This window comes from Mus musculus, chromosome 13, assembly GCF_000001635.26.
Source record: "Mus musculus strain C57BL/6J chromosome 13, GRCm38.p6 C57BL/6J".
Taxonomy (NCBI): Eukaryota; Metazoa; Chordata; class Mammalia; order Rodentia; family Muridae; genus Mus; species Mus musculus.
The window spans coordinates 83,301,136-83,373,224 of NC_000079.6; the positions used below are offsets into that span (position 1 = coordinate 83,301,136).

At 37.4% G+C, this 72,089-nt stretch overlaps 1 long non-coding RNA gene across 3 annotated transcripts; it reads right to left on the bottom strand.

Annotated features, from left to right (window-relative positions):
* Positions 1 to 13,397: 13,397 nt before the first annotated feature.
* Gm33217 lies at positions 13,398 to 55,265 on the bottom strand. 3 transcript variants are annotated; one of them, XR_382691.3, is made up of 7 exons: positions 52,456 to 55,265; positions 51,850 to 52,005; positions 51,566 to 51,627; positions 47,711 to 47,757; positions 46,048 to 46,211; positions 14,744 to 14,814; positions 13,398 to 14,165 (listed from the first exon to the last, which is right to left on the bottom strand). It is a non-coding gene; the product is annotated as a predicted gene, 33217 (long non-coding RNA). The 3 variants fall into 3 exon arrangements; XR_873704.2 differs by having other exon boundaries at positions 51,850 to 55,265; XR_382692.2 differs by lacking the exons at positions 51,566 to 51,627; positions 51,850 to 52,005; positions 52,456 to 55,265 and adding an exon at positions 48,199 to 49,436.
* Between the last annotated feature and the right edge of the window lie 16,824 nt (positions 55,266 to 72,089).

Sequence of the window (72,089 nt, forward strand, 5' to 3'; positions counted from 1 at the left end):
TGGAAATCTGATGAGATAATATGCTTTACAAGTAGAGGAGCTTTGGATTGTTACAGAACAAGGAGTGAAATTCTGTTTGTTTTTTTTTTTCAAATGTATGCTCCTGTGTAGCTCACTAATATTTGGTCTCTGATAATAGCCATATAACTTGGCTGACCAATGCGTCACTACCAATAAAAACATACATTCCTGTAAGTCATTCTTCCAAACTAATTCTGAAGTAACTGTTCAATTATAACAATGCAGTATTGGGAAGCCTGTGAGACTAGTGACCGTCTTAAGGCCTCAACACCTAAGGAATTTCCAGTTGAATGCTGTCATAAAAATAATTGGAATTACAATACTATACAGATTGAAAGAAGTAATCAGAGAGCCCAGTCATCATATGAATTAACAAATTTCAATTTTTTTAGGTCCCTGTGTTTGAGAATGACTTGGTATACACAACTGACGATTAAAGCCTCACGTCCATGGAGGAATTACGCTGTTTTTACTTCAGCAGTCTGGGGTTTGGTGCTGTGTCTAGTATCTTTATATTCCCATGACAAACTTCATCTTAGGTTGACTAATTTGGTGTGAGTGGAAATGACAGTATTTGTGATTAGTACTAGTTTGAATAAAAATGCCCCATAGAATCATAGGGAATGGCATTATTTGAAAGGATTAGAACCTGTGGCCTTTGGGGGATAAGTGTGGCCAGTTTGGAGGAAGCTTGTCACTGTGGTAGACTTTGAGGTCTGAGAAGCTCAAAGCAGGCTCAGTAGCTTGCTCTTTCCACCCCCTACCTATCCAGATGTTTCTCCAGCACCATGTCTATATGCATGCCTCCATGTTTCTTGTCATGATGATATTGGACTATAACATTTAACTGTAATCAGCTCTAGCTAAATGTTTTCCTTTGTAAGTGTTGCTGTGGCCACAGTGTCTCTTCACAGCAACAGAAACTCTACCTAAGACCGTATTTAATCTGGTCACAGATGTGTGGGCACTGGGCTAGCTACTTTGCTGTGGCTGAGACAAAATAGCTTATAGGAACAAGAGCAGAGCAGCCTGTATTTGTTCATGGTCTCAAAAAACTGTAGTTCATCTCAGCAAGGTGAACACAGCAATGCTAGTTGTTCTTTATGCAGATAGGAGCTTGGGGCAGAGGCTCCTTCATATCTCATGGACCCAGAATCCAACAACAATCTACATCCAAAAGCAAGCACAGCCTTCAGGAAACATTTGGTATTTATTTATTTCCAGAGCCAGAAAACACCTTCCAAGCATCTGGCACAGTAGCACCTAAACCTGAAGAACTTATAAGTCTATGGGCCACATTTGTAGATTAAATGATGAAAGGCTTTTTGTATTTCCACATGTCCATTTAACATCTTCTGGAGTTGTTTGTTTGTTTTAGTAAGTAGAGAATCTTAAGGAACTGATTTTTTCCTTTAGCTAGAGATTCATGGCTACTTCCCTGAACTAGTGGTCACAGGAAAGGTGTTTAGGGAAGTTCTCACTATCAGGAATATGCAAGTCCTACCACTGTACTGGTACAACGTTAAGAGGATTTTCTTTTGAAATTTGTCCCAGTGTTAACATCTGGTCCTGTCCTGCAACTGAATGCTGTGGGTAAAATACAACTAACATGACCAGTACTCACAGCAGAGAGAACTTCACATCAAAATGTTATTTTATGTTGTTAAATGTGTGCGCTCCTTGTTTCTAAGCAAGGTAATAGTGCAAAACTCACCCAGATTATGATTTTGTTTTCTTATAGCATGTTATAAGTTAAAACTTATTTCATATATTTAGAATATGTATAGGATATATATATATATATATATATATATATATATATATATATATAATATAAATTTACATATTTAGAATCTATAGGGATAGCATAGAGATGAAGGTATGATTGTGGGAATAACAATGGAGACCCATGAGACTGTTTGTGTCCTTATATGATAGAAAGAAGATTCCAGGGACTCCTTTCTCTGCCCGCTAACAGCAAGTAAAGGGGCAAAGGAGGATTCTGGCTGCAAGCCTGGAAGGAAAGCTTCACTAGAGACCAAAGCCTCATCTTGATCTCACATGTATCTTTATAAAAAATGGATGGATGGATGGATGGATGGATGGATGGATGGATTGGTTGATGTGTGTGTGTGTGTGTGTGTGTGTGTGTGTGTGTGTGTGTGTGTATACATTGATGCACATGAATAAATTAGGCAGGAGTCTATCATGGCAAGAGTGTCTACAATTCCCTGAAACTAGAGATACAGATGGTTGTGAACCACCAGTTATGGATTCTGGAAACCAAATGGGTCCTCTCTAAGAGGAGTAGGTACTTTAGCCAATGAGTAATCTCTCCATCCCTCATCTCAGATTTGTCTCCAGAACTAGGAAGGAAATTAAAATGTATTCTTTAGGCCACTCAATCTAGGCTCACAGAAGCACTGGCTCATTAATACACACAGCTACCAAGGCATGGAACATTTGCCTGACAGTCACTGGGTAAGTAAGGGTGTGTTATTTGTCCTCCAAACACAGGATAACACAACTTTACATTATCTTTATAAAGGTCCAAACACATATATTCTACAATAAAAGTAGATGTTAAGTTGTCAGGTACTCCTAATTAATATCCCAACCATAGACATATTTATGATGTAAACCTGTGTTCAATATGCAGCAATACAAGATTAATTAACTAATTAAAACAAAATTTCAAAGGAATTCACTTAGGTCTTTGGTTTTTTTTTGTTTGTTTGTTTGTTTTGGTTTTTTTTTTTTTTTGGATTGGTTTTTGTTTTGTTTCTCTGAACCAAACTTTTAGAGTTAAGACCCATATTCACATTTTTATTTCACTAAACAATGCTGTAAAGAGCATTTATAGTATGTCACCTATTCCTTATATATTTTTCTTCTTTAGAATGACTCTCGTAGATTGAACTGTAGGCATACTGCCTTCAAAATGTCTCTAAGATTTTGTAAGTATAATTAGCAGGAATGTTACAGTTCAAACAGTACATTGACTGCTGTATAGGGAAAGATGTACTGAGTCAGTGGCTCAGCAACCATAAACATGTGCTGTCTGTTAGGCTTGGAAAAGCCATTGAAATTCCATGTCATGATTCTCCGAGTTATGAAAATGAGATGCTGAACTAGTGGTTGTTGAAACCATTTCTTGTTCTAGGGCTTTGTAATTTTATAACTCAAACTCTTAGGACAAGTGAGGTGCTGATTGTTTGATTTATATCATGTGCTGTCTTGTTATTTGTTAGCATTTTGTTTCGATCTTAAAGGTAGTTCATGTATTCTTTTTCTTACTGTACATATCTGGTGTTCAATTAAAGTAAACCTACAAATTAAGTGTAATTTTTCTCAGAATTTTTGAACATGATAAAATGTACATGAGTGCTACATAATTAAGTATCATTTATTTCTGTAATGTTTAAGAAGGCTACAGATATGTAATTGCCATTGAAACATTTTTTTGTAAGCCATGCAACCTTTTACACAAAAGATAATTATGAAATAGCTAACATTCATTTGACCATGACCAATAAATAATTTATGAACTGGGTGTTTGAAATTATGCAAATATTCTAAATACTTTTTGTTGCCTGTACATCTGAGTAAGTATGATTCAGAAGAAAGTGTGCAGCGGATTAATAGATTCAACATTGAAGATATTTGCATTTCTACAGAGTTCTTTTCTTTGCTGGCTCCTACTATCTTTAGTATCATGGCTCAGAAAACAAGCTTGACAATACTGTCTCTAAATGTATTTGAATATCCTGGCATCCCTATTCATCAGCCTCTTTGATGCTTTAAATGTCTTTTGCTTTCTTTCCAGAACTCTTTATGAAGGCTTAGAGATATGCTTTTAGTAGTGTATCCAACTATTTTATAATGCATACTAAATGGAGGGGGAAAGAGGGGTCTTTAAATATTTTATGTGTCTGTGATGACCACAGGAGAACTCTGTTAGAGTGAGCTGGGCTCTCTGCTTTGAGTGCACTGCCTCCCTGTAACACAGGTGTCACAAGCTGCACTAGAGCAGTAATAGGAACTATTGACTTCATACAATTCTTAAGCCAAATGAAAATCTGATACTCAGAAACTAGTGAACAATTGACAAATATTTGTATTGCCACTGCTGTGAATTCACTCTAGATGAAAAGGACTTGTTTTATTTGGGATTGCAATCTACTATAAGAAACTTTTTCTTAATAGAATATCATCTAATAGCATTTATTTAAAGTTTCTAAGCAATGTGGGGTGGCATTATTTATTTTCATTTCTCCACCCTAGGGTATAGATTGAATCATCATCCTATGTCTCATAAAATGTAAAGCAACATTGTTCTCCTATGTTATACACAAATAAGGAAGTAAAAGAGCACAGATGTATAAATGATATTGCCAATACAATATTCAGTGGTCTTTAGTCAATGGTATATTAAGAAAAATCCATTATTTATATTGCTTGTAAGTAACTGTGATAATGCCTCCTCTAACACAGTGGTTCCTAACCTGTGAGTCACGATCCCTTTGGGTGTCTCATATCAGACATCCTGCTTATGAGATATTTACATTACATTTCATAATAGTAGCAAATTCAGTACGAAGTAGGAACAAAATAATTTTATGGTTGAGGGTCACCAAATGTGAGAAACTGTATTAAAAGGTCATATTATGAAGGTTGAGATCTCAGTAATGAGGTGCAAAATTGACTTCTGACTAAATTTCATCAAAGTAATGTACACACCAGTAGAAGAGCAAATCCCATGATATGGATGCCCAATGAGTGTTTAAAGGGTAAGACAAAGAGTGCTATACTGTGCCAAAAGCTATGGACTAGCATAGGCGCTTGAATAGTATTTATACATAAGAAATTCTTCCAGTGATGTTCTATTACCTCAGAGATATCAGATATTTTACATATGTCAAAAAAGATCATTTATGCCTTCGGTAATATTGCTGCTCATTTTCCCTCAAGAAAGCGATTGACAGAATTCTCCCTAGTGTTTCATAATCACAGATGCTGGAAAACAATTGTTAAGTTTCACTGTTAAGGCAAACACTTGGCTTTCTGTATCTTAATATCATTTGCCCTGATCACACCCTTAGACAGTTTCCCTTTTACCCATCGAATAATCTAATATTTACTTGCCCACCTTGCTATTCAAAGACTCCAACCCTCTCCCCCAAATAAATACTAGAATAGACACATCAATATATTTGGCATGGTTATATGACTATACTTGTGTTTTAAAATGTTTATTTAAACAAACCGTGTCAACTGTTTTATGGTAATGATCCCGAGTCACTCATTTGCCTCTAGTTGCCTCCAAGTTAAAAAAAAAAAGGTTTGTCTTTTGTTTGTTTTTTTGTTTTGTTTTTGTGGGTTTATTTTTTTGTTTGTTTGTGTGTGTGTGTGTGTGTGTGTGTGTTTCTAGATTAAGAGCTGAATCCCGAGGGAAAAAAAACTGCATAAAAATCCTCTAGGAATTGCTCCCTCTGTTTTACAGAGAATTCAACCTACTTAACATTAAAACAGTCTGTTTTGTTCAAGTACTCCCCTAAGATGGCATGAGAGACAGAGAACCATAGATCCTGCTTACAAGTTCCACAGTGCATTTTATCAGGAAAGCTATCTATCCAACAGTTCTCTTCAGAAAAATTTTAATGATCCAAGGTCACACCTCTTAAAAGAATGAGGTCTAGTTTTACATAAGAAGGTCCAACTCGCAGGGTTTTATTTTCTTTTTATGCTCAGACCTCACAAACCGAGGCCCACAGTCTTCAAATACCGCTCCTTGTTAAAATTGAACTCAGAAAAAGGTTACTCTACCTCAGAATTTTAAATAAAGCTTCTACAACAAAGTGCAGTGTTCCAACGCTTTAAATAAACCTGAAATAAAGCAGCACTTTGCTAACATGTTTAAATCAGTTTCCAACTTTCTATATTCTGAAACACGGCCCAGTGTTTCAGGGGAAAGAAGTGTAGACCTGGGATTGCATCTCAAAGTGGGGTCTCAGACCACCTACATTGCAGTCACTCATGGGGATCACTAAAAGCAGATTTGGGGCTTGACCCAGTCCAGCTGAGTCAGACACTCTGCAGGTGGGCCTTGAACCCCTGCACTAAGAACACAGTCCCTGAATGGTTCTCATCCCACTGCTGTCTGAGTCCATGGCTGGGCATCCACCATTTCTGCTGAAGGACTGAAGTCAGCATCAAATCTTAACCTCTTGAATTCTTCAATTTCTGTAGACTTGGTGTTTTAAAGTTGAACCTTGCCTCCACCACCTCTTTGAAGCCAGGATTTGCTTAGAAGATTAAGGTCCCTCCAGATACTTTGGTCTCCCTGCTGTCCGCCACCAAGTAAGCTAGCCAATGCTGGTCTTTCACAGTAACATTTGGTGCTGGTCAGCACACTGTATGGGCTAACATCTGAGCCCTGGAATAGGAAAGGCAAATATAAATAGATTTGAATTGAGGTTGGACAAGAATTTGGCAGGCTCAAAAACAAAAGGAAAGAAAAAGAAAAGAAAAAATAAAAGCAGTGTGCTGTGTGCTGATGGAGTGGACAAGCAGGGCTGCCAATTGAGAGATGCCGTGGCCCAGTGGCTCCTCACCCCCATTCACACGAGGAACCCAGGAGTGAAAAGTTCTGCCCTGCTTTGTGGACTTGGAGCCTTCGGCTATAATTATGGAGGTTACTACTTTCCCTGGCTTCTCCCATATGCATGTTAGTTGTATTTGGCATTAAGCAGCAGTATTTGAAGAGAGTCTGGCCCCCATCAGCATTTATTTGAGCCAGTCAGTGGAAAAAGTGACAATGTTATCTGGCATACAAGTCAGGTGTTAAAATACCTTTATTAAAGTTGAGGAAATTACACCTATTAGGAAGTGACCCCTCCCCAAGCTACCAAATTTTATTAGACTGGTGAAGGTGCTCCCCTTTAAAATATACTGTAAAGTTCCTCATGTCTTTCATGGTGCTTAACTGTAGAAATTGGTAATTTCACGTTTTTCAGTCCTATTTTTATGGCAAGTCATTTTGGGTAATATTGGGGAACACCAATCTGTGACTTGGTATGTCTAAATGAGACGTTTTATACATATCTAGCTTAAAAAATTTTTTTTGATGGGGGTCAGAGAGAAAGTCAACACTGGTGGTAATTTTCCATTTGTAGTACACGATATAAAACCCAAAACTAAAGCCGAGGGATACCTCTGCGTAAGGCACCCTTGCTTAAAAGGCAATGATGTTTCTGTTTCAACCCCAGGTAGAGAGAAGACTGCACAGGCATGAGTGGAACCCCTCTGAAATCTTGTCTGAGGCCAGCCCTGATATCATACATTAAGTGAGCCATGTCTGCCTCCACAACTCTACACATCTGCTTTTGAATCACCACAAGACACAGGTTGTTCCTGCACTACTAAAGAAAGGCAAACTTCTTTATTAAAAAAAAATGTATGTTTATACTTTCTGCCAAAGCGGGAAAGCATTATGTTTAGTATGATCACAATAACCAACTTAAGGGTGTTTCTTATTTCAGGAGACAGAAGTGCATTGTGCTTCTTTAAGAACCTTCCCCGTGCTGGTGTAATGTAGTACTTCTATGCACGTAATTTATTTTGAAGCACAGTGATGTATGAAAATCTTCAGCATTTTTGACAGAATGAGATTACATATCTACTCCTCTATCCTTTGAAGAAAGAAAACCTTGACTTAGCCTGCCAGAGTTATAGATAATATCTGTGTACGTCTGTGTGGTAATTCTCCTGTTATTTCCACTTTGAGGAATAGTAGTTCCTGGGGTAATTTAATTCACAAAGTGTTCCCTTAGGAGTATGGTGGCGGTAAGACACTGAAGGTAATGTGTGGTGCTGTTGGACACCTCAAGTCCGTTGTCAGGAAGCTAAGGAGAGTTTGAATGTGTCTGTAAGGACATCTCTGCTCAGGTGTCACTTTTCTCTAGGGTAGGAGTTATTTCAGAGGGCAGCATCTTTGGTAGGGATGCATATATATTCATAGGGATGTCTTTCCATACTTGAAAGTAAGAATAACTACTACCTGGCCCAAGAACTAATCTAAGGAACACATTCCCACCCTGCGACCTCTCTTCTCAATCATGGACCAGAGATTCCAGGTGTATGATATAATATGCAAAAAAGAAAGCAACAAGAAGGAACTAAAAAAAGAAAGAAGAAAAAGGTGGGAAAGGTAACAAAGATTCATTGTTTCCAATAGATTGCAAGGCAACTCCAATATGTTTCCCAAGTTATAGAAACTTAGTCCAGAAAATATTTACGTGCTTATCGAAGTTTAAATCTTGGCTTTAAGGATCGCTGCAGGATAGATTGATCCCTAAAATGAGTAAACAGACACACATTCCCTGACTTTTTCTGTAACTTAAAAGATTTTTAAAGTCATTCAACTAACCCCTTTTCCAAGCAGTCACTGCAAACTAGATCTCTCAGCTGGCAAATCCGCCCTTGTTGTCCCTACCTCAGGATCTAAGAACTATCTTGTGTGTTTGAGATACAACTTCAAGTAGTTCAGGTTTAATATATTAATATGTCAACTAAACAGCTGGAGGGGGACATAGGACAGAATGTAACCAGAACATAAAATTCTACACCGAAGTAAAAGACAGTATTCCCAGTAAAGAAAGGATAAACTTTGTTGAATTACTTCAACATTTAGCAGCTTTATTGCTTTCAAGTCAGTAATAAAACAACTACTCATAAGTAGGCATATAAGCTATAGGGCTGTGTTTTCAGCATTTTATACACACTGTCTGTTGTCCATTCATGATGTTCACATTCATGAAGTGACTGACATAGTCCTGTGTCAGGGCTAAAAGTATTCTGGAGGTAAAATGCTGAAACTATGAGTATTTTGTAATTAGATTAAAAAATTGCCTTTAAAAAATTTTACATTGAAAAATCATAGATGTAAACACCATATACTTCAGTCTCAAAGAACAGCCAACCTATTGCTCGTAGATCTGGAAAAATGGCTAGACGATTGGTTTGGAGTGTTTCTGGGACTGGAGCTGTGCTGCTACTAATGCTACACAGGCATAATGGGCACTGCTGGTCCTTTAGTTATTGTTATAGCTGCTAGGAGTCTTTTAATAGGTTATTTAGAAAAAAGAAAAGAGGACAATCGGCCCTGGGTGGTTTTCAAATGGGGCTATTACTGGTTTGTTTTCATAGATCGGCAGTACCCTACAAGAGGTAGTGTTCAAGAAATAAAATTACAGCTGTATTAACAGCTTCAAATTAGGGGTATTTTTTCAAAGCATTATATCGGTTTTAGTGGTACAAGAATGAGTGGTTTTAATTGGTCCTTCCTTCTTCCACGGCTTCAGGAAAACTCATTAGCCCAACAGAAGAAAAGGAAATCCAGATCAGGAGCCACATTAATATTTTCTGATCGGGGGTCTTTCCTTGACAAAATTTTACTATGATACAAGTAATGGTTTTTAAATTGTTGGATCTGGTCCTCTTCAATAGAGCATATTATATATTTAAGGGTTCTACATTGGAATAAAAGCTCTAAAAGTTGAATTGCCCTGGGTTCTTGGATTATGAAATTATCTTCAAAAAATCGACTAGTATATTTTGGCTTTGAGCATCAGAAAATACCACAAACAAAATATTTGTATAGCTTATAAAACGCCAGAGCTGAATATTAAAAGCATCTGTTTTCAAGGAATATAATTATAAAGTACTTGAGGTAAATCAGGAGGCAGGATTCGTAAAACATTAACTATGCTGTAAACAAGCCACTTGACTCATCTATTACCAAATACTATGGGTAATAGATGGACTGCTGATTTACAAAGAAATACTCTCAATGACAATCCTAACACAGGAAACCATGACAGCAAGGTCAAATGCTTCCTTAAATCATTCTGGGATGAATAAAGACTGGACCATTTACTAAAGCAGTTTGATATTCATTTTAAAGAAACACAGCAACAAAAGTAGCCTTTATGTTTTTCCTTTTCAGAGGTATGTCTTTTGTACAATTATATGGTTAAAACCATTACAACAAACTATGTGTTAATGTTGAGCATTAGAATGAATCACATACCCATGAACTCTGGCCACACTTAATATGTAAAACGGCATTAGTTCTCCTCTGGAGCAAGACTCCTGCATGCTAAAATGCAAAGTATTTGGGCATATAAAAACAAACAAGGTAACTGATTGTGTGCATTATGAAATCAAAACTAATCCATACTAACACCATTGTTTTAAGGCAGAAGAATGGCTAGAATTTCTGTTCTAAGATTAAACTGAAATTTTCTTCTTCAAATGTTAAGCTGAAATTATAGACAAATTCTTTTCTCACATTTGCATCATGAGACTTAAGCTTGTTATTCTTTCTTTCTACAGTGTGGGCTCCTGGGAGTCCTACATACTTATCAGGAGCAAAATACTGGATTTGACATATGTAGTATATATCCCTGTTGAATTTTGTCCTGGAAGAAAACACAAACAAGTTTGATATTGTTCTCCTGAGGAAAGAGTTTGTCTTTTTACAGCCTTAAAAATAATATTAGTTTTCAGAAAGATAGTCAGAAAACATTAATCCTATGGGAATATATCAATTAAGATCACGTAACTTCCCCAGGCGTGCACACACACACACACACACACACACACACACACACACACACACACACGTGTATTATCTTTGTACTTCTTATAAGAAGAGAAAGCAAAAGCAAAATGGGAGAGAAGAGGAGAGAAGTAGATGAAAAATAATAAATTTGGGGTAAAAATTACAAAAAGTAAGGGTAAAGATTGCATGTGTTGAAATCAATGTATGCTGAGCCTAGCACAATCTAATGAACATACAAGGAGTAAAAGACAATGCTAAAAGACCGAAATAAATAAAAAAGCTTTTTATTCTCTTATAAAATTATCACTTTCCTTGCTTGCTCATTTAATGCCTTCTATTTGGAAGCAGACTGTTGTAGACGACTCTGACAGTTCTATTTGCAGATTGAATGTTAAGCCAGAGAACTTTTAGCAAAGCATCAATGTTGGCCTTGGGACATCTTTGAACTCTGGCTCTTTCCCAGAGCTTGATTAGAGAAGTTATTCTGACTGTCCAAAGGAAGGGAAACCTTTAATGAGAAACTGTGTTTCTGTGCTGGAATCATTGATACAAGAAAGAAAGGGACATTACAGATTAGAAACTCACTTGGCTGCAAAGCTACAGGACTGCACAATTCCTTTAAAGAACTGCAGCAAGAAAAGTAACCATATACTCAGGTGTGGCATATACAAAATGAGTGCAAGACACATGGAGAATAATTTTCTAGACACTGCCAATGTGAATCTGAAATTGCACCATAAATGCTTTCTTCATTAGATTTATTGTGACGTAAGACTTGAAACCAATAACATTGTAACATTAAAAATGAAAAAAAAAGTATCATTTTGAGCTATTTGATGGTCATTTTATTAAAGGAACTTTTAAAGTTTTGAAATGTAAGCTTCATAGAACAATGTGTTTTTTTCTTAGCTATAAGGTTTCCCTGGTTGCATTCATATACAGAATAACTAAAATTAATCTTCCCCAAAAAGTATAAAGTTGTATGTGTGTGAAGCATACCTTCTGGACCCATGGATAGTTCATTAGACATGAACACACATGGGTTATGGTATCTGCATTCTTCTCTCCTGAAAGTCTGTTCTCTCAAAATTAAAAATATGAGCTGCCTATAAAAGGAATTCAAATAATCTGATGCTATTACTCAAAATAATAAGAAAGTGTCTATCATAGTATTTACTAAATAATATTAAAAACTTTTATAAATTATATTTATTAGATTATTCTATTTGTCTCCATTAAACCTTTCTAAACCAGTCTAGACCTCTTTTAGATATGATTAAGGATTATCTATATATTTAGAAACCATGATATTTCAATCACATTTACAGTCTCCAAATAAGCCACTAAATTCTCACAGAGACACTTTTTGATGACAGCTATCATGGAAGATGAACCTAGAACCACATTAATTTTTATCTCTGTCAAGATTTTAATGCTTTGATCCATTTAGGAAAGTGAAATTCAAATTTTGTATGAGCCAAGGCTTAGATTGTTGTAGTAAATCTCTGACCAAAAAGCCTTTACAAAATCACACAACTCAGTTACGATATTAATAAGCTGCACAGCTAGATTGGGCAGCTTTACCACTACACTACTCTGTTCCCCAGCTATCAGATCCCTGGCTACTTGCAGCCTCTCTGGGTCATGTTGTTCTGCTCCATCTTCCTTCTACCTCCTCTTCCTCTGTCTTCTTCTTCCTTTTCCCTTTATCCCCACTCTCTAAAACTTCCAACCCCACCTTTCCTTCCACTGCCCGATCACAGGCTCTGGTCTTTATTTGACCAGTTAAAATAGGAGAAGGCTCCCATGAAATCACCTATGTATGTGATCTACTCCTTCTGGGGCAACCGGTCTTGAGGAAGCAGAATTAACATCAGAATACAAACAGCACCAGGACGACCCACAACATTAGATTACACAGCCTGCCACAGCACAACCCCTGCTAGAGGTTGCTGGGAGACAGTCTCTTTCTTACATGGGCTGTGATTCTGGCCAATGAGTTCTTACCACTGCCTGCAAAGGTGCTGTGGGCTCCTCCTTGCCCTACCTTTTTACTTCCCTTTTCTCTTTCCTATGGGTTAGTGATTCAATCTAGTCCACCTGAGACACTCTCCTCCTTACTTTTCTACTTCTTTGTTGAGAAGACATGGAAGGCGCCAGGAGCACTCTTTACTGTGGTAACTCCTACATGCTGAGCACTTACAGTGAGGAAGGCTGTGCTCTAAATAAATATGTATTTTAATACAATCAACTCCACCACTAGGAAATGCAATGTAAAAATAGTGTTATTGTAAATAGCAGTTACTAGTTCAACTAAAAAATTAAGGAGCATAAATAAAAATATATAGTTTTGAAAGTGCATTGGACTAAATGTAATTAACTTTGTTTCAATTATATTTAAGAGTGGGAGTTTCACAATCATATTTAATGGTTTGCAGTATTTTATGTCTAAATCTACTCACTTTTACTATTTTCAGTACTACCTAAATAATTCATTTAGCTGTTTGCTTCAATGAAGACATAAGATATCTCTTCTAGCTTTAAGTCATAAGCCAAAATTTTCATAAGAATTGCACAAATATTTCTCTATGAGAGAAAAGATGCATGCATAAATGTAAAAACTCTATAAAGTACATTTATCTTGACAACATTATTTTTGAGATCCTAGACATCATTTATTTGTCATTATGATTGTAATAAAGATACAAATATTAAATATCTTATGCAAGTCTCCAAAAATATTTGAGCTACAAATATTACTGATATTGTTAAACAATTGAGTCCTGTGAGGTTTCTGAAAACTTTCATGTAGTCCACCTCTATCTATTTAAACATCCTTCTGTCTCCAGCCCCTATTGTTTCCTTAGTTACCTTATTCCCAGCTTTATTACACAAGTATGTCTGTGTGTACATTATCTATTGCTCATGTTTACTCTGTTCTGAAAAGTGCCTGTCTACATTCTAGAGCATTGTTTCTATTAATCCATTTTATAGCCTTAAGATTTATCTATGCTATTATGTGTACCTGTAGCTCAAGGCAATTTATGTTGCTCTATAGTATCCAATTATATGATTATGCCATATTTTTTTTATTAACCCACTAATGGTAATTTGGATTTTTTCATTTTTACTTAATTTGCTACTATTCTTTGGGCATGCATGTGGTATATTTATGTATGCATGTTTTTTGCACTTGTGTGGTAACATGCATGTCTGTATGCACATGTGTGCACATGTATATGGAGACCCAAAATTGATGTTGGAAATCACCCTTGATTCCACTTCGGCCTTCCTCAGCAAGGTACAGTCTTTTAATCAAACTCAGAGCTCAACATCATGGCTTGCTTTGCAGCCAGGTTCCTCTGTCTCCATCTTTGGAGGCTAGAATTACTGGTTGGCTCCCTTGCTTACCTGGCATTTGTATGAATCCTGAGGATTCAGAACTCTGGTCTTTGTACTTTCACAGCAAGCACTTAAAACACTGAGCCTTCTGTCAAAACCATGTTTATACACTGTAGTACTAAAATTCAAGCACATGTAGAAATTGAGGACTCAAGATACAAAACAAATGTGAAAACTTAGAAGATAGTAGTTTCTAACTTTTTATCCACAGTTCAATTACTTTTATATTTTATAGTGTCTGGATAACAATAAAATGAAACTTGAATAGAATATATGTGAATAAGATATTTTAAATTAATAAAAATTTAAAATATATCATTTATTTTTATATATTTTTTGAAAAATGTATTCAACATATTATGATCCTATTCTACCTCTCCCCAGTTGCTCTCACATTCTTCCCATCTTCCCATTCATCTAACTCCATGCACCTTCTCTCTTTCTTTAGAAACCAATCAAGTAAAGAAATTGAATTTTAAAAAGTAGAAAGCAAAAATGCACAAAAAGCACACATACACCTACCCCCACCTCCACCCACCCCTACCCCCACCCCCACCCCCACCCACCCCCACATACACACAGGAAAAAACATAAAACCCCCAAGTCAGAAATCTCATTATACAAGAAAAATACCAGTAAGATTTTTTAAATGCCAAAGCAAAGCAATAGGAGACAAATAAAAATTTACAGAAATACCTTTGAGTTCATTTTGTATTGGCAATCCATTGCTGGGCATCCTTGATGTTGTTAATATATTCAGGGAATCTCTGTTAGAAAAAACATCATTTTTCCTTTGTAAGCAAATGTCATTGAGAATAGAGTCTTGGTTAGGCACAAAAGTCGACATCTCTCAGTGATAGAATTTAGAATTCCATCTACCATGGGCTAGTGCCCGTTCTGTGCATACTGCTGCGGTCTCTGTGAGTTCATCTTTGTGTCAGCCCTGCTATATCTAGAAGACACTCTTTCCATGATGCCATCTATCCACTGTGGCTCTTACTATCTTTCTGATTGTTTTTCTGCACCTTTCCTGAGCCCTAAGGCAGGAAATTTGATGAAATCATACCATTTGGGACTGAGTGTTCCAAAAGTCTCTCACTCTCTGCACAATATCCAGTTATGGGTTTCTGTATTGACTTTATTGTAATGAACTCATAAATAAAACAACATGCACCCAGATTAAGATGACCTCCCAAACATAAACTTTTTCAGTCCTAAAATGTATACATCTCAATGAACTTCTGTACCATGACAACAGTCTATCTAAAGACATTGGTCTTTGGATTTTCACTTCTAAACTATCAAGTACATTTTTATTCACTTATTCACCTCTGGGGGTGGGTAATGATGGAGGTGAAACTAGATAAACAATCAGCTTTCTAATCGCTTTTCATAACTGACAGGTTCTTCTGTCTATACTCAGTCTCTTCTCATCACCTAACACTGCCCTTTCTCACGCTCCTGTACAGTATTGTACTGTTCCTGCATTTATATCTGTGTACATTATAGACCACATATGAGGAAGAAGATGCAGGGTTGTTTTCTTGCCGAGTTTTAGTGACCTTGCTTAATATTGTACATCCCAGGTCCATCTATTTTCATGCAAGTTTAATTTTTCTTTTGGGTAAAATAATACTCCATTTTGTGGGTGGATCAGATTTTCATTATCTATTAACCAGTTGATGGGTAAGTAGGTTTTTTTTTCCCATTCCTTTAGGTAGACAAGGAAGACTTATACCCAAACCTTCCCATTTCTACTCAAACCCCTTGTCTCCTCTTCAGACAATGAATTCATCAACCTGTAACAAACCATTCTTTATAAATTCTTAATGCCAACACATAATTTTTAATGTATTTAGTTAATTTTAGTTAATTTATTTATTGTGTGGGGTTTATGAGGTGTGTGTGTGTGTGTGTGTGTGTGTGTGTGTGTGTGTTTCTTGTATATGTGTAAGGGTGGGTGCATTGACCACTGCATTAATGTAGAAGTCAAAGGACAACTTTGGGACTTGATTCTCTCTTTCCATCACTTGGATACTGCAGATAGAACTCTGGTTGTTAGTCTTAGTGACTAGTGCCTTTACATGCTAATAGAGCTTACAACCCCCCAAAATCATCTTTGATTGTACTTTAACGTTCGATAGTTAGGCTCGTTTTATAGGATGACTAAGCAACAAAACTTATGTCAAAAGAGTATATACCTTCCTTCTCATTTATATTCATTCTTCACATATTCACAATAACCCAGAAATAGCATAGACATCCATAAGCTGGTGTCCACATGCTCACACTTCTAAACACTACAAATAAGTAAATAAGTAAGTAAGTAAGTAAATAAATAAATAAATAAATAAATAAATAAATGAACAAATACATGGAGATGGTGGAGATGTTGGTAATGATTGCAGTTGGAGAAAGAAAGGGGAATGTGCTCAAATTACACTGTTCAAAATCCTGAAAAAGCCTAATAAAATATTCCTAAATTTAAACAATAAATAATTATTTTCAAATTTGTATGTAAATGTAGTGCCAAGAGGATGAAGTCTGACACATGATTTTTAAAATGAGATGTTAAGTGGTGTCTTGTTCACCAAGAAAAAGGCAAGGTTCGTCACTTTCAGAACTGTACAGCAGTGCACTAAAGATTCTTGGTGTAGTACAAGAAAAAGAGGGAAGAAAATAACTATCTCTGCTCATAGATAATGTAAATATTTGCACAACTAATCCTAAAGATTTGGTAGGGGTCTAATATACTTTAACAAATCAAGTTAGTAAATCTCATGATAAAATGTTATCAGAGATCAATTTTATTTCTCCATATTCATAGTAAGTTTTCTTTTCTTTGTTTTTAAATCTTTTTCAGTTAATTTATTTTTTACACTCCATATTCCATTTCCTGCGCCCCCCCCCCCAGCCGCTCTTTGACTGCTCCACATCCCACACCTCCTCCCCAAACCCTGTCTCCACGTGGATGTTCATAGCCCTCACCCTACCTGAGCTCTAAACTCCCTGGAGCCTCCTTTCTCTTGAGGGTTAGGTGCATCATCTCTGAATGAATACAGACCGGGCAGTCTGTATGTGTGTTGGGGATCTCATATCAGAAGGTGTATGCTGTCTGTTTGGTGGTCCGGTGTTTAAGAGATCTTGGAGGTCCAGATTAATTGAGACTGGTAGTCCTCCTACAGGATCACCCTTCTCCTCAGCTTCTTTCAGCAATCCCTAATTCAACAACAGGGGTCAGCTGCTTCTGTACGTTGGTTGGGTGCAAATATCTGCATCTGACTCTTTCAGCTACTTGTTGAGTCTTTCAGAGAGCAGTCATGCTAGGTCCCTTTATGTGAGCGCTCCATAGCCTCAGTAATAGTGTCAGGCCTTGGGACCTCCCCTTGAGCTGAATCTTCTTTTCCTCAGGCTCCTCTCCATTTCCATTCCTATAATTCTTTCAGAAAGGAACAATTATGGGTCAGAAATGTACATATGGGATGGTGTCTTAGTCAGAGTTTCTATTCCTGCACAAACATCATGACCAAGTTAGGGAGGAAAGGGTTTATTCAGCTTACACTTCCATACTGCTGTTCATCACCAAGGAAATTAGGACTGGAACTCAAGCAGGTCAGAAAGCAGGAGCTGATGCAGAGGCCATGGAGGGATGTTCCTTAGTGGCTTGCTTCCCCTGGCTTGCTCAGCCTGCTCTTTTATAGAACCCAAGACTACCAGTCCAGAGATGGTCCCACCAACAAGGGGCCTTTCACCCTTGATCACTAATTGAGGAAATGCCTTACAGTTGGATCTCGTGAAGGCATTTCCTCAACTGAAGCTTCTTTCTCTGTGATAACTCCAGCTGTGTCAAGTTGACACGAAACTAGCCAGTACAGATGGCAACCCCATCCCTCACTTGATGCCCTGTCTTCCTGATGGAGCTGGGCTCTATGAATGAGTTCCCTCTCCCTGTTGTGGAACATTTCAACTAAGGCCTCTCCCCTTGATTCCTGAGAGTCTCTTACCTCCCTGGAGGGTTCCCCCAACCTTCTATTTCCCGAGGTTGCCTGTTTCCATTCTTTCTACTGAGTCTCAGGGCTTCAGTTCTTTTCCTTTACCCCATACCAGATCAGGTTCCCTTCTCCACCCACAACTGCCCCCCCCCATCCACTTTCCCTCCTTGGTCCCTCCCTCCCTTCCCACTTGTGATTGCTTTTTTCTCTTTCCCAAGTTGGACTGAGGCATCCTCACTTGGGCACTTCAGCTTGTTGACCTTTTTGAGTTCTGTGGACTGTATCTTGGGTATTTTGTACTTTTCTCTTTCTTTCTTTCTTTCTTTCTTTCTTTCTTTCTTTCTTTCTTTCTTTCTTCCTTTCTTTCTTTCTTTCTTTCCTTCCTTCTTTCTTCCTTTCTCTCTCTCTCTCTTTCTCTCTCTCTCTCTCTCTACCTCTCTCTCTCTCTCTCTCTCTCTCCCTCCCTCCCTCCCTCCCTCCCTTCTTCCTTCCTTCCTTCCTTTCTTCCTTTCTTTCTTTCTTTCTTTCTTTCTTTCTTTCTTTCTTTCTTTGACTAATATCCACGTATTAGTGAGTATATACCATGCATGTCCTTCTTTGGGGTCTGAATTACCCCACTCAGGATATTTTTAGTTCCATCCATTTGCCTGCAAAACTCAGGATGTCCTCGCTCTTAACAGCTGAGTAGTATTCCCTTGTGTAATTGAACCACATTTTTTGTATCCATTCTTCTGTCATGTGACATCTAAGTTGTTTCCAGATTCTGGCTATCACAAATAAGGCTGCTATGAACATATGGAACACATGCCCCTGTGGCATGGTAGGGCATCTTTTGGGTATATTCCCAAGACTGGTATAGCTGGGTCTTCAGGTAGATTTATTTCCAATTTTCTGAGGAACTTCCAGATTGATTTCCAGAGTGGTTGTACCAGTTTGCAATCCCACCAGCAATGGAGGACTGTTCCTATTTCTCCGCATTCTCTCCAACATATGTTGTCACCTGAGGTTTTGCTCTTAGCCATTGTGGTTGGTGTAAGGTGGAATCTCAGGGTCGTTTTGATTTTCATTTCTCTGAACACTAAGAACTTTGAAAATTTCTTTAGGTGCTTCTCAGCCATTAGAGATTCTTCAGTTGTGAATTCTTCTACATACAGACAGCCAGTTAGAACAGCAACATTTATTAAAGATGCTTTCTTTTTTCCATTGCATATTTTTGGTGTGAGTTTTTGAATGCTTATCCTTTTAAAAATAGTACTTGACAGAGAAAAAGATGTGGCTTCAGCTGATAGAAGCATTTGTTCTCAAGTATGAAGATATGAGCTTACATCCCCAGCAGGTATGTGAAAAAGCAGTGTGGCTGTGTGTGCCTATAGTTCAGCACTGAATAGCAGAGACAAAGATTATGAGAGCATGCTTAGCAGTTCAGTAAGAGACCCCATCATGGCATTAAGTTACAGAAAAAGACACAATCACACTGCTCCAATTTCAACATATATATGTATAGGTGTTCACATTCTCAGATTAATGTACACACATATACATACACATGCATATGTGCATGCTTACACAAACTCACAATCCACATACAATATTTACAATGACAAAATATTTAAATGTCAATTTTACTGATAATTACAAATTTCCTGACCTAAGTTAAAGAGCCAAAACATATCCATGCATTAAAATATTTAATTCTGAAACAACTACCAAGTTGAAATAAACTTAATATAATCACAAACTCACTGGCCCTTTCTATTTTGGCAAGCTTTTTACTATATTATGAAGATGAAAGTTATTACAAACAGCCATAGCAACTTGAAAGGGAAGGAAGAAGATAGAAGAGAAGACTTCAATCATTTTAGAATAGATGGAAATGTGCTCGAATACATCTACCTTGAAGCCACAGTAAGAAAGCAGTGTGGTTCTGTCATACAAAAATACAAACAGGTTGGTGAAGGTGAAGAGTATTCAGGGTAGATGATGTCATGAATAATACTGACTCCTCAACCAAAACATCAAAGCAGGTCCAACAGAAAAGAGCCTCTCTTGTCGCTGAAGCTGGGGAGAATTAATATTCTCCTCCACACAAGACACAGATTATAAGTTTAACTGGAAAAAACAAAATGATGAAATGAATGAGAATATAGAATATTTCCATAGCCTAAGTATTAGAAAAAGACAGCACAGAAGGAACAAAACCAATCCCTCATCTCCTTTCCCAGATAAAATGTTTCCTACTCCTCAAAAGACACAACTGAGAAAATCAAGGTCAGATCAACGAGAACTGGCTACTTAAAAAATGGTTCTCAATGTAGAATCTTAGACTTTATCAATGAATATTTTCTGTCATGTATCATTTGAATAAATTGGTTTATTTTACACTTAACCAAGTTCTTGGCCATGGAATAACATGGAATAACATATATTGGCCCTCTAACAAAATGAAATAAAGCAAGAGAGAGAGAGAGAGAGAGAGAGAGAGAGAGAGAGAGAGAGTGGCTATGAATATCTTCCATGTTTCATTATGCTATGGAATACTCAGACTCACCCATATCACTGATGAGGGCATCAGAAAGTCTTTATAGAAAGGTGTAATGTTCAGTGGCGATTCTAAATTTTCCAAAATTCTCAATTTATCTTAAGATCCCAAATTTTATCACTGTCAATGAAGTCTTTAAGGTCGTTTTTCCTTGAAATGGCTGGCTCATTCTATTCACTTAGGATAAAACATGTACCAAATGTCCATATCTAGCTAACTACAATGTGCTTTCCAGTCATATTTTTCCAGTACCATAGTCTTCTCTTCATTTACAAATCAAACAATAACACAACTATGCTTGGTAGGTCCAGCAGAAAGTCTCACGTGTGCTTTCCATTTTGTCACAGTCAGTACTAAACCTTATGTACTCAAGAATGTAGAGTCAAATCAACTACACTGCCTCACACACACTGTTAAGGAAAATGAGTTCTTTTCTCATCATGACATTTGCAGCACACTGCAGAAGTTAACACTACGAAATGGTGATATCGTTTGCTGAGGTTTGAATGTGAAAAATTCATGTTGAAATTTATTCTTTATTGTGAGAAAATAAGTATGCAGAAACAATCTGATTATCTTGTTTAGAGTGGAATTTTTGAAAGATCATTACAATTAAGCAAGATCATCAGGATGGAGGAACCTGCATGACAGAATATCACCAGCTTTATAAGAAAAGGGAGAGATACCAAGGAACACATATATACAGTGCTGTGATACCCTGAACCACCCCCATATTCTGTCAGTTAGTATGTATCCTCAACTTCAGACAGAAACTCTAAGCTAGCCCAAACTCTTTCCTTTATAATTTACCTAATCTGTGGTATTGTATAATTAACAGCAGAAACTTGGTAACATATTAACTACTATTTTAATGTAACTTTGAACTTTCAGTCATCTACAAATGGTTGAAAGAACATCCAGTAGTATAAAAAATATGGTCATACCAAGAAAATACAAATGATAGATGATAGATAGATGACCAATAAATAGATGACAGACAGACAGACAGACAGACAGACAGACAGACAGACAGACAGATGACAGAGAAAAAGATAGATGGGAGACAAATAGATGATAGATGATGCGTGGATAATTAAAAGATATCATTTAGATCTGTTCCATAAAGCTACATATAAACAAATTACAAATGCCCATTCACTCTCATCTTGACTTGTATCTAAAAAATCAAACTTACATTTTCCTTTAAAAAAAATACTTGAATACATATTCAAAAAGGTTGTGCAAGTGAGAATATCACCCTGAGTGAAGTAACCCAGTTCCCAAAGGACATACATGACAGATGAAAGTTGTCCTCTGAGAGGCTTCATGAAGCAGCTGACTCAGAGTGATCCAGACACCCACACCTGAACAGTACTTGGGGCTTGGAGACTCATATGAAAGAATAGGAGCAAGGACTGTAGGCTCTAAAGGGGATAGGAACTCATATGGAAGAATAAGAGGAAGGATTGTAGGCGCTAAAGGGGATAGGAACTCCACAGGAAGACCAACAGAGTCAACTAGCGTGTTGAACCACCAACCAAAGAATATACATAGGTTTGTCATAGCCTTTCTTGCACATATGTAGCAGATGTGAAGCTTGGTCTTCATATGGGACCTGAACAACTGAAACGGGGGCTATCACAAAACCCATTTCCTGTATATGGGATATGTTCTTCTAGCTGGACTGCATTTTCTGGCCTCAATGGGAGAGGAATTGCCTAGCCTCACAAAGACTTGAAGAGTCAGGGTGAGGGCATACCTAGAAGGTATCAGCTAAGAGGAGAAGATGAGGGGGTATGGGTAAAAGATTGTGGGAGGGGGTTACCGTGGAAGGGCAGTGAGTAGGATGTAAAGTGAATACATAGAAAAAATATAATTAAATTTATTTTTAAAAGTCTAAAAACTCAAGTAGAGAGAGGACATTGTTTGCATACATATAGAAGTATTGCAAAGCCATCTTAAACAGGAAACTCCAATTGGTTTCCCAAAATACTTAGCAAAATCTAATGTAGGGTTGGCTAGAGTTAGTGGTAAAACTAGTTAGCTACCTTACCTTAATGAACAGTGACTATGCCATTCCATCCACAGTGATATCCAGCAGCTCCTCAATCACACTGTGAAGGTCCCACCATAACATACCCAATGTGAGGCTATTTCACTTCATTTTCCAACCTCTTGAGTGTATTGCTACATCCACTCCAGTAGTGACACACGGGACAGGCCCCAAAACCCTGTGCCCTGTCCGGAGGCGAAAAGTTCACAGAAACTTAGTCTTCTGGAATCGTGGTATCATGTATAACGAATGCTCCAATGTCCTTGCTTTCGTTGTTAAACAGATCTGTGTGCTTTCCCTTAATATTGCTTTATTATAAGTGCCTCTATTTGACATATAGCTAAGTTAGATTCTAGGCAATCCTTGAGCCGACCCTGGTCATGGATAGCTAAATCACTGCAAGAATTTACCATTATCTAGGAAGAAGGAAGTTTGTGATCTAAGGAGGAACCAGACTAGATACTTACAACTATAGATAGCTGAGTTACACCCATACACAAAAATTTACAATGGCCTAGGGGGAAGGTGGACTATACAATAGACTAGAATTGGAACTATGGCCAGGGTACAAAGCCCTTGCCCCTGACTTCTAAGATTAAGCTGACCTTAGGTGGGTCTGCTTTTTGATCCCAGTTGTTAACATTGAATTTTATTCCAGTTGGTTCCTGCCAGTCCTTCCGTGTTTGCATTCCTCTGTTTTATGTATGAATCCAGCAACCTCATTGTACCTTGCCAGTGTGTCACCTAACTTCCCTATTTTCTTCTGTATAAAAAGTTTGATGCTTGATTTGACAAATTACATTCAGAGCTACACTCTCTTGTGTCATCGCATCTGTTTGCCACTTTCGCGGACTCCTTTGCCCACCTACAACCAGAACCCGTTCTGGGCAGATAGGAGACCCAGAAGGGGTAAGTCTGCAGCAGTGTATGATATGTGGGACAGACGCACAAAGGGAGGGGACATTTTTGAAAAGCCTTTAAAAATAGTCATTACCTAGATCTATGGCTCCTCTGCTAGGATAGAAAAGAGTCACCATTCCTGTTATATAGTAGGGAGATTGGAAGTGCCATTTAAAAATATTCCTTGCATCTCTGAACTTTTTACTTCTTTCTTTGTTATTTGGCACCATAATAACATTACTTCTCACATGCCCACATCAGCAGCTATTGATTTGGGAGCAGAATGAATAAAGACAAACAAAGATGCTAGCATTTAAATTCCTTAATGTTCAGGTTGTCAGTAATACAACGTGTGATAAAAAAAATTAAGCCCATATTCATTAGTTCAGAAAGAGCCACAGGAATTATTTTGAAAAAGAACATTGCACTACTATCTTCATGTTCCTATTAGTTTATATTCTTTTTTATTTTTAATCATTACATCCTTCTTCCTTCCTTAAGATATGCATAGTATCTCTACAGTGTGCCACACAGTACTGTGACATACATGGTATCTCAACAGTTGGACACACAGCACTGTAATATCCAAGAATAAGGTATTATACCCCACTGTTTTGCTTCACTGTGCTCATAGAAGTGATCATGCAGTGAGCCACTGATACACAATTATCTGAGGTGGAAACAGGATTCTCTTCCCTGTCTCAACTTCTCAGCTGATGATGTCATTATTTATGTCATTTGAAACTGTGTATTTCCTATGCTTTACCTACTCTCACGTGTTAAGCAACACTACTAGTCAAAAATATTCCAGTCTCTCAGTTTCTATATCTTATTAAGTTTTACTGACATTTTAACTTTAGGCTATATTTATAAGTCATACCTAAATATATAACAATAATTTAGAATAATGTCTAGTTAGGATCTTTGGCTATGGAGTTATACTCCCTGGATGTGGAGTCCAACTCAGCCATACCCTTGCTTTGGGAATTTGAAAGTGTTTTAACTTCTCATGTAAAAGATTAAAAAAAAATCAGGGTAACACCTTCAAATAGTTGTTCACAGTTTAACAGAAATATTTATAATGAATTTAGTATAATACTCATATAGCAGGAATCAGTATTTGTCTAAGTAGCATTGGTAAATAGATTACATTATTCCTAAACACAACCTTAAATTGCCTTTTTGTGTTTTAAATAGTAAAGCTATGGCTATCATTTGTCCCAAGTGTCACTTATGCCTGCTACTAACTTAATGTTACATGATTTTCTGAGTCTCTTGATTTTCCTGTTGTCTTGAGATTTGTCAGCTTTCTAAACTGCTTTTGGCAATCTCTCTCTCTCTCTCTCTCTCTCTCTCTCTCTCTCTCTCTCTCTCCCTCCCTCCCCCCCCTCTCTCTCTCGCCCCATGGCTGTAGTATATATCTTTATCTCTAATAGTTTCTGCTTCTTCAGGCATTCCTGAATAATACAGATAGGCAAGAGGGAAATTGAAGAGTATCTGCTCTATTCCCCAACAGCTCTCATAGGAAACAAGGAAACAGTGTTGCTAGACAATACATTTGTACAGAGACACCAGAGACCTTGGATGTCTACTATCACAGGTTGTAAATACTGTCACAAATAAATAAACAGGCACAACTCATCAGGCAAGCAAAGGCTATTTGGAGGTCACCAGGACCTTTGAGCCTCCAATTCTTTGCTATAGGTTCAGATGGGAGTAACCAGGGGTTTTCTGAACAACAACAACAAAAAATTCTTTGTCAAGAATCAGTCAAAAATGTCTTGCTTCACCAAGTGCTCAGATTATGCAAACCCAGAATACAGACCTAACAGTGAGACTAGAAAGGAAGAAAACCTGAAAGATGTGCCAGGAACAGAGACAAGGATGTAATCTCTCATGGAAGAACAGGTCTATGGCAAAGCTGGTAGAGGACGTATTACATATCCCTTCTTCCACTGTTGAGAAGTGACAGCTCTCTGACTTCATTTCCTTGACCAAGAAAGAAAAAAGCTTTTTCTGTATAGACATGTAATTAATTGTTAATGTAACAATAATAATAGAACAAACACACTTCAACACTAGTGGCCTGGTAAACAGAATTATGGCTAATCATATAATCATATAATCATGCTGTCTGAGAGTCGGCCATTGGATGGAATCTTCCTCCCAATAATCAGGGACTGAGGTTTCTTTCTCTTGAGATCAAGTTGCGTAGGGCTTCTAAGTCCTAATACTCTGAGTTGGCAGATAGGAATAGTCTATAGGACCAAGCAGGGAGTTTTGAATGTACCCAGTCCTGAAATATGACACAGAGTATACTATATGTCGCCACACTCTTTGACTATAATGTAGTCTTGTGGCCACATCTAACTGTGACCACAGAGGAAAAACAGGAATCTAACTAACAACTAACCAGTTCACCACACTATAGAAATCAATACTGTCTTTGAGGCCATTTCATCAACTATAAAATGGGAGATTATGATTCATGCATACAGCATGAGAATTCAAAAGCCTTAAGAAACATAACAACATTTTTCTGTATTTAGAATTATAGATACCTTCAATCCCAGCATTTGGTGGGCAGCAAGTGGCTCTCTAAATTTAAAGCCAGCCTAGAGTACAGTATATGAGTTCCATTACAACCAGGGCTATACAGAGAGGCCCTATCCCTTTTTAAAATAATTTATTTTTTATTCACTTTGCATCCTGATTGCAGCCCTTCCATCCTCTTGTCCAGTCCTGTTCTTATAAATCCCTCCCCCTATTACCTTTCTCCTCATAGAAGGGGAAGACCCCATTAGGTACCACCCACCTTGGGACATCTGGCCCTAGTAGGACTAAACACATCCTCTCCAACTGTGGCTCAACCAAGCAGTCCAGGTAAGGGAAGGTGATCCAGTGGCAGGCAGCAGAGTCAGACTCAGCCCCACTGCCATTGTTAGGGGACCCAAATGAAGCCAAGCTGTGCACCTGATACAAATGTATAAGGGTTCTTGGTCCAGCACTGCATGACTTTTGGCTGACGTTTCAGTCTCTCTGAGCTCTGATGGACCTAGGTTCATCTTCTTGTTGTGTCCTTGAAACATCTGACTGACTTCTATCCCTCACTCTTCAACAAGACTCCCTGAGCTCCACCTGATGTTTGGCTGTGGCTCTTTGCATCTATTTCCATCCAATGCTGAATGAAGCCTCTCAGGAGACCGTTATGCTAGGTTCCTATCTGCAAGCATAGATGAATATCATTAATTGTGTCAGGAGTTGTCTCTCTCACATGGGATGGGTCTCAAGTTGGGTTAGAAAACCCTGCTATATTAAACAAACAAACAAAAAAAGAGTATGCATTTCATATCATAGATATTTCTTTAGTAATGGCTGTGGGTATATACAAAAAATGTGATGTCAGGAATTAATTAATGATAAACAGAACTATGCAAGAACATTTACGAGATGAGCAAATCCTTCCTTTTTCTTGCCTGTTTTCTCTTGTTCCTAACAAAAACAAATTGTAGTTTTGACTTTTGCTGCTTCTCCAAGATTCCAATTTTAAGGCTAATCCAAAGATGCCAACATATCCCAAAGTGTGAGACTGCTTTGGATTTGGTGTTCCTTCTTTCTTCCTTGTCTTTAAGGGATTTTATGTCTTTTCTTTCTCTAACTGCCACTTACATTGAATTGTTCTGAAATGTGAATGGTGGGTGTGTGTGTGTGTGTGTGTGTGTGTGTGTGTGTGTGTGTGTGTGTGTGTAACTATGAGCTACAATCAACCAGGCCAACAAAAAGAACTTCACGCTTGTCATTTAGTAAAACCTGACTTTTGAGCCCTGTCAGTCATGGGCTTCTATATGTGTGCTTCTTGGTTAGAGCAGTATTGCTTTATGGCAGCTTCTGTTTAGGAATTCATGTCACTGTTTGGCATTTATGTAGTTCAGCTGTTAGGAAGTCTGAGTAAGAAGAAACGAAATATGCAGAAGTGAAGGTTTTAGGGCAAAGAGGCAAATAAGAAAGGGCTCTAGATTGTGAAATAACAATGCCGGGCATGTGGCAGCAATAAAGCGCAGACACAGCTCCTTAGTTCAAACAAGGCACAGCCAAACAGATGTAGCCCACACCCATCCTGATGATCTGGGTGGCCAAGCACTGGCACAGAGTGCAAGCCGCATGAAATACTACTTGTTACCATCCACACCAGCCTTTGTCACTCTGCAAGACATGCAACAGCGCATGCCACTGAGTTCAGACCACCTGAAACACAAGTGACTTAGAAAAGAGAGCATCTGAGTGAAAAGCAAACTACTCCAGGATCTAAGCAAGGTTGACCGGCCTGTGCAAAGCTCAGAGTGTAGCTTCAAATACGTCCAGAAGTTCAGATAATTATGCAACACTGGCTATATAAAAGTCTACTCAAAGATCTTGCATTTTAATCAGAAAATAATAGCGGCACTCTCTGGCATTCAAGTACCCTGAGCTTCTTATTTCTTTACAGTCACTAGAACACCTTGCATTTAGGATTAGGGGTTCAGAAATATGCAATTTTGGAACATATAGACAAAAGTGCTGGAATTGATTTTCACTCATTTCTAAGCAGCTCTATGAGAGGTAACATGGGTGACATTTTCTGCATGTAATTGCTGAAGAGGAAATTGTTTCTAGGAATTCTTCAGAATAAGCAGCTTATGCATACAGAGGGGCTCATATGTAGAGGCAAAGCAAGAATGCTTTGCTGTGACTCAAATCCCATTCCCTCCACTCTGCTCCCTTCCTTTGAGAAGAAACTTGAAACTAGAACTTTTGTTGTTGAATTACTCTTCAAATGATAAGATACCTAATATATCAGCAAAATACATATGCTATGTGCTTTAATATTGATCTTTTAATAATTTGGTAATATCATAGTAAACTATCACTTTGAAATGATAAGTTATTGTTTGACTAACAAATCAATTGACATCAGAATCTAAGTTATGGCCACAACATAACTTTCATAGCATGTCTAACTACTTGGACAAGCACATTTATTCTACATTCAGGTTTGTTTATCTATTCATTGTTTAAAAAACAAAGTTCAACTGACATTTGGAATAGTATACCAACTGAAGCTAGAATTATCCATATAGTGCATTCATACTGGTGATACCAGCACTAAGAAGTCTGTGTAATTGCTCACAATGACCATGTTCTTAAAAGGTCTTCATGCATAATGGAAATGAATGTCACATATGTACTCTCACCAAATGTAGAGAAGGGAAGACTGCCAAGAGTTCAAGGCCAGTCTGGTCTGCATGCTGAGTTCCAGACCAGCCTGAACTGCAAAGTGAAACATAACCTCAAAAAGAGAACAAACAACACACTCTTAGAAGACTTGGTAAAAGAATAATTTAAAAACTTTATAAACTAGTACACAGCCATACCTTACTTCTGAAAAGTGTATGTACTCACTTTAAGAATTGCCATGCTACTGTGGAAACAATACTGAGATTAATGTGGCCTTTGCACTTGGATAATACATAAATGTGTGAGTTCACTCCTACTTTTGGGTGCATGCTAGGAGGGAGCCACAGTATACACTCAATAAACACTAAAACCAACCAACAGGAAATATTGAGGTGGTTATGGTAATGTTTGATGTCCTGATATTCATACAAGTTCTCCACATTGCATTTTTACAGTTAGTGCACTTTTATTAGTTACATCTCAGGAAAACTGTATGGGGAATTTTAAAATGACTTTATTGTTACAATTCAGATTCTTGTATCTTCCCCACCAGAACAGAGGGCTCATCCCTCTGTTCTTCCCACCTTGGGAGCAAAAGCAGAAGGCTTTCCATGACCTCATTCATCTCTAACAATAAGGTAAGAACTCACCATATTTAGACACCAAAATCACTGTACTGAAGTGAACATCCTAACAAACTGAATAATTTAAAGTGGGATTATCCTGTGTGTGTAACATGTACCAATGTTTGGCTTCTCAAAAAATTACTTCAAGAACTGTATGTTTCCTCAAGATAAATGTCATCTAATTTTTGATTATAAAAATCAGATATTTTTCTATTATCATTTACTGGGTTAAAACTGAAAACAAACATGACTGTTCCTATGTCCCCCAGAGAATGTGCATCTGTGGGTGGGCAGCTGAATCTTTAGGTATTAGTGTTTCCCAGTGACTTGCTTTTTTTTTTTTTTTAACCCCTGTCAACCTTGAGGAGGTGGGGAAAATGATGCTTGAACAGAAAACAAAACTGAAGCTACAGACAATCAAGGAAGATTGATTGACCCCACACTATCAAGTAAGTGTCAGTAACAGGGGGCTACCGGGCTTCTGCACTGTTTTTCTCCAGACAGTAAGCCTCACATCAGTCAAACCCCGAGATAACAATCCATCATGGAGTCAAAGTGGCGAACAACTGTGTGGTCCTTTGATAAGAGACGGTGTCACAATTTGTCTCCTTCCCTTCCCACAGATCTCCTCAAATAAGAAAAGGCTATGTTACGACAGCTGCAAAGAGCCTAGCAGCATTCTTTAGTGTGGAAGAAATTCTTATGAAATACATGCAATAGAGATGTAAGCAGCCTTCAGAAGTATTTAAAACCAGTGACTCTTTATTCACATTTCATGTGGAATTTATATGCTTTGTTCTTTCTAAACATCATCATTAACAAACCAATTGTTTAAGTATGACCAACTGGCAGGTTGGTGGTGTTTTAATGGGATAATAGTAACAATCTCCTGAGTATCACGATGCTGTCTCTACACAATCTTTGTAATATTTTAAATCTGTGTTGCATTAAATTACCTTTTGTCAAATCCATACAGAGTTGTATTATAGATAATTTATTTGTTTACATGTTTGATAGAATATCTGTGCTATGCCCATTCATCCTACAAAATAACACCTCAGCTTAACAAGAAATTCTGAAGGCTGTTCTTTAGGTCAACAGGACAGACATTTAGTTAGACACATTACATAGATATTATAGAACCCACCAATAAATTGAGTTATTCCCATTGAAAAATAATGCTTAGTAGCCTAGCAAGTGTCACAGTAGGACATTTTATTCATTCAGATAAGCTTTTGATGATTATTTTAGCATTTAAAGAACAATATATTTAAAATATTGTTTTTCCAAGGCTGAAGTTCTTTTCTGAGAAGACACAATTTCTTATATATGTTCAACAACTTTCTTTAATGCCCCATTGCTTTAAGGACTTTGGTGGCATAATCCATTTACAGAATTATAAGAACCAACTATATAAATAAAAATATCTGGTGTCATTTTCATGGAGAGTACACAAGATGTGGCAAAATAAGGCCCATAAAAATGAATCTGAGAATAGTACAGGGCCATTGGAAGGAAGGAGAAAGTCACTGACCAATAAGAAAAGAGAGAAACAAGTGGTTTGCTCTAACCAACATCTGATTTCGGGCCAGTCCTGTTGGTTCTGGTTGAGAACAATTAGAATTAGGCCAAATTGGATTCAAATTCTACCTTATAAACATGTTATAAACATCAGGTGATTAGGAAGCACCTAGCCTGTCTTAACGGTACACCTCCTTATCTGTGCACAGAGGAAATATTATATATAGTTCATGAAAACATATAAGCAGAGAAGGAAGGAAATAACCATGTACAAAGCATTATAAACGTGAACTACTATACTTTTTCTTATCTTCCTTTGATTTGTGTTTTAATTAATAAACTAAGGTTGCATTATATTCCTAAACTAGTACTTGCAATGATTTTTTTTTAATTATCTAACTTCTGTCTTGTTTCTCATGAAGGTCATGAGTTGTTCTCAGATTAGAAGGTTCTTGAGAGTCCTACTTTCTGCCTTGATGAGAAAGCCAACTCTTCATTTCATATTTCTAGACAAATTACATGTAAACTCCACATGTATGTAATTTTGATGAGCCATTACAATGGATTGACCTAGCCCAATGTGTTATTAAATGTAATGAGTGCCACTTTCAGACTGTGTGAGAATGGAGCCACATTCAAAGGCCACTGAATAAATGATATCACAAGGCCTTTAATGAAGACACTAAAATTGTGATTGTGGTAAAGTATGTGAAGGGATTTGTTGGCAAATTGTCCCAAATAAAAGGCAATTTCAACTGAGAAAAATTCTAGAGTTGTGCTTCTCAACACCTGTCCCTCGAAACACAACAGGAAGAGTCTTTCACTGCACTCTCTTTCATTCAGCGCTTTGGAATTTCCAAATTCCACAGTATTCTGGAAAAAGAAGTTGTGCGGGTTCTTCTATAGCAATATAGAATTAGAGACTACTCTAGTTGGAAATTACAATTTAATTTGTCTTTATTTTTTGTTCCATTTATTTCAAGCAAATACCTCTAGACAATTATACTAAAGTCACGGTGCTGTACCTTTTCATAAAGTCAGTAGAATCTGACCTCTGACGGTGCCATCGGGACAAAAGACCTTGTTGCAACTGAAGAGAAAGTTTCTTGTATTACAATCAAATGAGAAAATTAAGTCTATATTCTGTGTATAAGCATGTTCTAACGACACTTTGCCAGCAAGCTTTACTTAATAGAGTATTTTTAAATATCAATAATTATAAAACTTAGGTCAATCCAGCTATCAAGCAGAAATTCTTGATATTAAAAGTGACAGATATATTGTGATGTCCAGGTCAGAGGCTTTCCACCTCTCCTAAGTGATTTCCCCCACATATACACACCTGTAATTTCACACACACACACACACACACACACACACACACACACACACACACACTCACACACACACACACACACAGAGCCACGTCTCCCAGTATACAAATATTGATGGCAGTAACTTGGAGTATTGCTTAGCATGTAAAATAAATGATAAAGCAAGGCTGTTCTATAAAGCATCTAAATAGTCATGAGGGACCATCCAGTGAGGACAGGCATAGGATGACACAATTTGAGAAAGATGTGCTTTAAGACCGATTCTATTTTTAGCCAGGTTTTTTTTTTCTAGACAGATGTTGAAAACCCATAAAGAGGATTTTAAAAGTGTTATTACTGGTAAGTTATTGCACCCTTAATGTGGACCGTACTGTGCACTACAAGCTCTAAGAAAACATCTTTTCTTTCTGTCTCTTTTTCTCTCTAAACTTTATTTATAGCCTTGCAAAAGAGTAGCATTCACATAACCCGTCTGTGCAGGCATGCCAGAAGATTAATGATATCGCAGTGTTCTTGAGAACAAAACTGTGTCTACCACGGTGTTGAATAATCTCCCCTTTCACACATTAGAAGTGAGATGAGGCCTACTTTAGGGAGCAAGGACAATGTGTCACAGAAAGCGGCTTGGCTTCCACACATGCCTGTATTGCTATCCTGAGTCTCAAAATGTTTTCCTGCATGTTAGCTTAGGAAGAAGAAAGCTTTTATCACCACTACTTTTTCAAAAATTTACATGCAGTCTCAAAATTTGACTTTTCTAACATGTTTTTCCCAATCTGTCGCTGGGAAGAATTGAGAACTCACAGAGAGTTGTACAATTCAACCTCTTATCTCAGTTCTTCTCAAATTTAGCAAGGAAGACCAAATATTATTTAAGGATTTAAGGTTCTGGGTGGAATGCATTTTGTTAAAGCTTCCTTGTTTTCTAATTTTCAGTAATGACAATAGCACAAGCCATCTTTTACTGAAATCTTCCTCACATCATGTAGCACACCATAGGATTAACACACTGTTTCTCCCATCAGCTTCCCAGAAGTTCCTTGCTATTGTCACCCCCTGGATGGATTTTCTGCTTCATGAGATCTATGGCTCACTGAAGATCACTCCTCTAATAGGATACCCACAAGCACATTCAGAAGTGAAGTCTTAAAGCCACATTCTGAACAACTGAAAAGCTGTACCCCAAGCCATGTATTTAATATAAACTTTTACTCAGCCCATGGAACATATTGATTGTTTTTTTATGTCTAGGCATTTTATTATTGATATTTAAGTATTGGTATATGCTAGAAATATATACCACTATGTAAATATTTAGAATTATAAAAACCACAGCTTCACAGCCTACTTCCAAAGTGTAGAACAATCTAAAAGAAAATCAGGACCATCAAGGCTCTAGACATTCAGGGCTTTGCACAGCTGTTTAATGGAATGTATAACATTTAAATAAGCTTGCATTTCTACATTGTTAAAATTCACGTAAGTATATATAGTAAGAGTTACATTTTCCTTTAATTATGCTATAGGAATATTAATATTAACTTTGCAACATGTTTTTATCATTCATGGCACTTTTATATGGACATATATTCTAGAACCCAGAAATTTTGCTGTGGTTCTCCACTGAATTATACATTTAAACTTCAGTGAAAAAATTAAAAATTAAAAAACAAGCAAGCAAATAAACAGAAACAACTAAAGTGAGGGGTGAGGTGACTTAATAGATAAAGCTCTTGGTGTTTGAGTCTGATGATCTAATGATCTCCAGAGCCTAGAAAGAGAGAAGCAACTTTTGAGAGATGTTCTCTGACCACGTCCTTCCACACACATACTCATGTTAAATAATAATAAAATGTAACAACGAAATAAAGTAGCAAAGTGATATTGCATAGTAAATGAAGAATGGGGAAATCTCTTCAAATAATTATGTTAGTCACAGGTTGTAACTTCATAATTCAAAGAAAAATTGAGAGATACCTCTTTCATTGTGTGTGTGTACCTGTGTATAATGCATATGTAGATATAGATATGCAGATGTTATTTCTATATAATAAAACTCACTTATTGTCCAGGACTTATTAAGTGAATTCTGTAACTTAGAATACATATTTTGACAGCATAATGAAAGACAAAGAAGATGCCTTATAAGTCAGTGTTTTCACTTTAGGAATACTCTGTTACCTGAAAGAACCATTGATATATTATGCTAAAATGTTACTTTCCTTATTAAACAGAGCATAGTACCGTGGATGTTCTTAAATATAGTAAATCAGATTTTTCCTTCTATTGAACATGGATTTTTTTCCCTCATATAATATAACTTGATTACAGCTCTCCTTCCTTCTACTTCTCTCCTTCCATCAAGATCCACCCATTTCTGTCTATCATTAAAAAACAGGCTTCTAAAGTATAATAATAAAATATAATCAGAAAAGGCAAAGCAAACACATTAGAATAGGATGAAACAAACAACCAATAAAAAGAGACCATGAAACAGATACAGACAATCATTCACACACTGATGAATTCCATAAAAGCACTAAAGTGCAAGCCAAAATATATATTCAAAATACCTGTACAATAAAAGCTGAAAAGTATACATTAATAAAATAAAATTTGTAGCAGAGTTTTAAAATAAAATGTTTAGCTGTACTGCTTTTAGCTCCCGGGCAAGCAGCAGGCATACATCCACCCAGAAGTTATCTCAGATCCATGAATGAAAGACACCAGAGACCGCCCCACCAGGGTGTCCATCCCATATACAACCACCAAATGCAGACACTATTGCATATGCCAGAAAGATTTTGCTGACAGGACCCTGATATTGCTGTCTTTTGTGAGGCTAAGCCAGTGCCTAGCAAATACAGAAGTGGATGCTCAGTCATCTATTGGATGGAACACAGAGCCCCTAAAGAAGGAGCTAGAGAAAGTACCCAAGGAGCTCATCTCCCAAAGGGGTCAGCAATCCTATGGGAGGATCAACAATATGAACTAACCAGTACCCCACAGAACTGTGTCTCTAGTTGCATATGTAGCAGAGGATGGCCTAGTCAGCCATCAATGGGAGGAGAATCCCTTGGTCTTGGGAAGACCATATGCCCCAGAACAGGGCCAGTACAGCCCCAGGGCCAGGAAGCAGGAGTGGGTGGGTTGGAGAGCAGGGCAGGCAAGGGTATAAGGGACTTTCGAGATAGCATTTGAAATGTAAATGAAGAAAATATCTAATAAAAAATTTAAAAAAAGAAAGATGCACACATTTCATTTTTAACCTGCCTTACTGGCTCAGAGATGGGTTCTTCTTTTTTTAATTTCATATTTTATTAGATATTTTCTTTATTTACATTTCAAATGTTATCCCCCCCAAAAACCCCTATTCCATCCCCTCTCCCTCTGCTACTATGAAGGTGTTCCTCCACTCATCCACCTACTCCTGCTTACGTGTCCTGGCACTTTTAGAGAAAGGACTGAAGGAGCTAAAGGGGTTTGCAGCCCGATAGGAAGCTGGGCTCTTCTAATTCTTCTGAGACTAGTGTGCCCTTACCTTTTCCTCTCTCAACTTATTCCTCCAATTTTGGTTTTGTCTACTCATACATAACTATCTATTCTATTTCTTTCTCCTAGACTCCCATAGTCCCTTACTCTATACCTTACCCATGTGATTCTACAGATGGTTAGCTTGATTGCTTGGTTATCAAACTTTATTTTCTTGCCAAATTTCTGGATACAAATTTAAAATATTGCTGTATAAATAAGAATTTATACATGATTGAAAATATTTATACATATATAGAGACAATGCAGACACGCACACATGCATGCATGCTCACGCAAGCATATTGTTATATAGAGTCCTTCCTTAGCATATATGAGGGCCTAAAAGTCAATTCCTAATGGTATACATACAAAAGTGTGTGTATATGCATGTTCATGTAAATGTACAGGTATATAGACATTTTACCTTTTAAATCTAATATGGGTTTTTTAAATTATGGAAGATGTAAAAAGAACCAAGTCTTCCATTCCCTATTAGGGGGATATGACAATTCTTTTTTTTAAATATTTTTATTAGGTATTTTCCTCATTTACATTTCCAATGCTATCCCAAAAGTCCCCCATACCCCCCCAATCCCCTACACACCCACTCCCACTTTTTGGCCCTGGTGTTCCCCTGTACTGGGGCATATAAAGTTTGCAAGACCAAGGGGTCTCTCTTTCCAGTGATGACTGACTAGGCCATCTTTTGATACATGAATATGACAATTCTTGATGAAGAAAATGGAAATGAAAACCAATGAAAAATTCTTAGTGTGAAACTACGTGTAGAACAGAAAAAAAATATATCTTGCTTTTCTTTAAGTAATTCTCTTCAAAAATATATAATGTTAAAATTTGGTCTCAATATTTGACTTTGTTAGAGAAGAAAGGGAATGTAAATGATTAGAAATTTAAAGGGTCTCTTAGGCAAATATTCTATTATTAAACTATAATAATAAACCTGTTTCATAGGTTACAAACTAAATGGTCAAAAGAAAACCAAGTTGAAATAGTAAACCACCTAAACAGAAATGCTACTACTTTAATGCTGTGTGGGGAACCCTTGTTCCTAATGAAAATTACTCATCATGGAACTGCCAAGTCCATAACTCATTATATAGATTTCCTTTTGTAGAGAAATATAAATAGATGGTGTCTTATTTTAAAAACAGAGGCTAAAGGAAAAGAACAAAAACAATGCCACACTATTCAAAACAAGAACAAGAGTGGAAAGGAATACTTTTCTTTCAGATGTAAAGATGGAAGCCTTTGAGATGTATGGACACTAAGAGGAACTGGCTACATAAAACACAGTCTATAGGGTTGTGGATAAGGAAACTTGAGTTGCTTTCCAAAGCCTAAACATTTGGGCAGAAGGAAATTCAATATGAAGCTCAGCCATCCTTAGATGGGACTCATCCCAGACATGATTCTACTCCTTCACATCTCACATCTTGTAGGATACTCTATAAACACCATTTATGCTAATATTTTTAAAGTATCCAAAATTTCCTATTTAACAAACAAAAAAACAAACAAACCAAAACCAGAGAATGAACCTAAATCTTTTCTTTAGTTTCTTTCAGTTAATTTAGATTGCAAGTCTCATAGACTAATATACATTCATCAAATTGCTTTGTTCTATGAATCTTACATTGTGAATATTAAACTAAATACTTTGGAGGAAACTTTCAGAAACGAAAATATTATTGTTATTTACTCTGATATGGACAAAGGAGTATATAAACAACTGCAAAGAGATTTAATAAAAAGGAAATCAACAGAAAAATTGAGTTGCTATGAGATATGTCAAGACATGTTTAGAAGAAAGAAATGCCGATGCACGATGCAGGATTCAAACGGTCATTAAAGTTCAGGATAAGCACGAATACATTAAGTCTCAACTGAGCCAGAGAAGGGTGAAGGTTTGTAGGCAAAGCAAGCAATCTGTGCAAATGCCAAGAAGGCATGAAGTCTATAAAGGGTGATGCCACAGACAAAGTCAGAAGTGATATCATATATATATATATATATATATATATATATACATACATATGGGTTTGAAGGAAGACCATAAAAGAGCAAAGGAAAGTAGTCATTAGAAAAAGAAATCTATAGGTGAAACAACAATACAAACTAACCATTACCCCCCAGAGCTCCTGTCTCTAGCTGCATATGAAGCAGAAGATGATCTAGTCGGCCATCACTGGTAAGAGAGGCCCCTTGGTATTGCAAGTTTTATATGCACCAGTACAGGGGAATCCCAGGGCCAAGAAGTGGGAGTGGGTGGGTAGGGGAACAGGGCGGAGGGAGTGTATAGGGAACTTTCGGGATAGCATTTGAAATGTATATAAAGAAAATATCTAAGAAAAAAGAAAAGAAAAGAAAAGAAAAGAAAAGAAAAGAAAAGAAAAAAGAAAAGAAAAAGAAGTCTAAGCTGGGCATGGTGGCAGAGGCAGGCAGATTTCTGAGTTCAAGGCCAGCCTGGTCTGCAAAGTGAGTTCCAGGACAGCCAGGGCTACACAGAGAAACCCTGTCACTCCCCACAATAAAGAAAAAGAAAGAAAGAAAGAAAGAAAGAAAGAAAGAAAGAAAGAAAGAAAGAAAGAAAGAAAGAAAGAAGGAAGGAAGGAAGGAAGGAAGGAGAGAGAGAGAGAGAGAGAGAGAGAGAGAGAGAGAGAGAGAGAGAAGTCTAAAAATGAAATGAGTTAAACTTTGAATGGAACTAAACATGTTTAACTAAATGAAGAAGGAAGAGAAAACAGAGAAGAGCCCAATTGCTCAAATCAGAACTAGTGAAAGGGTCATCACTACCAACACTACAGAAATAAAACTTGTATAAAAGAATAATATAAAAAAAAAGAATGTTTCAACCCCCCAAAAAACAAACAAATAAACAAACAAACAAACAAAAGAATGTTTCAACCCAAATGTTATCCTGACGATAAGAAATGCAAGGATAAGAGATGGAACAGAGACTGAGAGAATGGCTAACCAATAACTGGCCCAACTTGAGACCCAAGCACCAATCTGTGACATTATTAAGGATACTCTGTTATGCTTCCACACAAGAGCCTTGTATAATTGTCCATTGAGATCCTCCACCCAGCATCTGACTGAAACCGATGCAGAGAACCACAGTAAAACATTGAATGGACCTTGGGGACTCTTATGGAAGAGTTAGAGGAAGGATTGAAGGCCCTGAAGGGGATAGGAAGTCCACAGGAAGATCAACAGAGTCAACTAACCTGGACCCTTGGGGCTCTCAGAAACTGAACTACTATCCAAAGAGCACACAGGGTTCGAACCTAGCCTTTCCACTCATGTGTAGCAAATGTGCTGTTTGGTCCTCATGTGGGTCCCAAACAACTGGAGTGGGAGCTATCCCAAAAGCTGTTGCCTGTCTGTGGGATATATTCTTCTGACTGGGCTGTCAGGCCTCAGTGGGAGAGGATGTGTCCCACTGAGCCTTAATGTTCGGGTGGGGGGGGTGTCACCCTCTCAGAGGAGAAGGGGAGAGGGGAAGTATTGTGGAATGGGGTGACCAGGAGGAGGTGCAGTGAATGTGATGTAAAGTGAATATATAAATGTTTTAAAATGAAGTAAGGGGAATCCTTTTTAATAGGATTCTATCAGAGAGCTTTGTCTGCAGAGTATTTGCTTATGAAATACAAACTGTATAGTGAGAACCACAGCAAATCCCAGGAAAACTGAGTGGCTTAGAGTGCCTTCTTTGAAAATACATTGTGGAATTCAAGTGGCCATGATGATAACATGAAAAACTTTACAGTAACATGTTGTTTTCAAAAATAACATGGTATTTATTTTTCCCATTTAAGCCTAAAATTCAGTGTAACTCTGATTATAGATAATTCAAGAATCATTCCAACTAGGTTCTCCAATGAAGAAACTGGAATAGCAAATACAAGTCTTCAATTCTTAGCTGTCTTTGGGAAGTTTTTATTGCATATCACTGTCTGTTTAGAACACCATCCATTCAGAAATGCCTTTATAAAGCCTTGATATTGAGACACTCTGCTCCAATACAAGAGGTAGTTAAATAATGAATTGTCTATTAAATTGGGTGTCTAGGACATCTGTGAAACATTCCTGGATAATATGATATAAAAGAAGGAATCACCCATGATTTTCTTTTTCGTTTCCAGTACTTGGAAATACTGGGTAGTCACAGTCATTACCTACTAGTACTTAGTAGCACACTAATATTAGATTAAAGTAGGTGTTATAGTCATGACTTACCACACCAGCATCTGTAAATTAGTAATAGGACAATAATATCTCGAAAACTAATTTTAAAATCCATTTATTGGCAGAACGATCTCAAATAAAATAAACACTACAATAAAAATTTAAATCGTGATATGCTGTTAATTTGAATGAGTTTTATTTTAATATTTCTCTTTATTTTAGTGCAGAATTGGGATTTGGGCAACTAACCTGTGTAGATCCCTGAATTCACTTTATGACATAGGAAACTAAAAAAATAAAATAAAATAAAAAAATAAGTTTTACTTTCAAAAGGAAATACAAATTCTTGTTTCAGTTGTCTCAATGTTTTTTGTAAGCCACAATTTCCCTTTTTTCTATAACCAAAATTCCCAATGACAGCACCATAAACTTTATAGTCAGGTTACTAGCCAACGACGTGCTATTTTCCTTTTCGATAAAAAATTATTTAAAGGAGCCAGTACACAACTGACAGGGAAGTAGGAAATACAATGACTTGTTTTTAACCACAGAAGTCATAATAATACTCAGTTGAGCCAATGTTTTTTTAAAAAAACTAAGTTTGTTTCCAATATTCTGATCCTTCTGATAAGTACATCAGCCATGTCAAATGAGGTTACACTGTTCCTGGGACAACCCTGAAATTCCTTAAGGCAGCACTCCAAATCTCTCAACTCTGTGAAGTCCGTCTTGTCACCTCAGACCGAGGTTATAGTTCCCTACACTGTCAAGAGACACACGAGTAGCGACCTGAGCTGGGCTGCAGGCCTTATTTTAGCATTGGGTATCTGATTTTCAAAGGTTATCTTTCCCAAATTAAAGGAGAACAAGACAGCTAATGTGAAGCTTCTCTGGGCTGACTCTCTGTGCTTACATCAGATGTTTTAAGTTTCTCAATAAGAGGCAAACCTCCAAGAAATAATGGGTCAAATTCTCAGTGTATTAAAAATGTTAAAGGGAGGGTGAGGAAGACATTTTTCCTTATATTTATTTTCAGAATTTGTTATTACTAAGATATTCTTAAGTAAAAGAATTAAAGCAATAGATTATATTATTATAATGCTCATAAAAATCAAACTGAAAATGCCCACATTGTGTCTCTGTGCTTATATTTTTTTGTAAATCTTCTAAGCTTGTGGAGTTTTCTTTTTTATAGCATTATCATTTCTGTACTCCTTTCTATTGGCCTGAAGCTACCTCCTCTTAGATGCAAATATTTTATTAGTGTGTTCAAGCAATATCTTTACCCAAATCATTTAGCCAGATACTGTAGTGACCCAGTGTATATCTCCTAAGTAGAACCCATGAAGACCCAGGGTATTCTATCAGTCCCTGATTCCAGAGTGCTAATTAATGGCTCAGTAAAAAGGATCACCTGCAGCATTTCATTCCTAATTGAAGATCCTCCCTGAACACACATGGCTATTCTATTTTCTGCCATTTTCTCTTCTGGCTCAAAATATTAAAGTAATGAATATTTGGACAAGACACTGAAGAATGTAAAGGCATGAACATGTGAAGTGGGGAGAAGGAAAACTCTGTTTAGATGTTAGCTTAAAAGAGATGGGACTTGGCTGTTAGATCTCCTGCCCCCTGGCCTTCATTGGCCTTTGCTGTTAGTGAAGGAGCAATATCCTCTCAGCATCTTCAGCAGTAACCATCAATCTTGTCTATCAGGCTCTTTCGGTCAAGATCACAAATTGGTTTTATTTTTTATAATACAATTTGGCACAAAGACTCTGTTTTACTAAAAATGAGCCTTGCAATCAGAAAGTGGGTACTCAAAAGTCTACATCACTCATTCCTTATAAACGATTAATAACCTGTTTTGGCTCACGGCAGCTAAGTGTTCCATCATCCTTTTCCTCTTCCATTTTCAAAACAGAGACTCTCAAAGACATGGGTGAGCACATTGATCAGGGCTCCGGAGTCAGCTGATGCTGAGTCTATCATAATGGGCATTCTCTGCAGATTCATTACCTATTTTTCTTTTTCTTCCTTGGGTTGCTTTGTCAATTTATATAAAGAAACTATTTTTCAATTGCATTGTACTCTTGACTACAGTAGCAAAATCAATGCCAGAGACTAAAGGGGATTCTGGTGACTTGGCTCTGTGTCTTAACACAAATGTGGGGTGTTTTTATCTTCTTTTTTTTCTTCTTTTTTGATCCTTTTCTAAGAAATTTCTTAAAATGTTTAAGGAACCCATGAAGACAACTGGCCCACTTCTTTTCCCTCACTGTTAAATCGCTGTGTTTACATCTGAAGCAAATGGGAAACAAAGAGTGTAACTGACTTTTGAACATCCCTTTGTTAATCATGAAAGAAAACATGTATTCCACAACTCCACATCATTTCCATATGATTCCATTCTGTCAGTGAAGGTCAAAATGAAAGACTTTTTTGTGCTTTCCATAAGTTTGAAAAATAACTGTCATCTTTATATGCAATTCATAATATTGTATTCCAATGAAGGTGTTAACCAGCTACATGCAAATCTGAAATATCATCTTTGTAAAATAAGATAAGTTTCAAAGGATTTGTTAGCTTACACACTAGTTAACTTATAGAACAGTCTAGACAATGGATAGACAGTTGTATTCTGATTTACCTCAGTCTGATAAAGTATTTAAATAACATTCTTTATGACCTGAACAAGGTGTAGTTAGTAAACAAAATGACACCGGATTACATGTAGAAAACATTAAGCACTGGCGTAATAGATTTAAAAAAGACAAAGTACATAAGTACCCTTGAGACTGGGTAATATCAGGGTGTCACACAGAATGGGCTTGGACATAAGAGGTTTTAATGAAATTCTGAGAGACCGAAATTGATACTAGGAAATTAAAATTTCTATCTCCTAACATTGTTCTCATGTTCAACATGAAGTCACCTTTAGTAAAACACTTTCTCTAACACCAGCTGAAGGTAGTCTGTCCAAAGTGTGTAGCGTCCTCAGTGCACACATAAAAACAGACATCACTTGGGTTCCTATTGGTGGAGAGTGGCCTGTGCAATTACAACCTGTATGCCTATCAATAGGTGTTTTAGGTATGGGTTACAGGTAGCAGAGATGATAAAAAAGAGCAAAATCCTCTGAAAATCATTCTAAACAGTGACTTAAAGCAAAGCCAGGGTAAACTTCCCCAACGTATTTCAAATTGAAAGAATAAACAAGCCTCACCCAAGAACAGAGAATTTAATTGTCAGGCAAGTGAGGTTTCATTTGTACAACTCAAGTATTTTTATTTTCAAATAAACCTGACCTGAATCATGACAAAAAATAATTAATCTGAAAATGTACAGGACTCTTCTTTACACAATTCTCCTTGGGCATTGTATCCCTGTAAATCCTGTGTTCTAGGATGAAGATTCAAATTGAGTTTTACTGGGCTAGGGTAGCCATGTCTCTATGTGGTTAAGAACACTGGACAGAGGAGCTGCATGGGAGACCTCTCAGGATGCCCATCGTTACTATTCAGTTCTCCAGGTCCAGGAGGCCGTTCCCTCACTGGGGCTGGAAGAGCAAAGTGTCAGATACTGTTTTCCAATGAAGCAGCAACGCTCTATTAGCTGTTTTGCTGTTAAACATTTTACCACAGGCGACTCCTCTTTCAGCTGCCTTCCCGTATGTGGCCCAGTGATAAATTTTATCAGTGGTCAGCGGGACAGGGCTGAAGTCTGGGCAGCGGCACAGTGGCTTTTTATCTAGCTTAGTTCCCTCTGTGGTGCCCCTTACCCAGCCAAAGCGTCATTTTCTCGGGGTAATTTATGTTGTGGCATTGCTGTCAGTAGATGTGGTGTCAGCGATTTGTGTTCCCGCTGGAAGTTTACATGGAAATGAGATACTTAGCCCACAGAATAAAGTCAAGGGAGGAATAAACCAATAAAAATGGCACTATACCTGCTCAGACCTAGGGGGGCAAAACTGAAGGTTGTCTTTTGCTGGGAAAGCTTGGTTTTCAGCACTTGATAGTGCTGTGTGTGGAGTGCTCTGTATTAAATGAGCACTACGTCAGCACTTAGGTTTTACATTCCTCCCGTCCAGAGTTGTAACAACTCTGTCACAATGAATTTTTAAGTTAGTACGACACTTTTGTTTTTATAGCTAAAATTTTTAAGCAAAAGTTGAGGTGTTTGCATCATTGGAAAAAAACCTGATTCATATGATGACATCTTGTGAAGTCAAAAATTCAGCTCAAGGTATGTTTTACTGGAGAAACCATTGACTGAATAAATATCCTTTGACCTCCATATGGCTTATTGTAAAAAGACTTTTAAATTATCCCACTGGAGAATATTGAGAGTAGCATACAACATGAGAAAGGAAATAAAAGTACCCTTTAGATTCCTTCGCCAAAGGCTTCTGAAAAACCTAAAGCTATACAGTTAATTTAGACTCTCAGATCCCCTTTCTGAAAGTCCCTTCCAGGGTTGGATCTATATCATTCTGAGGGACAAGAGGAAGGGAAGGAAACATAAATAGGTCTCTATCACACAGCCAACACTCTCTTTCCTCAACCCATTCTTTTTTCTCTTTCACAAAACAAAACAAAACAAAACAAACAAAACAAAAACCAAAAACCTCTCACAAGATGATACACAGAGACCCTGTGACTCTTCAGGACAGTTTCACCTCATTGTTGCAGTACATCTCCACACATTCTTAGCAGCTACTTTAATATCTTAGTGATGTTTTCCTCTCTAAGCAAAATTTCCCATTTGACCCCCTTTACCATGGAGACTCCCTAAGTATTTTGTAATGTGCCATTCTGAGCTGAAATGAAATGATAATTGTTTTATAAAGAAGATGCTTAGAAAGCGGCTTGACATTCATGCATGAGTCCTGAATTTCTGAGCAGTCTTCCTCTAGTTATGCTGGAAAGGAAAAAGAAACAAGAAAAAGAAAAAAAAAAGAAAGAAAGAAAGAAAAAGAAAAAAAGAAATACCCTGATCTTCCTTGGTTGAAATTTTTCACACTTTTGAAACAATTAAGGACCTGTCCTTAGCAATTTGTTTAGAAATTAATGTTTAAATCCAACCCCTGTGTCCAGCATATGCTACCACAGTTCTGCTGGGATTTTGAATAGACAGCAGGGCAGTGTGAACAGTTTCTACAGATCCAAATGCCAGTATATGTATTCAGCTTTGTAAATATGCCTTTAAAAATACCTTGCCATATTTAGCCACTCCTAAATATGTATTTACATAAGTCTACACACTGTAAGTGTTTACCTGGGAGACAGGAAAGGTCTCTTTGGTAAATAATATGGGTTTTATAGCCTTACATGAAGGAATTTTTTGTTTGCTAGGTTAAAAACTCAACTCCTCTCAGTTATAATTTAATAAAAAATTTTCCTTGTAAATTTATGGTGTAGCACTTGAGGTAAAATTTGCAATGTTTAAAAAAGGCAAGCCTGATATTAGCTTTGAGTACAGAGTATCTGTGAATCATTTTTAAGAAGACTTCAGAAAGCACAAATATGGATGTGATCATTGAAGGCCAAACAGATAAAAATAACCTGCCAGATACAATTTAAAGCCAAGCAATTGGATCAGTGCCTATTTGCCTAAAGTTAAAAATTCAGAAACTCTAGGAAAATCTAAATATTAATAATGGACATGCTTTACTTTTTATCTTCCAGCCTTATTTACAGTTTTTATTATGTGTCTGCATGTAGGTTAAATATTCTCAACTAATTAAGCAAATTACTTAAGATAAAGATGTGAAATTATCATATAAAGCCTTTTTTTCCCAATCAGTGTGACTCAGGCACAGAAATATTTTAGTGCATACTCTGATAATAAAGAGTCATGAGTAATTTGGACCATGTTTCTGAATTTATAAGTTAATATATGACCTATTCCAGAATTAATGTATAACTCCATATTCAGAATGAAGTATTGAATATTAGTAGATAAAACTACATCTTGTTTTAAAAGCCACTCTTATCCTTTTCTTTAAAACTGAATATACAAAGTAAATTAGGAGATATTTGAAAGCAAAGGACTAGTCCATTATTGATAGGTACTTACAGCTGACTGAGTATCCTTTCATGTCTGTGTTCTTCCTGTTACACCTTCTTAACATTAACCAAATACTGCCTTCACTTCTGATATGCTGTGAATTCCCATATGGGTAGGATTTGTTTTGATGAATTCCTCTGAAGTCCAGGGCTGGGGGTGCGGGGGAGGTGTCTCTGAAAGGATTAGTCTTGTAATTAGCTTGAGACCTTGTAGAAGGTAAGTGTCACCATTCAACATCACTGTCTGTGTCTGGTATCACTCTTGTGATCAGCTCACTAACAGATAGAAAGTGTATTTGCAGTGCAAACTGGGTTGCACTGGCAAGAATTTCCTGGCATTGTTGGACACCTAAACCTACAATAAAATAAAAGCAGAAGCTCTTATGTGAATTCTGATGGCATGTAATACATCTACTGATCTCTCTTTGCTTTCTGTGTCTTGTAGGCATTTCTCCTTTGCCATTTTTCCTTGTATAGGTGTTTGTGAAAGAGTGACAATGTTTTATTTATGAAGAAGAAGGACACAACGATTTTACCTTTTCAAATCTAAGTTAAGAAATTTTAGAGCACAGAAATTTCCTAACTATTTTTCTAATTGACACAATTATTTTGCATTCCATGGTCAAACTGGTAACCTTGGTTAAGATGAATGAATTGGTCACAAAACAAAACCAAAGCCATGCTTCTGAGAAGAGGGCTGGTAACAATGATGCGGTGTTGATAGGAGTGAGCGATAAGGACTTACAGGGGAGCTAGTAACCAAAATACATTATAGCACGTATAAAATTCCCAAACAACAAAGTCAATCAATAAAATAGAAAAACATTGTGAACAATTTCAATAGGAACATTACAAGTACAGTTTTTCAGTTTGTCTATAAGTATAATTGGTTGAGAAAGAAAAATATATAAAAGATTGAAAATATTCACATCTGACATTCAAAATGTAAATCTTTTTCTTCTATTTATTCTTCAGATCCTGAAAGATGCATACTGTTATAAAAGATTAAAACAATTCCTTAAAATATAAAATGTGATTTATTTTGTGCTTGGAAGCAGTAGAAATTTAAATGTAATGGTATGTTCCATGGCATGGAACAGGAGGTTTCAAAACTGAGTTTTACTAATTCAAATCTATCCATAAAATATCAAGAACCTTTTAGTTAGCTATTTTGAGCATTTGAGTAAATCAAGAATCAATATCTGATTATATTTGCATACAAATTTTACAACTGAAGGGGAGCATATTGACTGTACTCATACTCTCATAATCTGTTTTATCATCTTTCCATTTGAAATATTATATAATAAATTTATTTTCATCCCAATACTACCTGAATGAGTTCTCAAAACCCGTACATGATAAATTCCTTACTTTCTTGGTATGACTCAATATAAAACTGTCTTAGATTTATTCTATTTTTTTACATACATCTTAGATTTATTCTATTTTCTTACATACATGTAGGCAAAGCCAGTCATACAGATAGTACCTGTGTGTAGCACATCCCTCCTATTTGTAATGAACTGATTCCTGGACACTGTAAGAACTCTCTTATATGAACAAGATCCTTTACCTCTAGAAACACTACTGACTGGCTCTCAATACATTTCAATTAAGGCTATCTAATCTACTGTTACATAATTAATTCAAACACCCACTCCATACCTTACCTGTACTAAGACTTGGGTACAACAGGGCTGGCTTAAGTTACAAGCACCTGCAAAGTGAAGAAGTTGTCTTTTAATATTGCTGTCTGTTTTCCTGGAAACAGTTAAGTATATATGGACTTTCTTCCCTCAGCATTATTTCCTAAAGTTGTGATAATAGCTCAGAGATAATAGCTCAGAATTCTAATTTCAGATAGAAATTGGTTCATTTCTTTAAAGAAGCTTAATTTCCTGTAATAATGTGGTTATTGAAACAGCCTAGACACTACAGTCAGATAGATAAATGATAGATAGATAGATAGATAGATAGATAGATAGATAGATAGATAGATCATGTTATAAGCACCAACAGCCATCTACTGCATAAGCTCCAATGAATGTAAAATAAGTCTACTTGTAGCATTGTGAAAAGGATGCTCATATTTTAGTAAATTTTAGGTGCAGTAACCTATGGTTATCTATGCCCATCATTTGCTTTTGCGAAGACTTACCATTAGGAATCCATATTTTACTGTTACTCTGGAAAATTAAACATATCATTACATGACATCTATACACAAAAATATAATACATGTAATACAAATAGTGATAAACTTTATCAAAGTTAGGGAAAGACAGGGATAATATTCTTTGCTAGCAAAAGAAATTCTCTGAGGTAGCCAATTCTTTCTGATAATTATGGTTTTCTTATCCTTATAAATTAAAAAACAAAACCAAAATATAGTGGCGTTTGCCATGAAAATAATGAGAATCACTTGGTCCTGCAAAAGAGGTGGTTAACATCTTAGTATACAAGGCTTAAATTGCCAAGCCCAATTTCTGCCAGAACTATGTTTATTCTTTACACATCAATGTTGATATGGTTGACTGAGGCTGCTGAGTTAGTCAGTTATTCTTTATACTGTAGCCATCTTCTATAATTATTATATGTAATTCTTCCTGCCTTTAGTCTTTTCTCAGTCAATAAGCCTATATTTATCATGGATACTTCATTGAAATTGGAATCACAGACCTTTGAGTTTGTCAGTCTCACATGCAGGGAACTTCAATATGAAGTTTTACCATCTATTCAAGGAGATGACCAGCAACTTTGAGTTCCTTCCAGATTTTGAGGAACATTAAGTATACATTGAATTAATAGTGGTAGTTAGAATTTCTACTAAAATGATTTTGTATGTGCAGAAGGAGATGATTAGATTTAATGAAAATAGTCATTGAAAAATAAATTCTGGAAACTTTAAACACATACCAGATCTGGGCAACATTTTACCAGGCTTAGTTCCTTTGGGAAACCTTCTTAAAATATACAACTTCATGAAGCACCCGAAATCTTTGACTTTGCACTCGTGACTAGCTGGCAGTTGAGATACACATTCTAGGAAGGTAACTCTCCCACAGGAATTCATGGGAACACGGGGCTGGGACAATGTTTAAAGGCTTTGGAAAAGCCCTGGTTTTTCTGCCCTGTTTTCATGTAGCAGTAATTTCATTCATGAAAGGAAAATAGCCTCATCTTGACACATGGAATCTACCTTCTGTCCCACATACAGCCCCACAGGAAAGTATGACCTAGATAATATTAAGAAGAAACCTGTCTGGCAATGCAGCAGTTCTCAAGGATGTTTGCTGGCAAGTGACATGATCCTGACAATAATTTCATTGCAACCACTTTAACTGAGCATCGTGTAAGTCCTTTGTCAGAAGACTCACTGGAGTCTTGGCAATTGTATGAGTGATCCTCCTTTGGTAGTTATGACCAGGGAGCAGCATGGCATCCTTACTCTGGCAATGAGAGAATTTGGTGCTAGCAGTTTTTGAATTAGAAACAAAATAAATAGTTTAGGCTACTAAAAAATTACTTAATATGTAGAATATTATCTGTAAATAATCAAAATCTTATCAAAAACTTATGTTAAGCTGTGAATTTTATAGAAAAAAAGTTTGGTAAGATAGCAAGGTTCATTCCCTTATTTTAAAACATGCTGTGAACAGTAAATAGGGAGGACTGAAATATAAGATCAAATTTTAATGTATCAATTTGTTCATAATTTGAAGACCAGTGGGGATGGATAATATTGTTATTGTCATCGGTGAAAAGGGTTTTCCTTATCCATGATTACAGCTCAGAAAATACCAAGTACCAAATATGGCATTGAGCAGAATGAACATGAGCTGCTGGTGATAGGATCTCTGTGTCTCTGTCTCTGTCTCTGTCTCTGTCTCTCTGTCTCTCTCTCTCACACACACACACACACACACACACACACACACACACACACACACACACAACCTTTTCCAGGTTCTCAGTGGGAGACTGTTCTCATTCTCTTCTCCCCTCTCCTCTCCTCTCTCTTTAATTACTTCAGTTAGAGTGATCTCACTTTTCTACAAGGTAGGGGTCATTGCTTTTTCACTTTTCCATAACTATCCCTTTAGCTCTTGACCTAAAGAAGATTTCCATGTACCTAGAAGAAGTTCAAGTCCAGGATAACATAGGCCCAATGCTTCTTATCTGTGGAGCCCATTAGTTTCTTTGATGTATTCTGATTTCTCAAAAGAACCCAGAAGCACCTACTAAGAGCTAACACCAATTCCAAGAAATGCTCAGAAAAGAAGAAAATGCAGGGAAAATCTTATGACACTGTATGACCAGGCCATTTCATTATTTCTTATTTAATTCATTCTCACAGAGCATTTGATTTGAAAAAAAAAATCAGTATTTGTTAGATCAAAGACCTAGACTTGCAGCAGAAGTACATGGCAAAGACATCAAATGAGTCTGAGTCATCCATGGCGGCATCCATGGTGTGACAAAATATGTGTACAAGGTTTCCTGATATTCCAGAGACTTGGAAGAAAAATGAAGAGTCTGGCAATGGGGCTGAACTGAGCTACTAAAGCTAACTTAACGTTTATAAATGAGGGAGAGCCAAACCAATAATAATATTGTGGCATTGATTTTTCTTGGTTTCAGCCACACCCACCTCATTACTTAATTTTTTTTTCCTCCCAATATGTGTTCAATCCTTTTTGATGGTCTGGCTCAGAGTTTAGAAAACAGAGCCAAACCAGATCACTTTGGTTACACTTGAGCTTGGCTGGACTTTCAGTGACTTCCACACACTAAATGTTACTCTCAAGAAGGGCTAAATAGAATAAAAAATTACTGTACTAGTTGCTTTATTCAGTCATTAGCAAAGACCTTACAAAGTACATACTAAGAGAGGAAGGATTAACTTTGGCTTGAGGTCTGATAGGACACAGTCCACTATGGCAGACAAAGCATTGCAAGGGAAGTCCAAGCGGCTGGTCAGAGTGTGTTTACAGTCAGGAAGCAGAGCGAGTTGAAGGCAGCTGCTCATTAGACTCTTTCTCTTCTTCTATTTTGCCTGGACACGCAGCCCCTTGGTCATTTCAGCAGTGGATTTCCATCCTCAGTTAAAGAGAGCATTCTGAAAACAACTGTACCCAGTGGTATGTTGCCTAGATGACTAGAAACCTGTGGTAATTGGCAATGAACCTTAAACATCATGTAATTGTGAAAGACATGTGAGATATATCTCACAAGGGATAAGTGTCCATGTTTACTGAGTGTTCCTAGGAAACAATCACTGTGCTTAAACCTCTGTGCATAATATGCACTGTTTCCTTGGGCATCACATCCATTTGCCAAAATTTCCAAGATCACAAAAATAGTAAGCAGAGGCTGTAGATTTAGTTGGCAATCTTCAGTGTGATACAGAACCACAGGGTACATGGCTGGCCTTTCAGGCTGGACAAGTTAGGATTGACACTTGGGAACCTGAGGAAACTTCTTATCCCTGCAAACGGGAAGAGTAGCCAGGATTTCCTACTCACCTTCAGGTGCTATAAGATGCCCAGTGTTCCCAAGCATGGAGCCAGCGACCAACCCTCAAAGTCTGCCATCACCACATCAAAGAACAGCAAGAAAAAAAAAAAAAAAGACCAAGTATGATTGCACACCCATGCTATAAGCCTTTCTTTGATTTATATTTTTTTTCTTTTTTTTTTTTAATTTAGTCAAGGTAGTCTGATGTTCCCAGTATCCGCATACTGGGGCAGAGGTTGTACTAAGTATAAGCTACCTCAGGTCAAACCCAAAATAGCTTTGGTCTTCTTACCCCTGAACTTCAAAGCCTATCCCATTCTCCCTCCTGCTCCTATTGCTCTTGCGGTGACTCTGCAGTGGTCACAGGCTAAACATCCCGGGTGGTCCTCCCATGGCCAAGCATTCTCCTAGCCTGAGTTCAACCACATACCCTCTTATGGGGTGAGTCCTGCAGGGAAGAAAAAGATAGAGCTGATAAATACACTCTGGTTTTGCAAAACTCCCCCTTGGGGAAAATCAACTGTATACAAGTAGACTGTGCTTCTGTAAGGCAGTACTTTCAACAGTACAGAACTGCCCTGCACTGCTTTGGGCTTTTCCTTCCTTGCTATATTAGAGTGATGTGGGAAACCATGTGGCATCTCATGGGCAGTGAGCTTTACAGATCCATTATCATTTCTCACTGTGTATTTTTCTGGGTATTGGGCCCTGAGGCTTGTTTATTGGTTTCCTGATGATGGGGCAAATACAAAGTCTATCTTCTAAATTTTCTCATCCCTTGACTCTGCTACAAAGCATTAATTTTGCAGCAGGTAAGATTCTGCCCTAACTAGGCAAATAAAATCAGCTTTGGCTTCTTCTAGAGAGCAGACAGATCTGTGTGAGTGTTCATACTTACCTGGGCATACCACGTTTGTACAAGAGAAAAGATCATTAAACTTAGAATAGCTTTCAGCAGAACAAGGAACCACCCAGTAGCATTATCCCAGTTTCTCAGACAGTTAGAAGCAACATTTGCAGCTGCTGAGTTTCCTTTACAGATCTGTAAGCACAAACAAGTCATCTCCAGATTACCAGCCAGCTCCATTATATACTGTGTGAGAGCTGCTGCTGAGCATAGGGCAGAGGGCACTGAAAAACATCTGGAAGCAAGCCCCCCACCCGCACCTTCTCAGCAGAAGCAGAGAGCATTCAATTCCAGCCAGAGCTTCTTACACCTTCTTGTCTCCTGAGTTGAAATGGGTTACATATCCCAACCCCCGAATCTATACAATAATATTTCCTCTGACATTATTTCTTTTTAAAAAAAATTCTGGTGTGTGAGAAAAATAATTCTCTGGAGGGGATTCGGCATAGGGATTATCCCTGAGCCCCAGGTGTATCATAATTAGCTTTTAAATGTATTTACAAAAAAATAAATAAATAATAAAACTCAAGTTGAAGACAGCTAAAGCAACAAGCAGCTAGAGTTTGGGCTAATTAACTCTACTGGAAGAATCCAGTGACTAGACACTGTGGTCTTGAAAAGCTACAGTGAGGTAGCTACCCACAATCTCAGCTGCTTTATTCTTCCCAAGAACTAATCATCTTTTCAGTGATTAAAAACCTGAAATTATTTTTAGTCAATTATCTTAGTTGACTGTTTTACCTCTCGATTTATGTAATCTTCATTTCCTACCAGTAAAAACCTTCCAATCCTTTCTCAAAATTAATGAAGAAAAAATCATCACATTCCCTTTCCTCCACAGACTTGAAAACATTCACGGCATAGAGCAGGCTTCTGCCTTTTGTGGCTGGAATTTGGAGTTTTCAGAAGCTAAAACAGACTGAAGAGAAGTAAAGATAGAACATTTCCACACGTAATCTTCCCAAACTCTAAGGATGTTTAACTGCCCTGTCTATCCCAGCTTCTTGGCCTCCCCAAGCATACACGATATCCACCCTGGTCTAATTTGCAGTATAAGAAAAGCTACATCTAAGGCTCACCATGTTTTTCTGTCCTAGAAGATACCAGACATAGAGACCTTAATCACACACAGCTCGCTAGTCCTCTGGGCAAGCGCTCTGATAGCCAGTAAGCAGGTCTAGGGAAATTATAATAAAAATGAATTCAGCCATAATGACTTCTCACAACTGCCCTGCAAAGGAAGAGTCCTCTTTTAGGACAGCATATGTTTTGACCACCTTACAATGTACCTGGCTGGAGAAAGCTACCTAGAAGTCTTGGACAAGAGATAAATATGTATCCTATGTTGGTGGAAGCAAATGTTCACTCAGAAGTCAAAAGAGCTGACTTTTAATTCCTTGTCTGCTATTAACTAGTGTTGTAGCTTTGGAGAAAGCAGTCTCTTGCCACAGATTTAATCTAGAATATACCTGTGGCTCACTCCATCGGGAAAGATTCTGTGAAGGGAATACATTCTCTTATTTTCTCCTTTGAAGACCAACTGCTAACTTGGTGCTGCTGAAAGATATGGGGATCAGCCTCAAGGCAACCCAGATTTATACCTCAGAGAACTGGAAAAGAGTTTGCAAAGACACATGTCTAGCACTCTTCTGAAATCAAGGGAGATATGTCAGGGTCAATGTTGCTTCCAATATCTATGTGTGCACCATTGCCCAGATCCATAAACTACTAGTTAGAAGGTTAAGTCAAGATTTTTGGTACAGCAATCAAACAAATCTGAACACTGAACTAAAATGAATATATATGACGGCAACAATAGAAACTCCAAATGAACATTTTAGTCCTTATTTTGTGCCAGACACTGAGCTGGAGATTTCTGCATGTGTTATCTCAGCTTAGCATTATACACACGCTCTGTCCTCTCATTCTGTTCTCCAATTATCCCCCCAAGCTGGCCTGCCATCTGCCCACCTCCTGCACAGAGAAGACGTAGGAGGCAGGACCTTTATGTACAAACGTCCCCAGCCAGTCCTTGTCCATACTAAGACTTTGCAACATTCCTATCAACTCATTTCTGGTCAGGAGAAAAAAAAATCCATATTAAGAAAAAAAGAAAAAATGAACAACAACAACAACAAAGAGTCTCAATGTTAACCTTCCTTCTCTTGGTACAATTCCTTATAGTCTCCAAAAGTCTTCTGTCTGTATAAGGAGGGACAGTCCATGGTTTAGATCAATATCTGAAAAAGCTTTTAAGCTATAATAACTATAGTCTTCACCACTCAATATATTTTGGCAACATGCACCTGTATGCCACATGGAATAGCTAACTCTTAGGACTTAGACCCACTCCTGTCTGTCTACAAAGTGCTTCAGTGGAAAAGTCCATCATAATTACGTTAAGTGCAAGGAGAAAACCATTCCCAAGGACACACTGTGACCCTCTGTAAGTCCAAACAACTTCCAAACTACCAAACTACATTTTAGTGTTACTACACAATGAGTTTCATCTATTCACTAATCACAGCCCATTAATTATAAAATGTTACAAACAGTAGTCAACTCTACCCCTTCCTTAGCAAAAAAATAAAAACTTGGATTTTGAATGGGCTAATATTAGCTTTTAGGTTTGTTGTCATTGTTATTTGTTGGTTGTTGTTGTTGTCGTCGTCATTGTTGTTGTTGTTTTCTTTTCGTTTAATCCCTGTTTTAGCTTGCTGATACTGGGTATTTGCTACAAAAAAAAAACAAAACAAAAACAAAAACAAAAACAAAAAAAACACAAAAAAACAAAAACAAAAAAACCCTGTTCCATCCTTAGTATCTGAAAGAAGTCAGAAGAGTCCTGGGAATAAGAGTTCTACCTCTACTTTCACAGGCTGCCCTCCCTTCTGGGATCTGGAGCAGCCATTGACTTCTAGGAAATTCTTCTGAGACCCAATTAAAACTACCTGCCAGGAGAACAGGAGACATTACTCCCAACTCCTCCCTAGGAAAATCTGCTTCCAAGTCCAGTCTTACATAGGAGTACTCTTGTGGCCTCGTATAATACAAGCCATGGAAGCTGAACCCCAAACTCACACCTTTGGCAATGATATATAGGCTTATTTACCTCAGAAATAAAGTCTAACATCTAAAACTGGAACTCTCTTACCAAACTGGGTATTTACAGTTGAAAGTTTTTTTCCAACTTTTGCTTTCTAAACATTGACATTGAGCAAGTATATTAATAGTTTAGGGAACCATAATTTTATTGGTGTGACAAGGAGTATAAGCTGTTCTCAGCTAAGGTGACTGAGAAATCCATTCTGTTATTCATTTTCTTCCAATATTTTGCATTTGGCATATATTCATTTAAACCTTCACTACGCTACTTCCTCCATTCTTCTCTGTCAGTATCTACCGCAAAGGTATTAAGGTCTTTCTAACTCTCTATGCTGTGATCTAACTTTTCTTGTCCACCCCGTATTGTTCTCCTTCCATAGCTTTGAGCACCCTTTGCTCACTTATGATAGGCCCATCACATTTATTCTATATCCTCATGGAGACATGTATCACTTTCCCTCAAGTTTTCAAATAACTCAATAAAAATCTATCAACAAATCAACCTTTGAAATGGCCAGGATGGAAAAGAAATGAAAATGAGGAGACTCACATGAAAAGAGTATGTCTGTTGCACTTAAAAGAAAAAGTATGAAGCCCTGCAGCTGGCAGAAGATAGAAATCACAAGTCAACTCTGTATGTACCACCGGAGGCACATTTTGTAAGCACTTTATGCCTCTATTTTTCCCATATGTGAGTTTCAACATTACAGGTCACTTGTGAAGAGTAAATGAAGTCTAATACATAAATCCTTAGATTATTTAATGTATCTAGATTTAAAAAAGAATCTCCTAGCTAGTATCAATTGCAAAGAGTTTCTTCAGTGGGGATGGTATTTTGTGTCTACTTTCTCTTCTCAGTGCTGGAATTTTATGTGGGTTGAACTTGTTTTGTGTATGTCATCACAGTCTCGGTGAGTTCCTATGTGCATACATCAGCCCTGTTCTGTCTAGGAAACAATGCTTCCTTAGAGCCATCTACCACCTCTGGCTCTTAAAGTTCTTCCTGCTCCCCTTCTGTATAGATCCTTGAGTCTTAAAGGAAGAATGCAATACACATTCACTTTCAGGCTGAGGGTGCCCAGATTTCTAACTAACTACACATGGTTTGCACACTGGCCAGCTTTGGTCTATATGTTAACTGCCATCTATGGCAAAAAGAAACATCCCTGATGACAGAATGCCTTGAACTATGGCTACAGCAATGTGTCACTGAGAGTCATTTTGTTGCTTTGTTCCTTTAATAGACTACTAGTAGTTACTTTATGATTCTAATTGAAAGTTCCTCTTCAGTCCCAGCTGAAGTTTAAGGATCACCACACTTCTTTATTATTTCAAATTTTACGAATATTGCTGAGTGAGGTAGTGTACAACTTTAGTCTCCAAATTTGGGAGGGAGATGCAAGTAGTTCTCTGTGAGTTCCAGGCCAGCCACAGCAGCCAGAGCTATGTAATGAGACCCTGTCACAAAAAATAATAAAGGAAAGTACATTTATGCTAAACTCTGAGAAACACTTGTGTGTGTGTGTGTGTGTGTGTGTGTGTGTGTGTGTGTGTGTGTGTGCCTCTACTCACTTGTGTCCATTTGTGAAATAAACTAAAACTGTCTGCATTCCAATACAGTGGTTAGTTAATAAACACTATAAAATGTAAGTAAAAATAAAATCCCTGCTTTCTGAAATCTACCTGAAAACACCCACTGAAAAACAAAGTAACAACTACACAACAGCTTGCTGACAAAACTGTATGAAGAAATGGCTGACAAAAATAACTTTGTCACTATTGAAAAAAAAGTTCTGCCTGGCATGTCACAGGAAGGTATCAGTGGACCAGTAGAAGCACATCTAGACCCTGACACAACAAAGAAGGCCAAGCACAATGTGTCAACAGGATAAATACATCATAAAGAAAACATTTAGAACTGTGGCCAAGAGCCCGAATAATAAAAAGATTATCTGGGGCATACATTTAGAGTCATGCTAAACCAGAGCAAGAAGGTTTAGTACTGAAAAGGCCACAAAGAACACATCAGGGCCAGTCTATGATATGCTCACTGGCTGCAGGCTTTGAATTTCTCCCATGATCTAACTGTGAGAAGAAAAATTTCCTCTAGAAAGCTATCTTTGCCCAGTGAAAAGTATTTATTAATTGTGATAATCAGAGCATCTTGGGATGCTTGGCTTCTAGGGGAAAATGTGATTGATTATTAATATCTGCAATAAGGACAGAGGAAGAGGTGGCATAGAAGTCTTCTATCCACCACCCAGGGAATATAAACAATAGATGTCAAGGAGGTCAATTTTAGTAAGTAATGACATGATAACCGAGATGCTTTTTCAAAGATTAATTTGGCAGCAGATCACAGGATAGGCTCCTTAAAAAAAAGAGTCAAGAAAACTACTCTGGAAGCCTCTGCCAGAAATAGTACATTCACAAAGCAAACATGAGAGGAGGAATAGCTTTAAAGGGTTTTACAAACAAATCAATGTACTTCTGAAAAGCCTTCGAACCAATTTAAGGTGTTTTGACTCTTGAAGAGCTACTACAACGACTATCTCTTACTTTAGCAATGAGAAGTTATCTCATTCATTCCCTGTAGCAGAGAGTGCATTGAATCTACCTAAAGCCCAGTGTACAGGAGGAAGAGACAGAGGAACCCTACAGAAATCTGTATAGCTTTTAGCTCTTGGTTCAATGACTCTTTCTCCAGATATCAAATGAGAACTGATCCAGGAAAATGCCCAGTGACACCCATTTGTCCACACATATAAACACACTTTCCCCACAAATCTGTATACCACACAGATTCGTATACACACACACACACACACACACATAGACAAACACAGAGACACATGCACACAGAGACACACACAGACACATATATACAGAGACACACACAGATACACACAGACACACACACACACCAAACCCACCCAGGAGAACAGGGTTTACCATGATTGAGTGAATGATCTAGTCTTACCTCTGTCATGATCTCCCTTTAGTTCTAGTGTTGATTTCCTCATGACAAGGTTGTAAAATACATGAAGTATCAACCTTGCTATTCTATCAGAAGTAAAGACATGTTAAAACTAGATACAGCTCTTAAATTGTTTTTGAGATTATAATATAATTACATTATTTAACTCTTCCCTTTCTTTCCTTTAAACCCCTCTATATACCTTTCTTTGTTCTCTTTCAGAGCCATAGACTCTTGTTTTATTAGTGGTTATTACATGTTTGTGCATGTATACAGTGCTAAATACATAAACATAACCTGTACAGTCTCAATATAATCAAAATTGTATGTATATGCTTATGTTTCCAAGGCTGACTAGGTATTAAAACACATAGTATTAAAACATATAGTTTTAATGCAAAACAACTGGAATGCCTTCCTGGAGTATAAGGCAGAGGGAGAAAAAGCTATTGCTATGCCTGTTGATTAATTTATTTATCCAAAACCCATTAATTATGAAGCTCTGAACTACAGTGAAACAAAATTATATAAATGAGACCCATCCTCACACATTCTGTGTTTCACTTAGGAGACAGTTGGGTGACATGTGAACATGGCTGAATAGGTTAGAAGCAGGGCATGCCACACAGAGCAAATGCCCTTGCCTTGCACGGCTTTCTAGAATGTGATCAGTCAGAAATAACAAAAATTTAATTTGGGGAAACAAAAAATAGCCATGGTTATTTTCCAAAGCAAAATGAAAGTCGAGGGAGAGGAGGGCTACAGGAGGATGTGGCTGCTTAGGGAAGGACTGGATCATGCTTAAATGGACTCCTCCTTATGCCCAAAATATGTTGACTCTGTGTCTCTTATCAGGCTGCAGCTCAAAAGATGGTTGACAATTTTCCTTAGACAATGGCCCAATTGAGAGGTCACTTCCTGCCATTTCCCAGGCCCTGAGGGGGAATCCCACAGTGCTTTCCAATATACAGTAGTGGCTATGTTGAAAGCCAGGCTCTGAATAGATGCCTGGCTGCCCGAGTCCTGGGCACCTACTTGGAGGTTGAGAGATGAATTAAAGATAACCATTCATGCTGAAATGTCCAGTCAGATACAATGCAATCTTCTAAAAGCTTTCAGTTCACAACCACTGCAAACTTTCTATCAGTTTTTCCCTATGCTTCATTTACTCTGTGAGTTTTTATCATTGAGAAACAGAAATTCCTCTCTCCTAAATGAGTAACGTTTTGAACCCAAGCCTGACCCTCACATGATAAAATTCCGTGTCACTGCAAAGAAATACAAAGTGTGGTGTTGTTATGTTCTGTGTCTTCGCTTGAAAGCCATCCAAGGGCTGAAGCTGTTGCCTGCATTCACAATGAAGACAGCATAGAAAGAACGTGGTATTTTAGACAGAGCTTTCAAAAAAATCCATATAAGGGCAAAGAGAAACATTTGATGCTAAATTCTTCCCTAATTTAAGACATTTTGTGTCCAGTTTTTATTTTGAAAAAAAAAAAAAGAAAGAAAAAGAAGAAGAAGAAGAACTAAAAAGAATTCCAGAGCAAAATCCTCCCGGGAATTTATGTGTGTGTGTGTGTGTGTGTGTGTGTCTGTGTGTGTGTGTGTGTGTGAGCTTAACACAGTCATGGCACTTGTCTGAATCACTGAAGGAACGGAGGGCAACATCTCCTCTCTGTCTGGTCAGCACCAGGATGAGTGAGGGATTTCATCCCTTTTCCTGACTCTTGCCCCGCAACACAATCCAGCACTCCAGCATCTTAAGTATGCTTGGCAAATCATTTTGTAATTCTCAGGTTACTCTGCTGGGACATCGCATAATCCCATGCAATGTGTATCAAAGCAGAAACTCTGCACCTGACTTACCTGGAGTTCCTATTAGGGAAACCGGGAGTAGTGGATGGAGGAAAAGCTGTGGTCAGGAGGTATTGTTCGTGAGAAGAAGACTGTTAAAAAGGTAAGGGTAGCAAGGTTCCCTCTCAACTTCATTGAAGCTTACATTAGCTCATATTCCCATTTATTCACAGGCCAAGAAGGATTTAAACATGCACTGATGGTACTCAGCGCTAAGCTGAGGAATTGCTTGCTTTTTGGTAATTTTATTATCAAAGTCTATGGTACAATTAACTAATTAAAGAAATCTAGGTAAAACCTATCAGAATTCTTATGACCGAACAAAAATCCTATATTCAGCTAATCTATTATTAAGTGTCTGAGCTACCTACTCTTCATATTATTTGGATAGTAAGCACACTAAAATGATAATAAAAATTCAATTGGAATACGAAAAAAAATACAGATTTTAGAGCTAGTGAGATGAGTCCACAAATTAAAAGTATATACTGCTCTACTACAGGACTCAGGCTCATCTTAGAACTCACAGCAAGCAGATGGTAAAGTTCTTTAGCTCCAGTTCCAGAGAATATGACACCCTCATCTGGCCTCCCTGGACATCTGCACATAAACTCACACGCACACGCACACGCACACGCACACGCACACGCACACACACACACACACACACACATAAATGATGATAGTGATGATAAATCTTTTTTTAATTGTAATGTAAAATTCAAATTCCAGAGTCTTGTCTTGAAATTACTCAATATATAGTAACTGTGGGAGAAATCTAGGTATCTACACAGCTAAAGAAATAGTCCTGTGGTCCTGATTTGTAGGATGAAGAATTCAGTATGTTGAAGTCAGTTCATAGCTCTAACAATGAATATTTACTCATCGTTGACTTTCTGTTAGTCATCTGATTTCTGTAACATTGTTTTTTTAGTCATAATACTTGATTATTATGAGAGAATACATGGACAAGTACTAATATTTGTTAAAACAAATGCCATGAATTGCCTTTTGAGTACCCTAGTTAGATGATAAGCTCTTGAACACATGATTCTATTTATGTTCCAGTAAGCAATGTCATATTTATAGTTGGAGTTCTATACATAAGTTATTTTTTGTTCTATATAGTACAAGAGTTAGAAGTGTTTATACTTAAAACTTGTAGAAATTCAGTTGCACGTAAGAAGTTCAAAACAGCATTTACCTTGGTGAAGTTGCCATTGTCCAGGCTCATCCCTTGGATTTGAAGTTGAATCGAGTCCCAGAGTTGATTAAACTTAATGACCTGTCTAACAAAACTTACAAAGTAAGCATGCAAGCTCTCCTTGCCAGTTTACAGAGCTTTCCTTGATAAAATTAATTCAGACAGCCTTAGTCACATTTACTTACTCAGCATAGGTTTAGGAAAATGTGAAACTTTTTTGTTTAAAAATTATTAAAGATACTACTAGTCAATCGCTATGCTACTACAATAAAACATCATAGACTTGATGGTTAAAACAATAGAAACTTCTCTTTAGTCCTAGATGCTAAAAAATCCACAATTAAGTGGGAACTAGTTCTATCCCTAGAAAAGGACCCTTTGGAGTTTGACTTCTGACTGTAACTTCATGTCTCTTATAGGTAATTAATCCCATCACGTGAGGCCCTGGTATCACACTTGTTGCTGACCAGTCTACCTCCAAATGCTATCACCATGAGAACTGGGACTCGGTGTGTGAATTAGAATAGGGTAGACAGGGAATGATTGAGAAAGATAGTCACTGTCAACCTTCTATACACGCACACATATTCTATCCAAAAATACTATTGTAAACATGAGGTCAAACACGTTTACACGGTAGGCTAATCTAAAGTGAATAACTGAGTTAACATTTAGTTATTTAGCAGGCACCACCAATAGCTGAGTTCACTAATGACAAAGTTGGAGAAAGATGGCTTGAGGTTTACTTTGCCTGCTATTATGATTTGACTTTATGGTAAAAGTTTGAGAACATGATACTCATGTCTATATTTTAAGTTCTTCACGGGGTGCCTCACAGTAACTCCTCATGACCTTACAATATATGACTTCATTTAATTCTTAAATTCTATGTGACACTACATCATTCTAAATATAAAGACACTAATAATAGCTGCTTTTACTATTATCATGAAGGATACACTACTGCATTCAATAGATTTCCATGTGCTTTTGTTAACTGGCATGGTTCCAGTGAGGTACTGATCAATATCCCCCCAACTTTCCAGGTGGTAGATATGATGACTTATAGTGCCAAATATTACAAAAAATGAAGACCAAAAATATATACAAATATCCTAAATTATGTTGTCAATTATTTAAAATGTTCTACATAGTGATACATGACAGTTGTAGAAAATCAGAAGTTGTATTTATATGTGTATAAGTGAATGAATCTGTAACATTTTTCATTAATTTACTTATTTATTCACTTTACACTCTGGTCACACTCTATCCCCTCCTTTCCTCCCAGTTCTACCCTCACAAATACCTCCCTCTATTATCCCACCCCTTCTCAGAGAAAAGGAAAATCCACTTGGGTACCACCGTGTCCTGGGACATCTAGTCCGCAGCAGGACTAAGGGTGTCTCTCTCACTGAGGCCAACCAGACAATCCAGCTAGGGGAAAGGATCTAATGGCAGGCAACAGAGTCAGAGACAGCCCTCCCCCATTCTCTGCTCCATTTGTACCTACATGAAGATCAAACTTCACATCTGCTACAAATATGTAGAAGGCCTAGGTCTAGCCCCTGCATGCTTTTTGGTAGATGGGTCAGCATCTGTGAGCCCCCATAAGCCCATGTTAGTTGCTTCTGTAGTTCTTCTTGTGTTGGCCTTGACCTCCACCCACTTGCTTAATCCTATCCCACACTCTTCCACAAGACTCCCTGAGCTGTGCCTGATGTATGTGCTCACTTATAAGTGTATATTAGCCATAAAGTACAGCTTATCCATGCTACAACACACAAAGAAACTAACAAGGAGGGCCCTAGGAATGATTTGTGGCTCTCACTCAGAAGGAGAAATAATATAGACATTGGAGGTGGATGGATGGAAGGAACTGGGTGAAAGACAGGATGAGGAGGGAAATGGGATGGTGTCAGGTGTAGGGCGAGGAGGGAGGAGAAGATTGGGAGAGAAGACAGAAATCTTTGGAGGGATCATCTCTAGGACTAACAGAAGACACTAGATGAGACTCCTGGCAGCCGGGGTTGAAGGAAGTGGGTATATAGAGATTGAAGTGCCCACCTCCAGGAGCCAGGTGGCACTTGCAATGAAGTGAAGGGGACATCAATCCACCCATAAAACCTTTGACACAAATTTTGTCCTATCTGCAAAATGCACAGGGATGAAGATGGACCAGAAATTGAGGGAACAGCCAACCAATGACTACCCCAACAAGATACTTGCCAATGTGAGAGATCCAACCCCTGACACTATAAATGATACCCTGTCATGCCTGCTGACAGAAGCTTTGCATAACTGTCTCCTGAGAAGCTTCATCCAGCAGGAGATGGAAACAGATGAAGAGACCCACAACTGAACAGTAACGTGTATAGGAGAGCTGCCTTTTGGTGGGTCGATGACTAACCCCATATCTTCCTTGTATCTGAAATCAACACTCTTTCCCCTGGAAGTGAAAACCTCGTAACCTTAAATAAACATTAAACCCCAGATTAACACTTGTAACTAAGAACAAACACCCTTCTTTAAGCAAGAATCAGTCTGGTTGTCTTTTCTGAAACTAGAAACATAGGACTTGTTAAAAAGAAACCTGTGAGTGATGATACTCAGGTAAAAATGGTATATAGACTCAGCAGAGAGAAAACACTGAAGTGGAGATGCATGTCCATGTAAGCTAAAAGAACAACACACAAACACACATACACACAGACATATGTGCACATGTGAGTTCATGAATTCATGAGGATGGGAGAACCTCCTTAACTTTCTGGATTTTTTAGTTATAGCCCTTGGCAAGACCACATATATGCATGTTCAGCCTTCCATTGTACATTGCAGAGTATCTTCACAATTTTTCACGTTTTAATCCACCTAGTCTGATGTAGATTTGTGCTAATACAGCCAAAGACGTTAAGTAAATAATATAAATGTAATGTTGAAAAGAAATTTCATTTAAAAATCTACTTCAACAAGTAGTCCTGCACCATAGCATTTCATATGATCACTTACTGAAAATCAATGGATTGCCGATAATTTCAGCTGTCTGGAGAAGACAAAGGATGGTGAGTGCTAGGTTCTTTGATATGTTTGATGGTTGTTAAAAGTGAGAACAATTTTACATATCCACCCAAAGGGACAGAGCAACAAAAGATGACCTTTGTATGTAAAATAAAATTCATTTTGTCTCATGTGAGCTTCTTTTTCCATTTTATCTGTCTTAGCCATTTATACTAGAAACTCCAGAATAACGTTTAGCCCAGACAAAACTAGAGGCAGATTTAGCAAAAGGCATGTCTATTTAAAAACTGCCCCTTACTTAGCATGTGTTAATACGATGGTACATACCAGAAGAACAAAATAAAATCATCACAGAGATGACTGCAAAACTCAAGCACTCTGGAAATTCAAACATAAAACTTTGAGCTGGTTCAAACAATTTGGTTTTGATTTCATACAGCACAAAAGTGAGACATTAAAGAAGAGTCTACGCAGAGCACATTTGGTTGTTCTTCCATGTTTTCCCTTGAGTTTAAGGGGAGTGGGGGAAACGATTTTTCCTCATTGAATTGATTCTTTTTAAAATGAGGTTAGCAATTAAAATCAGATTTTTAAAGGAAGAAAAATACATCTGGGCAAAGCACTTACATTATTTTTTTAAGTAGAATGTGGATTAAATTATTGGTTTTATACTACCCTGAAAAAGAAACATTGACTCTGTACTAGAAAAATCAATAGACCCAAAGAAGAGCATTTCAACAGTGCAAAATGAAGACAACATTAAATTTGGTTTATATTATTTGCAAATATTAAAATCCTAGGGAAATTCTGAACATAAAAACTTCTTAGCCAAAATTTATTTCTCCCAGTGGTTTTTTTCAACCCTTTCATTTTATTCATTTTGGTTCTAGGAGATTAAACCCAGGACCAAGCCTTTTATAAATTTCACACCACAAATCTATATTTCTAGCCTCAACATTTTATTAGTATTTTCATTTAACTAGTTACTTATATGTTATTGCAAAAATTATTTGAGTCATTACTATTGGAATTGCTAAATAAATACTATTGTAGATTTGGGAAAGCAAATCCACCTGGGTATGAGCATCCAAATTCCTTCTTCCTGATTCTGTCTTCTTGAAAGTTACTCTTTTCAATGATTTTGTCTAAGACTGTCCAGGATGGACAAGGTAAAGCTTGGCAAGGGGAAAAGTCCATTTACTCTATGAGTTGTCATAAATGATGGCATGTAGTCAAAGCTGAAAGATTCAGATGTTAGATTTATGAGACATATTTTTCAAGAAAACATCCTAATAATAATAATAATAATAATAATAATAATAATATATCACTATTATGATGTCCCATACTATCTAGGTGATTAGCCATATTCAAAATCAATTCTTTAGTGGAAACATGTCTGAGCGTAGGTTGTTTTTGAAAGGAAGAATTCTTTTCTAAGGTTTAAGTTAAATATGTCTAGTTTTAAAACAAGCTGTGAGATAAATCTATGAGCCAATAAAAATAAGCAACTTTCTATGCAAAATCTATCCAAGACAATGTCCCCTGGATTTCCAAAGTAACTGTTTAATGTTTAACATTTAACTGATTAGTAGGCTGAGAAAACAGAACTTTAAGTCTCCTCACAAACTGTTTCTTCTGCTCATGAGATTCTTCTTCTTTTGCTTTTTCTGAGGGAAAATATTGTTTTCTTTTTGTCTCAGTTTAAATGTCATCTCTTCTCTGATGTTTTTCCCCATCAATTCTTTTCAGTCTCCCAGCCTGCACTACTAGAATTAATAAATTCACCATGTGGCCCTCTATGTTTTCGTTGCACTGTAGTACTGGATGAAGACCTGCAACACAGCACTCATCATGTCTTGGCACAGAGATCGATAACCATGCCCCTGCAAACTTTTAAAGTAAGCGTAATGTGTAATTTCTTCAGAGTTTTTATTTATATACGACCTCAGAAAATGCTCATCCAAAATAAATGAATAAAACTCTTACTAAAAGTTTGCCTGTATATTGATTGTCCAAGCCCCTTTCATTCACTCAGACATATCTAAATTTGAAAGTGGTATCATTTAGTATATGTCTTGCTCCTATTGGTAGAAGTTTATTTGAAATATTTCAAATGCATGATACTATGCAGTAGGAATGAAACAAAATATTCCTGCTTAAAAATTGTCCACATCAATTTGCAGAGAGCAACCCATTGTCCCAGCAACAGCTAGTGTTATTTGGGGATTTCCATGGGACCCCCTTGACCAACAGCTAAATGGAATGCATTTCAGTCCCATTACTAGAAGCCTTCTTTGATGACAAGAGATAGACAATTCTGTTAGGAAAACAGATCAGAATCACTTTCAAATGTATTTGGAACTTTCCACTGCAGGAAGTTTCCATATCAACCCTTGAATGACCTTAGTTCCAGCTGACTCTCCCCACATTCTCTCCCTCTACCCAATTTCTCCTTCCCCTTCCCATCCAAATCCTCTCATTCCCATCCCTACCTACATTTAGTCCACCCATAAAATCTATTTTATTTTTCCATTCTAGGAAGATCTATATTTCCCCCACCAGATCCTTTCTCATTGTCTAAATTTCTTGGGTTTACAGATTGTAATTTATTTAATGGCTAATTTACACATATAAGCATATTCATACCATATTTATCTTTCTGGGTCTTGGCTACCTCACTCAGAATGAGTTCTATCCATTTGCCTACAAATCTCATGATGTCAGTTTTTAATGGCATCTATTGAAGAACATCTATGTTTTGTGGTTTTCATTTTTTGGTCATTATGAGCAAAACACCAATGAACATGGCAAACCATGTGCCCTTATGATAAGATGGAGTATCTTTTGGATATATGCCCAAGAGTAGAATAACTGGATCTAGAGGTAGATTGATTTCCAGTTTTCTGAGACAACATCATACTGATTTCCAATATGTGGTACAGAAGCTGTACAAAATGTGGAATCCCACCAGCGATGGGTGAATGATCTTTATTCCACATCCTTGCCAGATAAACCATCCCTGTGTTAATGATCTTAGCCATTCTGATAGATGTAAGATGGTATCTCAACACTGTTTTCATTTCCCTGATAGATAAAGATGTTGAACATTTCACTGTTTCTCCGTTATTTGAGTTTCCTTTTTTGAGAATTCTCTGCTTAGATTTGAACCCCATTTCAGTTGGTTATTTTGTTTCGTTGTTGTCTAGCTTCTTGAGTTCTTTATATATTTTGGATATAGTCCTCTATGAAATGTGGTGTTGGTAAAATGATTTTCCTCTTCTGTAGGCTACTGAATTGTGAGAATGACAGTGTTCTTTGACTTATAAAAGTTTTTCAGTTTCACAAGATCCTACTTATTAGTTGTTGATATTAGTGCCTATGTTAACAGTGTTTAGTTCAAAAAGTCAGCTCCTGGGCCAGTGCATTCAAAGCTATACCTGACTCACTCTTCTATCAGGTTCAGTATATCTGGTAAAAACATCAAGTTTCTTGTATTCATATCTTATTTATAAAACACATATCCACCAATTATCATTTAATACTACTCATTTGTGCTTGTTTTATACCCTTCCTAATTTTTCTCAAAATATTTTTTCAAAAGGAAATATTAACTTTCTCGTGTAAATTGGTATTTGTCCTTTTATATAAGAGGATTCTTGAGTATTTCTTTGTAAAGTCAGTGATGTGCTTTACCGTGAATGCTCCTTCTGAAGTCTGTGGAGAATTAAGTGTGATGTCATGCTGATATGAAACAAGAATGGCTACATTCATGGACTCATGGGTTTCTAGGGTTGGTAGTGACTTTGGGGATAATATATTTCAAGTTTTCCCCACTGCAAGAATTCCTATCCTTCATTCCTAATGAGCCCCTGAACACAAACAGGGGCAGAAATCATCTTCCTTCTAGGGCTAATTCTTAGAAGGCATTTCCACTTATTGAGCCAAAATCAGATTCCCTGAACTTCAAACATTGATCCTGACTCCAGCCTCTAGTGTTTCAAAGATTTAATCTAATCCCTCTTCAAATATTGAAAGGCAGCCATGATTCCCTCTAGGTATTTTCTTCAGCCTATAAACCTGGCTAAAGCTGTATCATCCAGCCCACATGTGTCTATTAACCACAAGAACATCATGAGAGATCAGTTCAAAGGCCTCACTCATGTATGAATGCCAACATTTCTTCAACTACCAATTTAATAAAGGAAAATTGGTCATGATCGCTCCTAAGAAACTCTTGTTGGCTCTTAACACTCACTGCCTATTTCTGAGTGCACATAACAATCTGCTTAATAATTCAATAGGAACTGTGCTCGTTTTGTTTCCAAAAAAATCAATCTTTTTGTATCAGTCACAGCTAAACTAGAAGGGGAAAATATTCCACTTTAGTATTTAAAATTTAGGGGGACATGTAACCCAAAGATCTGGTTACACAGAGACAGAACTTACTGAACAAGGTTCTGAGGGCATAGTAGGAACCCGGTAGTGCTGCTGAGGCTGAAGGGGACAAGAAAAGACAGAAGTCAAGGTCACTAAAAGAGTCTGAAATTATGACATGTACAAGAAGAGTCTTGCTTGAGGAACAAACATGGAAGAAACTGCCAAGAAAGCACCTGTGCACTGAGAGACTGACAAGTAACAGGGCTCTACTCTTCTTTTTCATTTTATTTTGCTTATTAAGTTATTTTATGGATTTACATTCCAAATGCTGCCCCACTTCCTGGTCCTCCCTCCCAGAATTCTTCACCCCATCCCTCTCCCCTTTGCCTCTGAGAGGCTGCTCACCTACCCACCTATCTCCACCTCACCCACTTCATCCTGCATCCCCCTTCCCCAGCGCATCAATTTTCTACAGGATTAGACTCATCCTCTCCTACTGAGGCCAGGCCAGGTAGTCTGTGTCTAAGGCCATGGATCAGCCCATGGATGCTCTTTGGTTGGTGGCTTTGACTCTGGGAGCTCTGAGGGGTCCTGGTTAGTTGATGCTGTTGTTCTTCCTATGGGGTTGTCATCCACTTCAACTCTTTCAGTTTTTCCCCTAACACTTCCATTGAGGTCCCCAACCTCAGTCTAATGGTTAGCTGTAAGTATCTGCATCTGTCTCAGTCAGCACTGGTAGAGCCTCTCAGAGGACAGCTATGTCAGGCTTCTGTGTACAAGCACAACATGGAATCAGAAATGGTGTCAGGGTTTGGTGCCTGCCTATGGGATGGATCCCAAATTGGGCTGGTCACTGGATAACCATTTCTTTAGTCTCTGTTCCATTTTTGTCCCTGCATTTCCTTTAGACAAGAACAATTCTGGGTCACAAATATTGAAGATGTGTGAGTGTTTCTGTCCCTCCACTGGGAGCCCTATTTATCTACTGGAGGTTGTCTCTTCAGGTTCCATCTCCCCACTGTTGAGCATTTTAGCTAAGGTCATCCCCAATGAGTCCTGGGAGCTTCTCATACCCTAGGTCTCTGGGACTTTCTAGAGGTTCACTCTGCCCCCACCCTCCACATCCAGAAAAATTTCCATTCAGACTCCTGTACCTTTGGGCTTCTTTCCTGTCTCCCCCCCTATACCTAATCTTGTCCCCCCCTTTCTCCTCCACCTCCCTTCTTATACAAAGGTCCCTCCCTCCCTCTGAATCCCATGATTATTTTGTTTCCCCTTCTAAGTGGGATTGAAGCATCCTCACTTGGGTCCTCCTTCTTGTTAAACTTCACACACTTTGTAAGATGTATCATGGGTATTCTGTACTTTATGGCTAATATTTACTGATTGGTGTGTACATATCCTGCATATTCTTGTAGATCTGGGTTACCTTGCTCAGGATGATATTTTCTAGTTCCATCTATTTGCCTGAACCTTAGTGGCCCCTAGGCATCTTGTTTTTTCACTACCTGACCCCACTGGAAAGCTCCATGGCTCAAAAGCCTGTAAATTAAGCCTGTAGAGGCAAGACAAAACCTGAGATAGCAAGCTATGTGTGCATTAGCACAGTTCTCTACAAGTCAATAAGTCTACAGACACCTTGGGTACTTCAGATACCTCATTAAATAACAACTTACTATAGTTCGTAGCTGAGGTTGCTTCTTCAAATATGAATGAACTAGGAATCACATTATGTTACTTCTGTTACCTCGATTTAACATTACTGCTACACATTCACCCACCTGTCACACATAAGAAATACTGAATTACAATGGTTTCTTTCATTGTCAAGAAAATCAATTAATATTCCCGTGTGTGTGTGTGTGTGTGTGTATTGAGGGGAATATGAAATGACTTACTAAAATGTTCATGTGCACATTTAAAGATGCACATCAAATGGACTCCAATATTAAATTTGGTTTCTAGAAAATTTCTTCTTCCTTTTGTATTTGACTAAAAGAATGCATAGATAGTGTCTGTGGCACAAAGAGTTTTACATTTAGCTTTGTTAAATCATGTCAGCTGGCCGAGTTCTTGGATTTAAATCATCTCAACAAAATGGCAGGCTTTAACAGTAATTTCCAAAACTGGGCAGCAATCAGGCCATTGTGTTGATTCAAGATGCATATCCTGGTTTCCCTGAGTACCCAAAGTACTGTGCCAGACACTGTAGCAATTATCAGATAGAGATTTATGGATCTGGACTGTCCCATGCTAGCAATGGAGGATGACCAGGTTTTTGAGATGTCGTTTATCTATATTAACATATGCTGAGAGTATGAATTATAAGCAAGGCATTTATTTTATATTTTCTTGTTGATTGTATGATTATATACATATATATATGTATATATGTATGTGTGTAAAATGTTAATTTCCTCTGTTTCCTTTTATTCTTTGTAAGTTTAGTTCCCACGAAAATTAATACATTTTTATTGAAATAGAATTGCATCAGTTTCCCCTTGTTTCCTCTATTCAACCCTTCCCAGTTATTTCTCCATGTACTCCCACTTTTGAATTCATAACCTCTTTCTCTTTTACTATTTAGTCTTACATGTAAAAGTGTTTTTGCACATATATAGAGAGATGTAACCTTGTGTTAACATTTGTCTCTGTGTCTCTCTACTGAGCAGTGTGAGTCTTGAGCAAATGACAAAGTGACTGTTTGCTGAGAAAGACCACTGGAACTAAGGGAAAAGCCATCTCTCCCTTTAATTAGTTTTGTAATTGCAACAGATCCATTGATGGGTATTTAAAAGAGACAAGCCTCCTCTTCTCACTCAGGCAAAACTCCTACTGTGCTTCTAAGCGTTCTGCCTGAGTGAAACAAATAAGATTAGGCCCATGATGTCTACTTCACACTACAACATTCTCTCTTTTCCAAAACTTTTTTAGTGTATTATTGGCTAACAGACTGCACAAGGAAGAAAGAAACAATAACGGAATGGCTTGCAAGTGTTGTTTTGAAACCTGTAACTAGTGCTGTCAGCTGCTGGCTCATTCCTTTTCCTACATTTCCATTTCCTGACTCTAGTTTAAGAACAT